Source organism: Podarcis gaigeae (assembly GCF_964106915.1).
Source record: "Podarcis gaigeae genome assembly, chromosome: 5".
Taxonomy (NCBI): Eukaryota; Metazoa; Chordata; class Lepidosauria; order Squamata; family Lacertidae; genus Podarcis; species Podarcis gaigeae.
The window spans coordinates 78,299,743-78,371,831 of record NC_139681.1 but is presented as its reverse complement, the minus strand read 5'-3'; the positions used below and the strand labels follow the sequence as shown (position 1 = coordinate 78,371,831).

The window sequence follows — 72,089 nt, the reverse complement described above, 5'->3', positions numbered from 1 at the left end:
ATTTTGTCACACCGTGCCCACTGTGCGAATGATATTCGGCTTGGCATGCCACCATGCCAAACTGCTCAGCGTTAGCGAAGTGGTGGCCTCGTGTGCCTTCAGATTATACCCTAGGACCACCGTCCCATCACGTTTGAGCCTTCTTTTTCCAGCCTCTTTGCAATGAATGCCATCTTACAGGGCCAGAGATGAAAGAGAAAATTAGTTTTGCACTGATTTAGCTCACTCGAGCACTGATAATCCTAAACCACTGATAATCCTAAATCCCAAAAGTGCTGAATATCGTAGCCGGCATGTTCAGGAATTTCTCTGTAAAGCTTGCTGTGTGTAACCTAACATGGTCGGGATCCCAAAGAAGAAATAAAACAAAGAAAAATGTTTTCCTTTGAAGGAGAATTTAGGAGCTGTTTCCCACAGAGGAGGAGACCATTTCCACAGAATCCAATCCAAAATAGCTTTGTTCATAAAAGGGGATTGAAAGCAAATCCTCTTTTCCTTCACATTGCTGGCTGGTTGTTTTATCTTTATTTTTATTTTTTACTTCAGCTCTAATTCAAGTCTCCACTTCTAATTATTTTTGTAAATGATGGTAAATCACAATGCATGTCAGGTCTGCCCTTCTCTCCCTCCCCCCTCCCTCCCTCCCTCCCCTCATTCTTAATCATTTCCATTATTTATTGGCATATTATTCAACGTCCTTGTGTCTGTTTCAAGAGTCATGCAAAGCTACGTTCCAGCATGAATTTGCAGATTTCTCCATTCCACACACATTGTTATATTGACAGAGAAGGGCTGATTTGATCTGTGATGCAGCTGGCATTTCCCCAACATTGTTTTCCACTGGGCTGTGCTAATTAATGTGCTAATTGATAGTAGACCGTGAAGAGAAAGGGCGGAAAGATATAAAGAAGGTAATTGCAGATTGTACGTGGCAGTGGCAAACATGAAAATTAACTTTGTCCAGCGTTCAGAGCTTCAATAGTGCTGTGACCATTAGTCTTGCTCCTTCTTGTTGGGGGAGGCATTTAACCAGGAATCTTTGGCAGCTCATTGCTGGAACTTCCTGCCTAATGAGATCAAGTAGGCCAGGCTTCCTCAAACTCAGCCCTCCAGATGTTTTTGGCCTACAACTCCCATGATCCCTAGCTAGCAGGACCAGTGGTCAGGAATGATGGGAATTGTAGTCTGAAAACATCTGGAGAGCTGAGTTTGAGGAAGCCTGAAGTATGCACTGTACTATTTTTGGCACCCGCTAAAAACCTTCTTGTTTAGACAAGCTGACCCAGTTCCTTAGAAAATTGAGGTATTTTTAATCTATTTTATTATTTTAACTTTTGCGTGTTTTAAAGTATGGTTGTAAATTTTTCTTGATTTTCTTGTTTCCTCTTTTTGTAAACTGCTTTGAGGTTTCTTACAATCAAGGCTGGATCTAGACACATGAAAGAAGCATTTCAGTTAGACGTGTTGCAAACTTTGTATCAGAAATCGGATTAGCAAAAACGGAACTCCACAGCGCCATCTGTGGTTAGAATGCATAAACAACACATATAAAGCGCTTTGTCCTTGACAATGTAGCCGAGTCCCAAGTGGTGTATAAATTTCATGAAATAATAAACAAATGAATAAATGCAGGCATAGAGAGAGTCGTGGAAGAAGGCAAGACTCGGCAACCTTTTTGACCCAATAGGCACATGTATGGAATTTTGAGGAAAATCCTGTGGGTGCCAGTGACAAAATTTGGGGCCACGGTATACCACAAAATGGCCGCCACAACACAAAATGGCTACCACATCAAAAAGAACGGAAAAATAAGGGCCACAAAATGGTGTGAGCATTCCTCCCATCACCCTCCTTAAATGTACCGTTATCTGCCTCCACCACATGCATTCACAGAGAGAATCTCTGTGGATCTCTTTTCTGTTCAGAATAGAAGAAAGTATGGGTATCAAATCCTGGCATTGAATGAAATGTGGTCATGTTAAAGGTGGTGTGTTCAGTGCAGGAAATTCTGAGCCAGTGCAAACATGGACTGAGCAGTCTCGCATATACTGTGGATTTGTGAAGGGATTGTTATTGAGACCTTTTGTGGGCTCCGCAGGAGGTACTGCAGGTGAGTATTGTGGTAGTAATTCAGGATTACACTTCATGCATCTGATGAAGTGGACTGTGGCCCACAAAACCTTATTCCAAAGCAAATTGTTAGTCTTGAATGTGCCACAAGGCCCCTTGTGTGTTGAGGACCCCCAAGACACCCCTGAATAAAAACACGTTCACACATCATTTTTGTTTTGGTTTTTGGCATACCGTAATTTTGGCCACAACTTTATTGAATTACAGTAAGTGAGTGGTTGCTTAGGCATTGGTTAGCGACTATCTGTTCCCACTTGGAGGTAGGAACAGAACTGACAACCACACCCGTGCGAAAGTCCATAAGGGTAAGCAATTTTGGGGAGAGAAAAAGCTGGGTGCCAGGCTCACACCTCTCCCCGAATGCTCCCTGGGGCTCTTGCATGGCCCTAGCCCTTTGTCAGGGATGCGGACAAAACCATGGCAAGCCCCTGGATTCCTTTAATGGAATACCCTTGCAGCAGCAGCATTGGAGGGGCAGGCACAGCCAACCTCATCCCCTCCACCAACCAAAAAATTACCCAATGCCTAACCACAACTTACAAGTTGTGACGATTTGCTACGCAGTAGGCAAAACCCAAATGGCACCAGCCAATCAGCCAAATGGTAAAATGCCTACCAGGCGCCTGCTCCAAAGCAAATGACCCCGTGACAGGCATAGCAAGGTCAGCGCAAACAAACCCTAAATAAAGGGAGGGTGGGCGGGTAAAGAAAAGCAGTGAAAAGAAGAAGCTCAACGCTGCGCACATGGACCTATATAGAAAGAATGTGCTTTGAAGATATAGTGTGTGTGCAACCACTGTTCTGGAAACTGAAAAATAACAGTGTTTAAAAGAGAAGCTGCGGAAAGCCTTACATGAAAGGATAACAAAGCTCAGATACGATGCAGAAAAGAACATTCAAATTATGTAAAACAAAATAAAAAATCCAGTGGTGATGTTTCCTATTTTACAGGTGCTTTGAGAGTTACTTGAATAGCTGTTTCAAAAATGGAGCATCAAGCATTATAGCACTAGAAAGCTTATGCCATAATAATTTTTGTCAGTGTTTGAGGTTCCACAAGACTCTTTGTTGCTTTTGCTGCAACAGACCAACACAGTTACGCCTCTGGAGGTTGTTTCTTTTTTTGGTGATAGCAATTCTTGTTTGGACAGTTTAAAACGTTTTTTGTAACTTCATCAGTTTTGCATGATAGTGAAGCTAATATCTTGTTAGATGTTGTCTTGCCAAAATAATTAATGAGGTTTCCATTAGCTCCTCATAATTGCAGGCAGCTATTTTACAATCAGAATGAAATCACTTTCTGAAGGAGAACAAGTTTTAACAGGTAGTTAGTGTTGCTGAGCATGTTGGGGCTTAACAAAGAACATTTTAACACCTAGGTGTGATTCCACACACACACACACACCCCTTTAAAGAAAACATCTCAACAAAATTTCAAACCAGCAATAAAAATCATTGTTGGCCAACCAATAAAAAACTGAGCATTAAATAATATATTCTGGCAGTAGCCCAACATACAATAAATTTATTGGAAGAAGCTGTAAAGCATCCTTCACCAACCTGGTGCCCTCCAGATATTGTCGGCTACACTTCCTATGCTGGCTAGGGCTGATGGGAACTGTAGTCCAGAACATCTGGAGGACATCAGGTTGGAGAGATGGTCTACAGGACTACAGTTGTCAACAAGAGCAACTGTGATTTAAAATCACTAATGAATGTTGTAAAATAATTAGTAACTTCCTCAAGTGTAGTCCAGGGACACGATCCAGTGATTGGTCTGTACATGATTCCACTTCACTTCAGCCACAGAGACTTCAACCCTACAGGAACACATGCTGCATATTTAAACTATGGAAACCTGCTACCACAAGATCTAGAGGTGGCCATCAACTTGGGGGCTGTAGAAAGGAGCTTGTGTGGGTGTATGTGTGTGTGTGTGTGTGCATGTATGCATGGACAGGGGTTCATTTGTGAATGTACGGGTGTGTGCACACATGTAAAACAGGGTGTGTGCATAGAAATGTGCATGTGTGGATGAGTGTATCATTATGGAATGGTGTATGGTGTGTGTTTTTATTTTTGAGGGGTTTATGTGTGCCCGGACAGGGGGGGCCTGTTGCGAAAGGTGTGCCCATGTTCATGTGGACAGATGTGTAGGTCTATAGATGCTCACATGCATGCGGAAGGCTCTCTCTGTGTGTGAATGAGGCAGAGTATGTGTACGGGGTGTGTGTGTGCACATTTAGAAAGGGATGTGTGTGCATACAGGGATGAATGAGTGGGTGGCTGAGGATTTGTCCTTACAATAAGGTGTGTTCCTGTGTTTTCGTGGATGGCTGTATGCATCTGTGGGCTGAGGTGGGGGGCTGTTAGTGAGGTTAAGGAAATGTTCAGGTTTGTGGACTGGAATTAGCATGTGCACGTTTCCTCCCCAGTTCCCCAAAATGCATATACCTACCTTTTTATACAAAGAAACCTACAATTAAATATGACTAGTCTTGATCTCTTACCTGGTAAATGTCATTGCTTGCATAATGAAAGGAGAATGTTAAATGTCACCTATTCTATCTGTAACCTATTCATCAATGTGCCTAAATCTGCTATCAAGATTCACAGATTGACAACGCTTCAAAAGAAATTTCTTTAAACTCCCCCAGAACCAAAGTTATTCCAATTGTCTTTTCTAAAAGCTTGGAATAAATACTAATGTGTCTCTCTTCAGAGGTTCATCAGCCCCCAAATCCATTTACTTAGCTGTTTTTGAAGAAACTGTGCAATAAATATAGGATTATTTTGACCACTTACATATTGATGTCTTTGCCTGAACGAAGGAACAGCAGCCAAATGCAACATCTTTTGAACAACTAAGTATTACTATGATTACATAAATGGCCACCTTATATGGGGACCCCACACCCCAGTCTAATCATGACCAACCCAAAATGGGACAATTCACTCTTTCTAATTCTAGTTGTTCGGTGTAAACTAACTAGAGTCTTCTCCTTCCCTGCTTTTCTGCCCACAAAGCAGCACTGGGGGCAGGAGTGGAATCAGTCAGTCAGCTCTTTCAGAGTTCAGAGCAGGGGGGAAAGAAATGAGAAGTGCCTGGTGATCAATGTCAGTCTGTAACATTTTCCAGAGGTAGTCCAGTGTCAATCCTTTCCTAGCCTTTAATCTCAGAAGTCAGACCAGAAATCTCTGTGGCAATACATTTACTGGAAGAAACCATTTCATTCTGACGACGCTGGACTCATTTTGAATTTTTCTTCTCAAGTATTTGAGAGAAAGGATAGAGATACCACAAAGTTAAGGCTCAGTCATGCACACTCCCGTTTTTGTTAGTTTGGTACTGGGAGTTTCAGCAACTCTTGATGATTTAATACCTGCTAACTGTCAACTAATTAATGATTTGGGCACTATGACAGTTGTCTAGCTGAGAATTGGCAGCTAGATTTTGCAAAGGCACCTGCAAACCCCACGTTCAAAAGGCGGCCATGTCTCTACCTGCCCCACACCTGGTGTCAAATAAGATTCCGGATGCATGGAAAGTGGGCATGGCTTGGCCAAGACAGCCTGGCAAATGAAATGGCGAGACTGGAGGATGCCCAGCACTGGAGGAGGGCACATGGAACATGCCAGGTAGCCAGTGAACGGCAGTTGCGTGGGGGAAATCCTTATTTGGAGTAACACAGAGCATGATTGAGCTACATCAGGAGGCAGCTAGAGAGGAGCCATCTTCCCACTGCAGCTGGGTATAAAGTTAAAATGCTCTCAGATGCCTGTTTCTGAAGAGGAGTGGATGAATAGGCAGCCCTTCAATGGGTGCTTGAAAAAGATCATTCAGTTATTTGTTACATTTATATCCGGCATTTCCCATAAAGTGGTACCTCGGGTTACATACGCTTCAGGTTACATACGCCGCTAACCCAGAAATAGAGCTTCAGGTTAAGAAATTTGCTTCAGGATAAGAACAGAAGTCGGGCTCCGCCGGCGCAGTGGCAGCAGGAGGCTCCATTTGCTAAACCTGGTGCTTCAGGTTAAGAACAGTTTCAGGTTAAGAATGGACTTCCGGAACGAATTAAGTACTTAACCCGAGGTACCACTGTACATGGTTCTCTTCCTCCCCATTTTATCCACACAAGAACCTTGTGAGGCTGAGAGCTGATGACTAGCCCAAAGGTCACTGGGTGAGCTTCATGGCCAAGTGATGATTCGAACCCCAGACTCCTAGGTCCTAGTCCAGCACTGCGACTGCTACACTACACTGGCTCTCTTATGTGAAGGTTAACCACTATGATTGGCGAACATTCTTTCTCAGGGACACAATACCACATTTATCTATATCTACTTAAAATGAATGAAGGGTACTTGAAAATATCACAAAATACCTGCCCTTCAAATAGAAAATAGACATGATATAACATTAATTCTCCCCCCCCACCATTTTTTATTTTTTTTACCAGTCAACATTTATACAGCATCTTATAATGGATAGCATCCACTTTTTAGAAACCCTGAAGAATGGACAATGACAATTAATTTACCCGGCAACACAATTCATCTTGGTTGTAGCAGTGTCAACTGTGTGCCTTCACTTCAAGCAGTAACAGAGTGTTAAAAACTGTAACACAAAACTGCTGGTTAAAAAAAGAATAACCTAAATTTAACAAGAATAAAAACAAGAAATCTAGGATTCTGTGTAGTGGGTTTTGTTTTGTTTTTTCATCTGTAGCATGTTTGGCTAGATAATTTTCAGTCCCCTTTCAACTCTACAGATCTACAGCCCCCGAATCAGGGGATATGCAAGGACTTGACTGACCCTTCTCTATGTGTGCGTTGAATAGGATAAGAGCTACCCAATTAAATTGATTCTCAAGACGAAGCACTTCCTCACACAACACATCATTACGGTAATTCATTCAATGCCTTTCTACAAGATGTGGTGATGCGACTAGTTTAGAAGGCTTTAAAACTGGGTTGGACAACTGTAGGTAGTGTTATCAATGGCTTCCAATAATGATTACTATAGGCAACCTCCAGATTCAGACACTATACTAATTTCTAGGGAGCAATAGGAGGTGAATGTCTCCCCTGTCCAGGTTGGGCTTCTCAGAAGCATCCGGTTGGCCATTATGGTAAATAAGATTGGTCTGGGTCAACAGGATATCATGTTTTTATGACAGGACACCCAATTCCAGCTAGTGCAATAATGGTTATAGACAATACAGTCGTACCTCCGAAGTCGAACAGAATCCATTCCAGAAGTCCATTCAACTTCTGAAACATTCAACTTCCAAAGCACGGCTCCTGCAGCCAATTAGAAGATGCGAAAGCCCCGTCAGACTTTTGGCTTCCAAAAGAACGTTCGAAAACCAGAACACTCACTTCCAGTTTTCGATCATCCAGGAGCCGGAACGCTCGACTCCCCCCCCCCCCCAAAGGCGTTTGGGAGCCAAGGTACGACTGTACTGTTTGACTGACCATCTTTAGTAGGCATCAGTGAAATGACATTTTCAGTCTTAAACAGACATTTGTATCCAGGGCTTTTAAAACTAGACTGGGAAGGTTTGGACAACACTAGGCAACCTTTGCCCTAAACGAAAAACAAAAAAAAACCCCACCTATCAATTGTAAATTTGGCATTACTGTATTCAGCCGAAACATGCAGCCATAGCCCTTCTGACATTGGTCTTCACCATTGAACAAGATGCCCACCCATGCCTCAAGCGATGAATGCCAGAGCCAGCATCCAAATTCTCATGTTGGAGAGCGGTTAGAAATTTGTGCCAAGCAGAACCCAAACAAAGGAATGATTATCTCCGGGGCATTTGGCACTAGCTGGTTTCTTGGCCAGGCCTGGAAGACAGGAATGGAAGTGTTTTTGGGGTGGTCCTGGGGTCAGGCTTCTTTGAGTCAGTGTGAAGCTCATTGTCTGTGCAGGGAACAGTTTCCCTTTCATTCGCTGGTTGTAAATTCAGAGGAATTTTCAGGACACGCTGTGCTGTGCTGAGGGGAAATACATAGATATATCTCAAGCCTTTTCATTATGCTTAAGCCTACTGCATCTAATGAGGGTATTGGACACCCCTTCATCAAACTGACCATTGACCGCGTTGACCCTTTGTGTTCAGCTTATTGAATTGCTATTTTCCTTTCTTCCTTCTCCCTTTTCCTCCTCCTCTGTTTCAAGGGCTCATGCCAAGACGCAGACAATTTCTTCTTCATTCCCAGGTCAAACTGCAAAGCATGTGGGCACAAAATGTTAGAAAAGAAAAATGAAAAGCAAGATACCCAGACTCTTATGTCACTGATTTTGCTGACAGTGGGAGTTATTGTAGAGAAAGAACTGAAGTGCTGGACGTTATTTTGCTTTTCACAGATTAACTGGGCCCCAAGGGGGTTGTTTTTGGCTACAAACTCTACTGTGCCAATCTTACTTAAGATGGCATTTAGTGACCGCTACGGAATAAAAAAAGCCCGTTTCCCTTGTGCAAAAGAAGGCTGACCTGTGCAGACCAGATCACTGTGTGACAGACTGGTGTGTGATAGAAAAACACAGCAGTATAGGCCAATCAGTCTGAAGATTGCTTCAGACAATTTCGGCAACTGACATAAGCTACATTCTACAGGAAGGGAAACATCGGAAACAAGTCTAATTGGAAGGCAATTTCCTTCCCGATTCAAGGGATAGCAATCAGTTAGAGCAGGAGCAAGGAACCCTTTTCTGGCTGGTGGACCAGATGTATATCATTCTACCCTGGCCAGGCTTAATTTGACAGCGGGGCAGGGCCTCCCACCTGTCAATCACCTGGCATCACTAAGATGCCAGTGGATGCTGTTCTTCAAAGCCCTGATCACTGGGACTTCCAGGTACATGGTGTCCTTTTGCAAACAGCCCTGCACCGCTCTTTGAACCTCTTGTTTTGAAACTGAGGAAGAAGCAGCAATGTGGGTTGCCACCACACATCAGCTGATGGGTGCTGGCAGGATGCCTTACTCCAGCAAAGCAACAATCAGGAACTCCTTTCAAGCTCCCAGTTGTTTTCCTTTGAAGCTGTGCCCTTACCTGTCTTTACATCGCATGGCATAGCCACACACACACCCCCTACACCAGATGTTATGCATGATGCCAGGTGTGGAGCAGGTGAGGATGGGGCTTCAAAGGAACAACTGGGAGCTTAAGGTGAGTTGCCAATTGTTTCTTTGTGGGAGCAAATCACACTCCCACCACCCATCAGCTGATATCAAAAGAACATCAAAGTACATCTGGATCATGCCTGGATCATGCTCCACATAAATCTCTAGCCAAGCTCTGGTAGGCTCTTTCTAGTTATGTCCCCTCCTTCAAACTGGTCCTGCAATAAATTATGATGACAGCTCAAAGATTTTGGATGGCCGTCTCCCTCCTAATTGCAGTTTGATATGCTGCCACTTCCTTATCTCAAGTGGGTCATCAATATTGTATTTCGTAAGAGTTAAGTTCTCCAAGGTCACTTCCTTGTTGCAATTTAGGTGTACACCTAAAATGTTTTATGAGTGCCCACTAAGAAATATAAAGTGCAAATGCAGCAAACGTGTTTGCAATTGTGTATTACTAAAAGTACACTTGCCGGGAAACTGTGGTTGGCTGCAGCTGTCTGTTGTGCAAACAGCTGGTTGCAAAACCAGAATGACCTCTATGTAAAATGGTACCTAGCAAGTTCAGGTGGGGAAACTTTGGGTTCCTACTCTGTGTAAACATTTGAATTTCTTCTACAGCAGAATCTATTGAGTCGTGCTAGTTCCAAAGACGTAGAATTGGCTGCTGCAGGCATCTCCAAACTTGGCCCTCCAGATGTTTGGGGACTACAACTCCCATCATCCCTAGCTAACAGGACCAGTGGTCACGGATGATGGGAATTGTAGTCCCAAAACATCTGGAGGGCCAAGTTTGGGGATGCCTGTATTATAGCCTTCAGAAAAAGAAACCAGGCTTGGTACTTGCACAGGGCAGGTCCTACCATTAGGGAAAGTGAGGTGATTGCCTTAGGTGGAAGATGCAGGGGTGGGGGAGCAAGCAGCAGTGGCAGTCCCCTTGCCATTCCTACTGAGCACCCTCACCCATTCCCTTCTGCAGGTCATCAGAGCTATGTATGCTGCACGGTCTATTGTGTACCCTCTGATGTAGTCTTCCCATCTCAATGGTGGACACTATCCCATTGCTGATGTTAAATGTAAGATTCAACTTTCAAACCAGCCGGTTTTTGTATGTAGAATGGGAGTAGGTGGTAACATCTCATTCTTTGCCTCCAGCAGCAACACAGGAACATCAGGAACTGTCAGACCTTTGGCCTTTCTAACTCATTATTCTTGACAGTCACTGGCAGAGGCTCTCTGGGGTTCTTTCAAGTAGGAGTCTTTTCCAGTCCAACCTGGAGATACCAGGAATCAGATCTGAAAAGGTTCTACCATTGAGTTAGCCTAGTGCCAGCCTAGCCAGCTCCTCTTCATACAATGGGAGGGGGCGTCTTCTCCTGAGCCTTGGCCAGCAAGATGTTACCTGCTGATCCTGTGCTTCTACTTTTCTTTTCTTCTGTTTGCAACAGGCGAAAGCCAGTCGATGCCAATGCAAAGTCATTCCCAATAAGCACTTAAAAGGAGCCATTCCTTACATACACTCCCCATGTTCTCAGACTGGAAAGCACCAGCCAAGGAAAACCTTTCGGAGCAAAATTAAAAATTCAAAAATACCGAAGGGAGAAGGTTTGTACATTTACATTATTTAAAGCTGGTTAATTTGAATTGACATTGGGCTCCCATTCCCCACCCCACCCTGCAAGAAAAACAAACATTCAAAATGTATTTATTTTGGTATACTTTTGGGGGAAATGGGCAGGAATTGGCTACACTGTTCGGCGTGAGAATGAGTATTTGATCCTCTGGGCTATTTTGAACTGTTCTGTTGTGAAACTGACCTTGTAGCTCGTGGAAGGAAGGGTTAATGTGTTGCCAGCCTTTATGTCAAGTTTGCAGAATGTCTGTAATGCAGAGTCAGTCTGCCTAAAAACTTGTACATTAAACACAAAGGTCCTTTTAATGCCCTGTATCATACGGCCTTTAGTTTGCCCATATAAATGGGGATGGGAGGGATATGTACATGTATACTACACAAATGGTAGTTTTCTTGTGAATGTTTGTGTTGTGTTCATCTGAGCTGGCAGAGGTACTCTTCATAGAGGAAAAGTAGGCCTTTCAATTTGATTTTGGTGGGGAAACAGGCTCAGCCATTTCTGTGGAACTGTGAAACTCCAGCAAATGAAATAATACAGGGACTAGAGACCCAGAGTAATCATTGCAAGATCCAGTTATGTACATTGGTCTCCCACACTGCAGCAACCCCACGTCAACAGACTATGTAGTAGGTTTTGGTCCCCATCTTACTTCGTTGATGCATTTCCCCACACCCTCAAAGCACAGCCAAATCAGTCCTATTTTAAGAACTTCAAACCTAGTGGGAGCTGAAGTTCATCTGTTCCCATTCATGCAACTGAGAATAGCTGACAACTGCTCCAGGGGAACAATGGCACAGTACTAGTGGAAATAATTAAGGGTTTTGCTGGAGCCATGCAGAGGAATGGGGAAGAAATTGAATTCAGTTCATAATTGAAGGCAAACTTAGGTATTTTACACTTTACAAAACAAAACAGCTTCAGCCTATAGCTTTGATGATTGTCTGTCTTTGGGTACAGTGGTACCTCGGGTTACAGACGCTTCAGGTTACAGACTCCGCTAACCCAGAAATAGTGCTTCAGGTTAAGAACTTTGCTTCAGGACGAGAACAGAAATCGTGCTCTGGCGGCGCAGCAGCAGCAGGAGGCCCCATTGGCTAAAGTGGTGCTTCAGGTTTCAGGTTAAGTATGGACCTCCGGAACGAATTAAGTACTTAACCCTAGGTATCACTGTATTTGAGTTAGCCTACCTGAGTTCCTGGATGTTTATTTCTCAGGTTTGGATTCAATGATTTAACTGTTCAAGGGATGGTTATTTAGGCTGCTTGCTTGGCTAAAGTTCTCCAATTCCATACCATCCTATCCCATATTGTTCTCACCTCCCTCAGTGGGAAAAGTATGATCTTCCCTTCCCATTTGGCAAAATGTCACTAGAGATGGGGGAGAAATTTATTCAGTCTGCAATGAAAAAGAAGAAGAAGTGTTTCTGGGACCTAAGATCTCTTCTACAGGCTATGTATCAGACTTATAAAGCATTAACAACTTTTTTTAAAAGCATTTTTTTTCCAGAATTCAGCACAACTGTACTGATGCCTCTAGCATTCATTTGCTGCTGCCACTTAACCACCTTAATTTAGGTGAACGGTTTCTAAGTACAATTACGCCATAAATAGATTCCCTTGCGTACATAAGTAGCAGAAAGGAAAGCAATTTTGCCCTCATCATTAAGTTTGAAGGTATGTGCAGCTTAAACACTTTCCTGTGCTGCAAATTCTGGCAAAGAGTTAAAACGAACCACTTTGAAAGACTTGCGCAACAGCACAGAGAATGGAGCATCTCTCCAAAGATAATCTATTTCTTCTGCCATCTCTCTCTTTCTGAAGGTATCTTGGACACACATGGTCTGTGAATGGCAAGAGAAAGAGAGAGAAAGGCAGTTGGTGGGGTGCGGATGGGGAGAAGAGGCAGGGCCCAAGTCTTTCATAGCACAGACTGGTTCTACAGCAGTGTACACACCACTGCTAAATCACTCCTCAGATAATGCCTACCAAACTGGCAGTACAAAGTGTTTCAGAGTGCTTCTGGCAACTCTCCACTGAGCTACTTGTCAAATGAAGCTTGCTACAGGTTCCAAAAGCTTTTCTTCCTTTAACATCCATCCCTCTCCATCCCAGGGGCTTGGAACAGGTAACAGAAAAGGGAGAACTGGGCAACAACAGCGCCTTCAAGACCTGTTTGCAGGCTTCCCAGGGGCATCTGGAGGGCTGCGGTGGGAAACAGGATTTTAGATCGGATTGGCCTTTGATCCTGAAGGCCCCTTCCTGCATACTTAAACACACAGATCAAAACAAAAACAATCCAGCCACATAAAAGAGCCAATTAGAAAAAAAATATTTAAAAATAACTATTAAAATTATCCCATTATCCAAATTTTTTAATAATAAAAAAGACCCCTTCTGTACTATGCATATAAGGCAGTAGCATGCCATGTTAAAAATCATGGGAATTCTGGGTGGGAACTGTAGAAGCCTGGTGCCTTCATTATATATTTATTGGCTTACCAGGCGAAAATGCTCCTCTTCAACCAGGCCTTTGGCTGATCATTATTATATAGCCTTTTAAATGTGTCTGTGGGAGGGCAGGCTATTGTTTTGCTGTGTTGTTAGCTTCCCCTCCCACTCTACCAAAAAGAAATGTGGAAGTGAAGGAATCAGGAGCTGCTTGAGGTGGGTCTGAATTGAATAGGGAGGATAAGACAACCGTTACTTGCTCCTGCTGCCTGTCCCATACAGCAGCAGGTTGGACTACATATCCCATCGTCCATGGCAATTAGCCAACAACACCTTCAAACTCAAGGGTGAGGGACAGAGCCATAGAGGAATTGTTCAAAAGTTGTTGTTTTGGGATGAGGAGCCCACTGTAGAGATATCATTATCATTCTACTTGTGAGCAGGAAGCTCAGCATTTGGTCAAGTAACAGTCTCCAGTAACTTCATGCCCCACAACTGATGCCATTAGTACTTAGCAAGCCTCCCAAATCTCAACCCTAAAGTCCCCTCAGAGATCTCCCAGAAGTAGCTCCCTTAGGAAGGCTCTCAGGGCTTATGTGTGGAGCAATGCAGGCAGAAACAGGCATCCTCGGTGGCAAATGAGAGTTCCTCTGGGATAATGGTTCCCAGGGTGGGTGCTACCAACACCTGGGGGGTGATGAGATTTCCTGGGGGGCACTAAGAGGCAAGGGGATGGCAGGAAGACACCAGAGGTGTAAATGAAATCTGATATCATCGGATCAATTTTGTTGAGTAAATTCAACTAAATAGTTTTAATTGGATTTTGAATAAATGCGCAATTGTTACTGTGTTGAATTTTATTGTGTTATCACCTTCCTCAGTGGTAGATTATACAGTGCTACCTCAGAATAGTACCTCAGGTTAATAACTTGGCTTCAGGATGAGAACAGAAATTGTGCAGTGGCGGCACGGCGGCAGCGGGAGGCCCCATTAACTAAAGTGGTGCTTCAGGTTAAGAACAGTTTCAGGTTAAGAACAGACCTCCAGAACGAATTACCGTAAGTTCTTAACCTGAGGTACCACTGTATATATATTTTTACAGGGTAATGGGTGCTGGGGAGGAGCTTATGGAACCAAGGGAGCAATGGCCCACAAAAGTTTGGGAACCACTGTTCTAGAAGCATCTCCATTATGAAGGTAGCTTATTCTGGGCAGTGTAGCAAGGCAGGTGGAAACAGCCATTTTTCTACTGTCCCTTTCTAATTGTGGGGGTGGGAAGAGGCAAGCATCAGTCTCAGCACTAGGAGTATGAACAGTTTAGAGAAGGAAACCCTAAGTAAAGGAAGGATGAATGATTGCATTAATAATGATTTTAAAAAACGAAAACCTGTGCTGTGGACCCAAGCAGGTAAACAGAAGGAGGTTATTAGTATTTGACAGATTGTGGATTTTAAGTGTAGGCAGTTCCTTTCATACAAAAAGATTGCCTTTGTTTTTGAACTTAATGGTTTTGTGTTTGTGTGTTAGAGAAAGAGCCTGTAGCAACTGTCTTATCAGTTCTAATGAAAGAAAGCCAGTGTGGCAACAGAGACAGAAGGCAGTGCTGCAAGGTCAAAACAGATTGAGCGAGGATCAGTAAGAGAGACAAAGCTGGAGCTGGAGCTTAATGGTTTCTGGGAAGCTGAAAGTGTGCGGAGGCTTCTTCGCTGTCAATGCAGTCTTGGAGGGAGCTGTGACTGGCCTCCAGGTCACGGAGAATGTTTGCATACCCACATACTGTACATTTGACCTGCTGGGGAGGCATGGAGGAGAAATTTGACTTAGCTCATGTTTAAAAGCAGACCTACCATTAAATGCAGATTTAAGGTTTTACACTTTTTGACCTGAAATGCAGTTCTCACTTCTCCAATAGTGTGTTATATTTACACACACACACACACACACACACATACACAATACGATAATCTTTATTGTCATTGTCCTATACAGAACAATGAAATTGAAAAAAGGAAAAAAAATCTACATAAGACATTCAAAACCAACAAGCCTGCTATCACAGCTATCCCAACCTTGTTAGCCCCCTAAAAACTCTTGATACCTCATTTTTAAAATAGAATATACTCCCATAGAGACTCCTTATACTGCGTTTAAAACCAAAATCGCATTTGGATAGAAACTGTTTATCAGGCGGCTAGTCCTAGTCTTTACAACCCTGTACCTTCTTCCAGAAGGCAGAAGCTGAAAGAGATTATTTCCGGAGTGTGCACTATCCTGCGCTATCTCTGCAGCTTTCTTATAGCACCTGGAAACATAGATTTGATCCAAGGTGGGAAGAGGGCACCCAGTTATTCTCTCCGCAGTCTTTACAACCCTGGACAGCATTGTTTTTTAATAGTTGCAATCCACCCCCATCTCCAAGCAATGCGAGATCCCAGGGGTTTCTAAGTGCTTAACCCATGATTTGTGTTTCCTTTTGGAACTGAGGCACAGAGGAGACTGGCATGTTTATGATCAGTGCTTTTCCCCCAGGGGGACCCAAGGGGAAACAGTACTGGCACCTCCCCGCCCCCCACTGCCAAGGTTTAAAGTATGACACTTACTGTCACAACTTCAGGGTGAATAAGAACACCACTTTTTCTAAACAAACAAACAAACAAACAAACAAACCACTGCTTATGATATATGGTTTATTTACAGGAATATATAACCTCAGCCTATGATGGAGGAGTTCATGGCATTAACACTCCAAGAGAGGTTCTTTCCAGCCAGGCATAAGCACTCAAGGAAGGAGCAGAGCAGGGTCAATGAGGTGGTGGTGAGGTTGTCCTGAGGAGTCATATTGTCAAGGTTCAGGGAATCTTTTTCCTCTCTCGATGGCGGCAAAAAAAGCAGGTAACAAGAAGAGCAGGTACCACATAATTTATTCAGGATTCTGCTGTAGTCCCTACCCATCAATAGCGTTGCTCCAAGTAAAGTCCCACCCCCCCTATGTCATCTCTATTCTATGTCACCTCACCCCTGCGCTGGCTAATCTGAGCTTTCTGCCTCTGAGCTCTCTGCTCTACTCCTCGTAATGCACGCCTGGTTCTGGGAGAAGAAAAAGGGTCAGGAATGCTTTCCAAGGACACTGAGTCTGTCAGCTGTCTGGGTCTGTCTCTCCTGGCGCTTCTTCTTCCTGCTGTTCCTCTTCCAATATTTCCCAGCTTCTGCCCTCTGCAGCCTCTGAACTGTCACCTTCTGCAAACCATTGTTCTAAATCTAGACTGTCTTCCTGTTCTCAGGAAAGTTCAGGAGAAAGGGGGACAGCCTTCACCATTCCTCCTCAGTCCGGCCCCTGACACATATAGAGCAGCCTGGAGGTCCTCAGGCCTGAGGTTCTTTACTCCCTCCATAGCAAATTACTATACATTTTAGAAATCGTAGTATCTTAGTATACCTACATAGCCTAAGTGTGTGTATATGTGTGTCACCTAATTTTCTCGTGTGTTAGTACATTTTGTAAGAATAGCATTAAGGTCATGCTTTATCTTCCAGCATGTTAATTTTGTGCTGTCTTTTATCAGTTGCTTAAATGGCACAGCAAACATAAAACCCATTACATTCTTATTTCTCTTCTTTTGGTACTAAAGAAGCAAAGCAGATCAATGCCTCTTTGCATCTTATTTCATTTCATTCACTTTAAAGGGATTCCTTTTCCGCAACATGAATAGTGTGTGAAGCCCCTGATGTGGGAAACTGAGGGTTGATAAAATATATTGTTAATTATATAAATGAGCAAGTTTCCCAAGCCCAACTATTTCTGCACTAAATGGAAATCACAGGAAGTGCTAAATGGCTTTCGGTGTGCATGAAATGCATGCTTGTTTCACAGTGCGCTGGTGTCGCTTATGAATGACTTTGAGGAAGCTTTGTGTGGCAGAGGAAACGAAAGGCAGACAGCAAAATCTGATGAGCAGAGATGTTAACATGATTTCTCGTCACTTCAGACTCTTGAGCTGATAGCCATCTCCTTTCTGGCAGAGGATTGCAAGGCTGCTATTATCAGAAGGCAGCCGATCTCAGGAGTTGTGCTTGCGGGTAAAGGGCAGGCCAGTGCAAATTCTGAAATACTGAACTTACTTACCTGTGACTAAGGCTCAGTGAATACAGTTGGACTTACTTCTGAGTAGACGTGGGTCACAAGTTGGACTTCAAGTTGCCCACACCTGGCCTATAGGATACTGTCGTTAAGGCTTGTTTTTCCTGGAAGCCAACTTATCCAGAAAAGACAACATGAAAGCCCAGCATGAGACCTTTATTCATATTTTATTTTTTCCCCCTTATACAACCTCCATACAGGAAGCAATGCATGATACAGAAAGGTGGTCCTGTGAGGGCCAAAACAGACATAGCATGGGAAATCCAGCAGTGTGATATAGTGGTCAAAGTGTCAGACTAGGACCTGGGAGACAGGGTTCAAATCCCAAGGTCACTGGGTGACCTTGAGCCAGTCATTGCTTCTCAGTCTAAATTACCTCAGAAGGTTGCTGTCAGAAGAACATGAGGACCATGTGGGCCACCTTGAGCGCATTAGAGAAAAAGGTAAGCTATAAGGCAATACACAAATTAAAAAAATCTCCTGTTATAATTTACTTTAGTAAATTATATTTTGATTGGAGCAGCAGTACTGGGGGTGGGAGTGTTTCAACACTTTCCCACATGCAGTTTCCCAGATCTAAATCACCCACCCAACAAAAAAATTGCTATTAGGGGAAAATCAAAGTGTTGGTAAATGATTTCATGGGCAAAGCAAATCTGCAACATGTTATGCACATTGCACTTTAGTTTGCTCATTGTCTAGTTGGTTTAGGAAGGTATATATTTATTCCAGTAAAATTGTTCTTTATATTCATAAGCCAGTTCTGGCGTTTTTGGTTTGTTGTTCAATTATTGTTATAACACCTGATACTTTTTGTGTATACTTTCTTTCTTTCTTTCTTGCAAGCACTACCAGGATTCAGTCCCAGGAGCACAGGAAAGTGGCTTATACCAAGCCAGTGGAATTGGTCCATTCAACACAGTATTTCTCAGCTAGTAGTGGCTCTCCAGGAATTCAGACTGGAGTTGATCTCAGCCCCTTCCAGGAGATTCCAGTCTTTGGACCTCAGACCTTTTGCATAGGTAAAGGTAAAGGGACCCCTGACCATTAGGTCCAGTCATGACCGACTCTGGGGTTGTGGCGCTCATCTTGCTTTATTGGCCGAGTGAGCCGGCATACAGCTTCCAGGTCATGCGGCCAGCATGACTAAGCCACTTCTGGCAAACCAGAGCAGCGCACGGAAATGCCATTTACTTTCCTGCTGGAGCGGTACCTATTTATCTACTTGCACTTTGACATGCTTTTGAACTGCTAGGTGGGCAGGAGCTGGGACCGAGCAACAGGAGCTCACCCCGTCACGGGGATTCGAACTGCCGACCTTCTGATCGGCAAGTCCTAGGCTCTGTGGTTTAACCCACAGTGCCACCCATGTCCCGACCTTTTGCTTACAAAGCTTGTGTTCTCCTACATAGGGCATTTCTGATGTACAGCATTCCACTGCGGCCCCTCCTCTGTTCTGATTGGAGGAGGGAAGCAGTATTCAGATCAGGGAAGTGGCATGGAGTGAAAGGTTCAAACAGTCCATGCCCCTGAGCTGTTGCTCTGATTAAAGCATCCTCACTCCTGGTCATTGTAAAGCAAGAGGGGGGAAATGTTGGGAGATCCAAATACAAACCTCCCACATTTCATATACCTTCTATTGCAAGCACATGAAAGAGATGCTCAGTTCACAAAGTGGCCCTCCTGCTTTTCTAATGCAATGGAAAGCTCCTGCATTTCCCCCCCCCTAAAATAAAAGACTAGATGCTGAGGGGGGAGGGGAGTATGTGCTTAAAGGTTCCTCCAAGCTAATTGACATCTAACTGAAGACTAGTGATGCAGGCTGGGATAAAACAATCACTGTTTTTCATTTAAAAAGAAGGTGAAAACACCAGTGTATAGGATGCAATGAATGCAGACTTCAGTTGTAGGTAGAAGGATTGCTTTAACCTTTTCCAGATCTGCAAGGCAATGCCCTTTTATTTGTACCGGACAAAATGTTACAGTCTATCCACATCTCTCTCTTTTTTACACAGACACACACACACACACACATTCCCAACTCACACTCAACATTCTTTGTCTTAGCATGTTCAGTCATCACAGGTTTGCTAATACCCCGCTCTTGTTTCTCAGTGGCCCTGTCTTGGCTCCCTTGCTGTCAGCACTCACCGCATGAGTGTGCTGTTAGAGGGATATTTAAGGCAAATAAGAAGCATTAAGCACTGAAGTGAAATAACAATCTAGTCAAAGACAGGTAGGTAACTGTGCTGGTCTGCCGTAGTTGAAACAAAATTTTAAAAATTCCTTCCAGTAGCACCTTAGAGACCAACTAAGTTTATTATGTCCATTATGACTCTACACCAAAGGATAAATAGGCATAAATCTGATATCAGGAATCACAAGACAGAGAAACCAGTAGAACACTTCAATCTCCCAGGACATTCTATACAAGATCTCAAAGTAGCTGTCTTATTACAAAAGAATTTCAGAAATAGACTGGAAAGACAAGTTGCTGAATTGCAACTCATTGCCAAACTTAAAACCATGGAGAGACCTGGTCTGAATAGAGACATTGGATTCTTATCTCATTATACACGATAAAGCTATTTTTAGCCATCTTACCCCTTGCTTTTTCCTGTAAGACGAACTGCAGTCGTTAACAGTCATCAACAGGTTTACCACACCTATCAGCCAATCACCCATTCCCACCACCCTTCTGAGTACCATATTTTTCACTCTATAAGACGCACCAGACCACAAGATGCACCTAGTTTTTGGAGGAGGAAAACAAGAACAAAAATATTCTGAATCTCAGAAGCCAGAACAGCAAGAGGGATCGCTGCACAGTGAAAGCAGCAATCCCTCTTGCTGTTCTGGCTTCTGGGATAGCTGCACAGTCTGCATTCGCATAAGACGCACACACATTTCCCCTTACTTTTTAGGAGGGAAAAAGTGAGTCTTATAGAGCAAAAAATACGGTAATTCCCCTCCCCACACTCTCACTATAAATAAGGGTCTGGTGACTTCTGTTTCAGTGTAACTGAAGAAGTGTGCATGCACACAAAAGCTCATACCAATGACAAACTTGCTTGGTCTCTAAGATTCTACTGAAAGGATTTTTTTTATTTTATTCAAAGACAGTTTGTCTCTCCTTTTTATACTCTATAGAATCAGGAATCAAGCAAATGTAACTTCTGCCTGCTGGAAAAAGTTAGGAAAACATTTCCAATGGTCTGGGATTAGGCATTTTGCTAAACGGACTGCATTGTGTCTTGTACTGTTCGTGTGCAGAAAAATAAGCATTTGAAAATATGAAATCCTGTAGGTTTTTCACACACACACACACACACACACACACACACACACACAAACACTTGCTGTTGTCATTTCATACTGCCCTGTTTCTTTGTCTCCTCTTTCTTCTTCCACATTCCCTTTGTTTATGGCTTGTTGTTGTTTACAGTTTGCCAAGTAACCCAAGTGAAGGGTTCAGCACAGGTGAAGAGTGGCAGAGTTATTTAGTAGACAAGAAGAGCAGTTTTCCTTAACTGCAAGCTAAAAATATCGCATCTTACCAGAACAGCAAGAAAAAAGGCTTTTGCAAGACTTTCCACTTCCTCAGGGCCCCACCCTAGGGACACATGTCTCTTTCACAACAGTCGTGATCAATTTACTTTTTTCTGGTCTAATTTCAGGAAGCTGCATTCACAGCAAGGAAGGAAGTGCTGCTGTTTGGTTTGTCAGGACCATTTGTGATGCTTATTCCAGGGATGGAGGAATCAGTGGATACAACTCCCATCTTCCCTGACAATACTGTTTGGGTCTGATGGGAACTGAAGTGCAACAGAATCTGGAAGGCCACAGGTTCTCCTCAAAATGGAGCCCAACACACATGATCAAGAGGGCACGGGTGGCACTAAACCACTGAGTCTCTTGGGCTTGCCGATCAGAAGGTCGGCGTTTCGAATCCCCATGATGGAGTGAGCTCCCATTGCTCTGTCCCAGCTCCTGCCAATGTAGCAGTTCAAAAGCACACCAGTGCAAGTAGATAGATAGGTAAAGCTGCAGCGGGAAGATAAATGGTGTTTCCATGCACTCTGGTTTCTATCACGGTGTTCCATTGTGCCAGAAGCGGTTGAGTTCTGCTGGCCACATGACCAAGAAAACTGTCTGTGGACATATGCTGGCTCCCTCGGTCTGAAAGTGAGATGAGCACCACAAACCCATAGTCACCTTTTTTAAAAACCTTTTTACATGACCAAGAGAGGGCAGAATACAATTTACACCTTACTCCTAATTGCATTTACCCCAAAGTGCATCACATTTGATTTCCATGGAACTTTCTCTGGAAAGGTGCTCTCTCTCTCTCCTAACACAATAATTCATGGGCATCCAATGTTGGGAGATTCTGGAGAAAAGAAAGTACATCTTCACACACCACATAGTTAAAACTGTGACGCTTGTTCCCACAGGAGCCACTGAGGGCCACCAAGCTTGGATGGCTTTAAAAGAGGATTAGACAAATTCATGCAGAATAAGGCTATCAATAGCTACTAGGCATGATGGCTATGTTCTGCCTCCACTGTAACACTTCTGGATAGCAATTTCTGGGAATTGCAGGTGGGCTGTTGTGCTCAGGTTCTGCTTGCAAAGGACTCTGCTGAACAATATAACACAACATGATGGCCAATAACAATGGCACTAAACACTATTTATAGACTAATACAAATAATCAGAAATTACAACCAAAGTCTCTAAATCTTCTTCACCAGTCACAGAAGAATAATTCAAAAGTACAATATATACATAATCTGTAACCAAACATCACCAGAACACAGTTTCCGGATAACCAATCTGTTTCGTTCTGTGCTTCATCAGCCAATCTCAATCAATTCTTCATCAGCCAGACTTGTAAGAATTAATATGAGAAGACTGCAGTTCAATTTCTTAACAAGATGAAATTGCAATATACATGCGATGAAACCTGCATCTGTATAAAATAAAATGCATAATGCAATATGTACAACTAAAATACATACCCAATCTTACATGTAAGCAAATATAAAAGCTGTAGAAAATATGCTCTGGGTCAGCGCTCATATGATGCATAGGACTCTGGCTGGCTCTTGTTGCATTCTAATTGCCCACCATGCAAAGTTGTTGTTGTTTAGTCGTTTAGTCATGTCTGATTGTTCGTGACCCCATGGACCAGAGCACGCCAGGCACTCCTGTCTTCCACTGCCTCCCGCAGTTTGGTCAAACTCATGTTGGTAGCTTCGAGAACAGCCATGCAAAGTAGTAGAGGGTAATTGATCTGAGAATAGTCATACTTCAGCCATACGCGACCCTCCCTATTTCCAGCTTTGAAACATTGATGGATCAGCCCAGATAGCTCAGTTGGCTAGAGCGTGGTGCTGATAACACCAAGGTTGCAGGTTCGATCCCTGTATAGTACAGCTGCATATTCCCTGCATTGCAGGAAGTTGGGTTAGATGATCGTCAGGGTCCCTTCCAACTCTACGATTCTACGATATGTCTTTCTTGCAACTACCGGTACTTGTAGCAGAGACAGAATTCAAATCTTAATATAGCCATCTTTCACACTGCAACAGAGAAGTTTTGATTCAGTCCCCAGATTATTTATTTATATATATATATATATGCTTTCGTAGATTTATATATATATATATTTTATATATATATATATATATATATATATATATATATATATATATATATATAGATTTTTATATATAATATATATATATATATATATATATATATATATATATATATATATAAAATTAGAGTGCTAAGTGCCCATCAATGTCCCTTTATCGCCTTGTGGACTCAGTCTATATAAGTAGACTAAAGAGAACTAAGCTCAGTAAAAGCTCATTCTCAGTTCATGGGTACTGTAATAAATACCGGGAAAAGTTTTAATTTTTTAGTGATGCTTCCAGGCAATGGTCTGTGTGATGGTGGATTTGCACTGTGTGTGTGTGCATGTGTGTTCTTTCCTTTCCCTTTTTGTCTGAAGAACTCTGTGTTGTTTCAAAACCAGCAAGAAAATGACATCATCCAAGTAAGAGATCCAACTGCAGACTTTCCTTTTTTCTTTTCAGGAGTTATTTAAATCATCCCATGTTATTGGAGGCTGTGCCATAGGCAACATGGCAATGCATGCATGCAATATATCAATATATATTAATAGAAAATATGTGTATCTTGTTCTTACATGGGGTTTCCAGTGATCAAGTCCACATCTGTGTAGCCCCATCAGATGCTCCACACTGAGATCCTGCATTGGACCTGTCATTGGAACTTTTGTGAAGCTTTGGCCTGGGTTTTATTTAGGAAGGAACAGTCAAGTTTGCTTCTCTCAGTTTCTCATTTTTTCCCCAATTTTAAATTAACTTCTCCACATTTCTTCAACAATTTGCCATTTTTAAAAGAATCCTCACAAAAATTCACCAGCATTTTAGTGCAAATGCCTTCCAATAAACACGTTTGTACACAATTTTGCAAGCGATTTCCCCATAATATAATGTGTTTCATATGTTAGTTTCACTAATATATTTATTTTTATGTACATTCACCTCCTGATATATGGCTTTTTGTAAACATTGCTTGGTCAGAAAAGCATAGCACAGATTTTGGAGAAGTGCAAATTTCAAAAAAGGTATTTCAGAAAGTGCAAGTTTTATAGATTTGCCTTCAGATACTAACAGAACTGAATTTCTCCCCCATCCGTAGTGTTACTGAAGGATTCCTTCTATGGAAGCTAGAAGCCTGCCTCTAAGTCAGTGCTGGAGAACCTCAGACTAGGGCCAAATCAAATGCAGACAAACAGACATACCTGGCTCCTGGGATTCTGCCAAGGTCCCATCTCCAAGCCACTTCTCCTCGACCAAGGCTATACACTCAACCAGTCCAGCTTTGCATTCTCCTTGAGTGCTTTTGACAGACTAGAATGTACCTTTGACCTGTGCTAAAGCCTCTTGCCTGGATGGAGAGACACAAGTATGGAGAGGTGTCTGTTTGGAATGTAGCCTACTGTACAAAGATTAAGGGTTGCATCCATTGCTCCACACACAGCCTACCACTGGCCCCACTACTCACTGGCATGCCGCCCCTGGAATGTTGCCCAACAGAGAATGCAGCCCTTGAATTGAGAACATTTCCCCATCCCTGCTTTAAGGAGTGGCTATGATAACCCACAGTGTTCCTCAAAGTCTAACATGTGGCAGATGGTGACTACAACTTGCAACCAACTTACCGTAACTTTGCCTAAATAAAACAAATTGTAAAGTGGGTGTAACTTCTGAACAGTTTTAGATTTGTTTCCCCTGCGCTGTAAATGTCATTCTCCTTGGCATTCTTGATCCTTCCAAGTAGGTTAAAGGAAGCCATTTCTTGTTGGTTTTAAAACCTGCTTATCTATATGGCCTAGATAAAGTCTGCACGTCATTGTAAGTTGCAGTTTTAACAGTAAGTTTAATGCTGCTAGATAAACATATGTTTAAAGCAAACGCTAAGTTGTACAGCTCAGCATTTATTTTCAAAGGAGGAAAATTCATTCATTTTCCCCTGAAAAGAAACGGAAGCACTCAATCTAACATCAGATGAAAATGTCAAATGTGGTTTCCTCACTTCATTTTATTAAATGAATTCTAACACTGGGATAGGGATGGAACAATCTGTAGATTTCTGTTCTCTCCCTTTTTCATTTTTCCAATCTTAAGTTCTCTACAGTTCTACAGCAATTTGCAAATATATTTTTAAAACCCTCAAGAAAAATCATAAAATTCCTCCTAATAAGCACATTTTTGTATGTGGTATTGACTAATGCACACATTTTTGCAAGAAGTTCCCCAGTTATAATGTCTTTTGCATGTTATCTACATGAATACTTTGTATTCATTTTTAATGCACATTCCCCCTAACATATGCATTTTTGTAAACACTGGTTGGGGAATGACACCCCAAAATTCACAGACGTGTGAATTTCTAAGGATGGCTGTGTTTTGATTCTCATATTGTTTTGCAAAGTGCAAATTTAATAAATTCTCCTTCAAATGTGAAGTGAATCAAATTTATCTCACATGGGGATCCTGCAGCCCTCCAGATATTGCTAGATTCAAACTCCCATCAGGCCCAGCTGACATGACTAATGGTTAGAGATGACAGCAGTTGCATGAAGTTGACTAAAGGTAAAGGTACCCCTGCCCGTACGGGCCAGTCGTGTCCGACTCTAGGGTTGTGCGCCCATCTCACGTAAGAGGCCGGGGGCCAGCGCTGTCCGGAGACACTTCCGGGTCACGTGGCCAGCCCAGCGCAGCACACGGAAACGTCGTTTACCTTCCCGCTATAACGCGGTACCTATTTATCTACTTGCACTTAGGGGTGTTTTCGAACTCCTAGGTGGGCAGGAGCTGGGACCGAAAGACAGGAGCTCACCGCGCCGCGGGGATTCGAACCGCCGACCATGCGATCGGCAAGCCCTAGGCGCTAGGTTTTACCCACAGCGCCACCCGCATCCCCTATGAAGTTGACTACTCCTCTTTAAATGCCATCTAGGTTGGTGGCCTGCCCTGCCTCCTGTGGGAGTGAGTTCCACAGTCTAACTGTGCACAGAATGAAGAATTACTTTGTTTTATCTCTCCTGAATCTCCCAACATGCGGCTCCATTGGATGTCCATGAGTTCTTGCATTATGAGAGAAGGGAAAAGACTTGTCCACTTCCTCCATGCCACACATAATTTTATAAACATCTATCTTGTTGCCTCTCAGTTGCCTTTTCTCAATGTGGTGTGTTCTTGCCATGAGCTGTGACCAATGGAAGTCTTCATGGGCTGCTCTTTCCCTGTGGCTGATAAGAGACTGCAACAGAACTGGCCTTGAAAATCATATGACAGAGGCAAAAGCAGGCAGAGGATTGAGTGTGAATGTTACTTTTGTACAGTAGGTTTGTTTCTTCAAACTCAAGCCTCACACTCTATCCCCCATCCAGACAAGTAAGAAGGGGTTATCATAGTTCCAGGATACGTTCCTCCCAGGCAGAAACACCCAAGGAAGGTGCAAAGCTGGAATGGTGAGGCTTGAGAGAGTGTGCGGCTTGGGAAGAGCACTGAGGGGTTATATTTAGGCCACATTCATATCATACATACACAGAACTTTGATACTGCTTTAAAGTCCTGGCTTCGCAGACACACACAAATTCTTGGAACAGGCAATTTGTTATGGGGGCTGAGAGTTATTAGGAGACCCCAGTTCCCCCACTCCCCAAGCTAGAATTCCCAGGGTGGGTGTGGATGGATTGTTAAACAACTCTGGGAATTGAGAGGGGAATAGGGGTCTCCTAACAACTCTCCTTAACAAACTACAGTTCCCATAATCCTTTGGGCAAAGCCCTGCCTGTTTAAAGTGGTATCATAGTGCTTTAAATGTATGTTGTGGGTGGCCTTAAGTTTCTCAGCCCCCACATCTCCACCTTAAGGTAAAGGTAAAGGCCCCCCCCCCCCCGACCGTTAGGTCCAGTTGTGGCTGACTCTGGGGTTGCGGCGCTCATCTCGCTTTACTGGCTGAGGGAGCCGGCATACAGCTTCCGGGTCATGTGGCCAGCATGACTAAGCCGCTTCTGGCGAACCAGAGCAGCACACAGAAATGCCGTTTACCTTCCCGCCGGAGCGGTACCTATTTATCTACTTGCACTTTGAGGTGCTTTCGAACTGCTAGGTTGGCAGGAGCAGAGACCAAGCAGCAGGAGCTCACCCCTTCGCGGGGATTTGAACTGCAGACCTTCTGATCAGCAAGTCCTAGGCTCTGTGGTTTAACCCACAGCGCCACCCGCGTCCACATCTCCACCTTACATGTTGCCATTAATTTTTTCTTGGTAATTCACTGGACAAACATAGCTTCCTCCCTACTTGTACACATACACGAACCTCAGTGAGGGGCAGACAACCTACAGCTCGAGGGTTTCATGCCTTACTTTATGCGGGGCGGGGGGCATGTCATTGGGAAAAAAACCATAGAGGGGAAGCAAAAATGGGTGGAGATGTGAATGAAAGCCCGAGGGGACAGGCTTCTAGCAGGTGTTCAGTACAACCATCTAAAAAGAACACTCTTTTCCAACCCTTTCAGCCTTCCAGGTAGGGAAGAAGAGGAAAGAGAAAGAAGAAATGGCGAAGACAGGGGGGCAGAATAATGTGGTCCTAGTTCCACTCATTTATGGCTCTAGCTCCACCCACACAGGCTCCCCCCCCAAAAAAAACCCTCCCCAAATTAACCACCCAAAGGGCAAGATGGTAAGGAAGGGGCTTGTAGTCCCGTCTATAAACACAACTGGTACATAATTCTTCTGCGACAGCATTACGTGGCCAGTTCTCTCTCTGAGCCTGTGTGTGCGTTCCAAATGTTAAGCCTATTCAATGATGTGTGAATCACTGAATATAGAATAAGGCTGTGACCAGATGGTGGGTGGGTGGCTCTGCTTGTTCTCAAAACGTCAAGAGCCAATTTGCAACAGGATCTTATGAGGCATTTGTGTGGCTATTGCAACTGAAAGCAATGAGCAAGGGCTGTCAATAACATCAGTAACCACTGATGGGTCACCGGCTTGCCTTGGAGAAATCTAGAGTTGCCAGTAAGTAGCATCACGCGGGCAACAGGCCTTCAGATTCATGGACAACATATTGGGCAGTTGTATAATCTTACAAATGTACACAACCAGCAGCATGTAAATTGGAGAAGAATCTGGATTATGTAGCCTATTTGTGCATACGTAAAGCAACAGCTAAAGGGACATGGGTGGCGCTGTGGTCTAAACCACAGAGCCTAGGGCTTGCCGATCAGAAGGTCGGCAGTTCAAATCCCCACAACGGGGTGAGCGCCCATTGTTCGGTCCCAGCTTCTGCCCACTTAGCAGTTCAAAAGCACATCAAGTGCAAGTAGATAAATAGGTACCACTCCGGCGGGAAGGTAAACAGTGTTTCTGTGTGCTGCTCTGGTTCACCAGAAGCAACTTAGTCATGCTGGCCACATGACCCACAAGCTGTCTGCAACAAACACTGGCTCCCTCAGCCTATAGAGCGAGATGAGCGCGTAACCCCAGAGTCGTCTGTGCCTGGACCTAACGGTCAGGGGTACCTTTACCTTTACCTAAAGCAACAGCTAAAGTTGTTGGTGTGCAATGGGAAAATAAACTGTTGTTTTTCCATTTCTATTTTGCTTATCATTTGTTTATATTGCACTTGTTCATTTATTTTTCCAAGGAATTCAGTGGGAAAGCCCAAACAGTTTCCTGCTGCTTATAACTTTGGTGTTTTCCATCCAAATGGGATCAAAACTGCAGGCATTCTATTCCTTAGAGCAGGGGTGCCCAAACTTTTTTCAAAGAGGGCCAGATTTGATGAAGTGTTGAGCTTTTTTAGGATTTTAGTTGCTGAGCTTTTTTAGGAGTTTACCACAGGACATATACTGCCACGGGGGCCGGATTAAATGAACCAGCGGGCCATATTAAGCCCCCGAAACAGACTTTGGACATGCCTGCCTTACGGAATCAGACATGTAAAATTTCAGACAGATAGGAGAAAGACTCCTCATTTTATAGGTAGTTTAAGATGCATGAAGATCCCACAACCTTCAGTGGGAAACTCAGCAGTGTTTTCCTGCTCATTACTTACGTGTGTTTGGCACAGTATTTACAGGCATTCTAATACACAAACAAACACAAACAAAGAGCACCAGGTATGAACTATATAGGATAATCAGTCTTTGCTTCCTGTAACTTTGCTTCTTCCATCCTAATGGCACAAAATATTCAAATATGCAGGATATCAGACAAACCAGATTTCAGATTTAGAGGACAAATGTTCCCCATTATATAGGAAATTAAAAGAATTGCATAGGCATAGCCAAACAGCTATCAACATTAAATGGAATTTTCCTGTCTGTCAATTTCACTGCTCTACCACTTTCTCCCAGTGACCTGTGTGTGAACTGTACATAGGTCTGTTTTCTTAAGGCAATGTCTCCAATGCAGAGCAGTTGCAAATGAATAATTTTCATTTTGCTTCTGTTTGCTAAAAATATATTTTAAAAATCCCATTCATTTTTATTATTAAAACAAATGGAGGAATGAAGCCTCATTTGTTTATTTTTTTAAAAAAAAAACATGAATGTACAACCCTTAGCAAAAAGAACAGGTTTTTGAAAGCAGGCTACTATTCACAGTAGTTTAATATGTTATTTACGATGTACAGAGACCCATATGAATATCATCTTCTTTGGGCTATGGTTTTTGCATAATAATAGGAGAAAACCTTTCCCTCCAGAGTCTGTGTGAAGGGCAGCCATCATCAGCATTCATCATGGGAGGGAGGAATTGTGTGTAAACACCCCTAAGGTACGGTACTGTCTGAGCTCTACCAGCATGGCAAGTATAAAATGTTGACTTCTATAGATAGCACTTTTACCCCCTTAAAGAAATAGGTCAGGTCAGCAGCAGCAGCCCTTGAGTTAAATGACATAATTGATAGCCTTGCCGAATGACTGATTCACTTGTCTGAAAAGAAGGGGTTTCAAATCAATACTGCTCAGAAGCTTTCCCATTCCTTCTATTTTAGCATCCACACCTTCTAAGCTGGAACTTGCAAATATTCCTGGTCTAGAGGCAAGTTGGTTGGTTGTAATAACATAGCAGCCAACACATCAGTGTACCATCACTTTATTTGATTTTTATTTATTTTTTTACTCTTGAAGTAGCTCAGTACAATACTAGTGACTTGTGGAGGCAGTGCAGTTCTACTGTCACTAAAAAGTTACAAGATGCTATCGGCATGCCTTATACAAAAACTGCATGCAACCAACACAGTGCTTTATACAAAAAAAAAGGACAATCTGTTTTTCTCTTTATTCATGAGAGTTATGCACAGTTAGTTGTTGTTTCCCCCAAACGACTACTAGTTTCAATCCACAACAGAACCTGAGGAGCTTAAATATCAAGTAACACTGTCTCTGTAGGCAAATCAAACCAAATGGCACTGTTATCCACAAATAAATCTCGAGTTACTCAACAATATTACAGAATGGTAGAAAAATAAAACATTTTCACATATGCACTTGAAACACACTATAAAGTCCAAATTTGCAAAACATTTAGCACATAAATCACACTTCCCCCCCTTCCTTCATATTTGTTTGAAATGGTGATGCTGATTTAAAAAAAAAAAAAAACACCCCGGACATTATATTTCTTAACAGATACAGTCTGAGAAACTAAATGGTCACTGGTGATTAAAAACATACAGGCAGTGTTCCTATGAACTGGCTATGCCTGTGTACCAATCGCAAAGGAAACCATTTAAATGTTTCTGGATTATGGTGAGGAAGTTAAATCTGAATATAACAAAGGTAAGAGCAATGAAATACTTCCAGCCAAGCCACTGTGCTGCAGGTTGATGGCATTTTTGTGTCTTCCACACACCTTTTGTTTGGACAGCTAAATTGTGCTCTTTATTTATGCATGGGAAACTCACCTCCCCCCCCCCCCAATGCTTTTACACATGAGGCAGCATGCTCTGGAGAATTGAGCAACTCTGTTTTTCAGTTTTATTGCTGCCTAACTGAACATCCCTGGGCAATTGAACTTCACTTCGGCTTCCTATCTCTACAGTAGACAAGATGATGCCATCTGGCTTAAAGGGACACGGATGTGTAACCTGTTTTGAGAACGCAAAGGGAGTCATATTGCTACAGCTCTTTTCCATATCTCCGAGGCTAAGGCAAACAAATGAGGTTTCATATACTTTGCTCACTGTGGAGTAAAAATGCCTGGATGCCAAGATACTGGAAAGCAGAATGTAGTCTGAGGAGGGGAGGCTATTGCTCTGCTATAAAGCTCCACTCAAGGCACTAATCTGAGAACAGACTATGTCTGAATTCAATTGCTTTTATTGGAAAACATGCAGTCCATGCAGTTCCTTCAGTGTCTGAAGTGCTTTACAATGATAACCTCTCTTTGTCCTTACCACAAGCCTGTGGGGTGGAATAGTAGGAGAAGGGAGGTTTCAGGCCACCCAGTGACTGGAGAGGGATTTGAATTCGGGTCTCATTCAGATTCAACAGTCTGCACATCGCACTATGGTCAGGCAGGGCAAAACACACTTCTCTATTCCCATTGGCACGGCTAACTATAATGCCAAGCTAAATATGACTAGGGTGTAATAAATCTCCTATGGAATCCTGCAGAATCTCAAAAGGGTAACAACATTCACTTCACACACACACACACACACACACACACAACAACAACAACAACAACCCACAGTTTTAATTCGAACAGGTACACATGTAATGTGGGGAGGCAAGAAGCCTTCTTCTCTCCACCATTTTTGTGGGTTTTCTGGAAAATTTTGAATATTTGCATTAGAATTTTTTTCATCCTCTAGAGCAGGGGTGGCCAACTCTGAAGAGACTGCGATCTACTCACGGAGTTAAAAACTGGCCCCCACTTTTGGGGGGTTCAGGTCAAAGTTGTTAAGCGTTTTTTAGGGAGGAGGAAAGCCCCGTTTTTTAGGAGTTCAGGGCAGAGTTGTTGAGCTTTTCTGAGGTGGGAGGAAAGCCCTGTTTTTGGGGGGGTGAAGGGCTAAAATGTTGAGCATTTTTTAGGGGAGCCAAAGTTGTTGAGCTTCTTTGGGGGGAGCCAGTGATCTACCAGTGATCTACCACAGATGTCCAGTGATCTACTGGTAGATCACGATCTACCTGTTGGACGTGCCTGCTCTAGAGCAAGGGTCATGGGCTTAAGGCCTACAAGCCCTTTGGCCTGCAAGACCATTTCAGCCAAGCCACCCCCACCTGCCCTATACCTGATGCCATATAGGAAGCCAGGTGTGGGGCAGGAAAAAAAAACTTGGCTCAACCAAAATCCAAAAGGGTGTTTTCAGGCACTACTGATCAGTCTATCTGCCATGTCTGCAAAGTGCATTTCACTGGTGATGTCAGGTGATTGACAGGTGTGTGGCTCCGCCCACCTGCCAAACCTGGCCCGTGAGGTACAGAAGAGATAATTAACAGGCCCATTGTGCTAAAAACATTCTTAACCCCTACCCTAAAGAAGGATCTAATTTAGCAAACTTTTGCGTTTAGTAAATAAAGCTTAAAAGTTCGAATCTGCTCAGTCTGCCTAATATTAATCTGTAGTTGACATTCATCTAAATGAATTTATGAAACAGGGCTCTTTTTTACCATGGAAAAATAAAGAGACTGCTCATCGCCCAAGAACAAACCCCCACCATTAAGGGGGTATGTCAGCACCAACATTAAACCACAGGTAAGACTGAACAGGTTGCCTGTTCAACCAAGATGCTTAACTGGCTACAAATCTTCCAGGCAACGTTAAGAAATTGTGGTTCCTTACAAGAGCACTGCTCCTTAGCTAGTCCTCAAAATCTAGTGAAACAATATTCTCCCCACCTGAAAGAAATAATGCAGGTTAATCTAAGGGTCAACCATCACATGACAGGTGTTGGTTTTTTTCCTGTCAAACTGAGCAGAGTTCCCTAATCCAGATTTCTTTTGCGCTTTGTGGACAATATTCAAAGAGTTAAAATAAATCTGTGAAATTAACTACCTTTGATGTTGTGGTGCTCCTGCGGTAGCAAAGAGTGAGGCTTTTCCATATTCATGGAATAAATCCAAATGCTCGTTTCATCTACCAGTTGAAAACCAAGCACATCCAGGAAATCTGCAAACACTGAGGCTCTCACCCTGTACTTTCCGTCTAGCTTTGCATTCCAACTAATTACATTTTAAATGCAAAAAAGGCACATGAGTTTCAGACTGTTGAACTTTCTCAAGTAATCACCAGTTCATCCTCAGTACTTGAATTTCTCATAAATGTATAAATTTGTTTCTCATATTCTCCAAGCAGCATGGAAGCATAGCAAGTATTCCATGGGGCTCTGTGGGATAGACTTTTATATAAGTCACAATTGTCCACTTCTCCCTTTCAGAATATTTATACCTCTTGACTTCTAAGGGTTGCCTCGAGTATTTTCTATTTTGGAAATAATGCACAACAGAAAAGGTGCTTCTGAAAGACAGTATTGCAAAATCAAGGCTTTCAGTCAGAGGTATATATCTACACCAAAAACATTCCCCGAAGAAGAGTTTGGATTTAGATTTGATATCCCACTTTATCAGTACCCTAAGGAGTCTCAAAACGGCTAACATTCTCCTTTCCCTTCCTCCCCCACAACAAACACTCTGTGAGGTGAGTGAGGCTGATAGACTTCAGAGAAGTGTGACTAACCCAACAGCTGCATGTGGAGGAGCGGGGAAGCGAACCTGGTTCACCAGATTACAAGACTACCACTCTTAACCACTGCACCACACTGGCTTGGGAACTGTCGTTTGGCTAGCTGAGAAGTTGCAGTTGGAGATCCCAACTCCGCTTCACAAAACCGAAGTTCTCAGGGTTCGCTTGAGGGAGGCAATGATGATTCAGTGAGCATAGACCTTCCTCATGCATTCAAGAAGGGAGGTAGTCATCAAGGGGGTGAAGGGGGAGCAGGCATGCTCTAGTCTCATCCCAAATATCCCCTTATAGGCTGGGTACACCTGCTGCCTTGCCCACAACATTCCTATGCTGAGCAGGAATAACTGAGGGTGCTGCTCCTTAGAAGCTGTTTGAAGCTGGGAACTTTGATAATGCAGGGAGGTGTCTCCAGCCAAGTGCACAATAGACAGCCTTTTTGGATTTCGCTGTTCAATGCAGGAACGTTGGGCTGGGCAGGCAGGGAAGACACAAAGTGGGTAAACACACAATTGTCCTCTCCTGCAACACACTTCATGCTTACCCGCACATGGTCTTCTGAACGAAAGGACAGAGCTTAAGTCTGTAGTGCAGGTAAGTCCTCAAAACCCAGGAAAATAAAAATGCTCCTTTCCTCATGTGGTCAGCACAGGTAGGGAACCTATGATTCTGCAGGCAGTGTTGGACTCCAACTCGCCCCAATGACATAACCAAGGCATAGGGATGATGGGGCTAGGAGTCCAGCAACATCTGAAGGGCTACAGATCCCCCCTTGCTCTAAAGGATGTTTTGGGGTGAATAGAAAGAGGGGGTCTCCATTGCATACCTTTAGGTAGAGGTTAGGGAAGAAGAAGAAGAAGAAGAAGAAGAAGAAGAAGAAGAAGAAGAAGAAGAAGAAGAAGAAGAAGTAGTAGTAATGGTGGTATTCATCAAGGCACATTTCAAGCTTCAGCAACATTGGCCATGTACTGAGCCTCACAGCCCAGCAGAGGCCCCACAGCCTCCAGATCTTGCCACTTCCTTTCACCACAATAGCTTCCTGTTTGCCTGCTCTGTGCAGTGGAGGCTGCCCCACCAAGATCACTCTGCATTCAGCCAGCTCCCATCTGCTTACATCATTACCTGCAGCATATCTAGGGGGTAGCACTGACTGCCTCCTCCTCCTCCTTAGTCTGTGTTGCCTTACTTGGAAGGACTCCGCAAGGGAAATGGGACAAAACCTGGAACTAGTTGGCTCTCCCTCTGCTTATCATTGGCTGTGGCACTACCTGCTATTTGCTCTGACGCCACCTACTGTTGGCCTCCCTACTGTCCACCCTACCAGTCCCCTGTGGGCACCAACCTCCACTGCCTCTGAGTGAATAAACAGCAACAGCAGATTAGTGGAAAGGAGCAGTTGCTGCTGCTTCCTGCTGGCCAGCAGCATTCACTGGGAAAAGGCAAGCTAATGCTGGGTGACCACAACTGACGGTAAGCTTATGTTAGGCATGACAACCAGATAGCTCAGTCAGTAGAGCATGAGATTCTTAATTTCAGGGTTGTGGGTTTGAGCCCCACATTAGGCCAAAATATACCTGCATTGCATTGCAGGGGATGGGATGACCCTCTTGGTTCCTTCCAGTTCTCCAAGTCTATGACCTTTCAAAGCAGTAATAACAGAAAGGATTAATAACTAACAGGTACTTTACACATCATTTGATATCCCAGAAGAACCATTTGGGGTTGAGGTAGCAGAGCCCCAGATTGGTTGCATCTCTCCACAGCTGTCCATTTCGCTTTGGGGTCTTGAGGGAGTCTCTGTCCCTCAACCCAAATTACCTTGAAAGACAGTTGGGGAGAGAAGCGAGGTCAGGATCATAAAGCACTTCGTGAAGTCAGAAAGAACTGCAGGAGGAATAAATAATCAAAATACAGTGGTGCCCCGCAAGACGAATGCCTCGCAAGACGGAAAATCCGCTAGACGAAAGGGTTTTCCGTTTTGGAGGTGCTTCGCAAAACGAATTTCCTATGTCTTGCGAGTTCCTGCGGGGGTTTTTTCCTCCCCCCCTTTTTCTAAGCCGCTAAGCCGCTTATCTGCTTATCCGCTAAGCCGCTAAAAGCCGCTAATAGCGCTAATCCGCTAAGCCCTCAATGGGCTTGCTTCGCAAGACGAAAAAACCGCTAGACGAAGAGACTCGCGGAACGGATTAATTTCGTCTTGCGAGGCACCACAGTAAAATATTGGGCATCTGATTGCCTGGGCTTCTAATAAAGTATCACTGGCACCTGGATCCTGAAATTGTTTTATGACATAGATAATGTTATATGGGAGAATATGAAGTCTTAATTCTGACCTTCTTTGTAGCATCTCCCAGTAGGATCTTGGGATCTGCCTGACTGGTGCTCAGAAGGGATGTTGATTTGTTTTTTTAATGACCTCCATGGTTTCAGAAGCTCTTTCTGAAACTCAGTGGGATTTCAGAAACCAACTTCTAATATGGCACAGATGAGAGGGGCTATTGAAAAAAGAAGGTTAAAAAAACCCTCTCCTGTGTATGCAGATATTTCTAGACAAGTGTGGCATATTGTATTTCCAGAGACCTGTATCTTGACCTTCAGAATAGGCCATGCCATCAAGATGTAGTTGATCCTCTGGGGTTGTAGCTCTTCAGGACAGCAGCCCCAACTGAGAGACCATCATGTTCAGCATGAGGCTGCTGGGCGTGATGATTTCCCAGGATGTACCTACACAGATGGTGGCATTGGTCTTGATAGCTTAAATTTGAAAGGGGGACCCAGATTCATCTTTGTCACCCAAAACAGATGATTGGTGCTTTTAGAGGATGGCAAGCTTGGTGTTGGCTTCAACGATCCTGCAAGTATTCATGCAGGTCTTGTGACTCATGAAGGACTTGGTCTAAAAGAAGATCCACAAAGGGAAACCTGCTTCCACATGAGAGTCTCTCTTGCTGGATCGGGGCTCTAATGTATAAATAGAGAACCACTGTGATTTAATACTAGGGTGCTGCACGCAAACAAACAAAGATTTTGCAGGATTTTTTTTTGGGGGGGGGGAGGATTAGCAGATTATAAGAATGTTACATCCCCAACATCCATTGACTAATTGTACGGAGCACGACAATGAACAGAAAACAGAAGTACGTGAAAGATAGCTGAATGTAAAAATGTAGCAAAAGAAAGTCATTCCAAAGAGTAAAAAATCCATTTCCACCATTGTACCCTTAATTCAATTGCTGTGCCCAGCAAGGCATGCCTCAGTTCAATTTGGTTTAAGGGAATTGTTTAATGTTACATGTTTCTTGGTGATGCAGGGAAAGGTTTTCCATGTTTCCTGACACTCTCCCCGAACCTTAATCTAAACAGCTAATCACAAGAGGTTAATTAATTAAAAAGAAGACTGCCACTTATTTACCACACTTCTAAATTTTCTTGGCTTTTTACATTTTATTCAGATTGCTTGTTAAGCTAGAGCTTGACATGCATACATGTCAACATTTGAACAGAAGCCTTGCACAATTCTAATTTATAGTTTCTTATAAAACAAGATGAGAGAGGTTGCAGTGGAAGCCTATGCATATTTACTTAGCAGTAAGCCTCATTGGGTCCAAGGGAGCTTACTCCCAAGTAATTGAGCTCAGCACCACAGCCTTAATGATGCATCTCATTATCCCTTCACTCAACAATGCCCAATTCAGAGTTTAAGTGTAGAATCAAGGAGCATTGTGAACGCACGAGAGAGCTCTTTGCTTGCCATTGCCTTCCTCGAGAAATAAGTTAAATAAACAGATTTTGCAGGTTCAGTAGATTTTGCATTTATGAATTTAAGCTGATTTGTAACTCTGCCATTATTCAGAGCAATTCCCTTTCTGCTCATCCTCAGCCTTTGGAAATTAATAAGCAAGATGTAAATAGTTTATTTTTACCTCTCCTGTAAACCACAGTCTTTTTGGAAGGATTTGTTCAAGCCATTTATGAGATTACGTATCCTCTTTATTTTATACAGAAAGAATTTTGTAATAATTCAAAGCACTGCTTGCTGCAGCAGAACATTTTTTCCAGATACATTTTGGTAGATTAAATGAAGCAAATAAGGCTTTTTTTCCCCAATCCAAACTGTTTTGTGTTTTGAATCTATCAGGGACTGGGATTCCTGCATCAGTTGGCAGCTTGCATGATACATTGTTTTTGGCCTGTTTCAGGTCATCTTCCCCACTACCTTTCTCTTAGCCATAGCATTCCTTTCTAGTGCACGGTTATCGCAGCCTGTTTCTGAATGCTTGAAAAGATCTGTAGAGAACAGTATTTCCCTAAAAACCCAAGTAAGCTGGAAATGGAGAATTCAATAAGATTGTGTTGGGCAAGAGGTAGAGCATGCAGAAGATTCTGGATTCAATCCCCAGTATTTCCAAGAAGGACTGGATCTTGCCTGAAATCCTAGAGAGCCACAGCTGAGCAGTGTTGACAACACTGAGCTTGATGAAACCTTGGCCAAACTCCGCTTCCTAAGTTCCTAAATCCAAATGTCATGTCCACATGTGGAATTCTTTTGGGTGGGGTGGTGATGAAGCCATCTCAGATCACTGTCAGGCATTGGGAAAAGGTAGGGAAGGCCATCATTCAACCAGGCCTTTCTGAATCTGATGTAAATCTTTTATACATTTAGATGAGGCACTCCTCTCCCTGTCCCCCGCCCGTGAAAATTAATGACAGTTTCTTTTTCCTAAGAAGAAGAAAAGAGCATTAAATGCCAGGAAAACTGCTATTGTCATGCAAAGTGCTGTATGTTAAAAAGGAAGAAATCCAAATTAGGGCTAAAAATAAATCAAATGCAATTCTTCATGTTGACAAAAATACAGGTACTGCCAACTAGATAGGTTAAATTATTGGAGAATTTGCACCAACCCCAAAACCTAACAGTGTTCTGATGTGCCCATTAGATGTGTACTAAACTGCTGAGAAGGAGCTGCAAGTTCTGTGTAACCTTGGGGCTGTTGGTACTGTACATCTACTATGTTTATAGATTTGTTAACCTTTCAGGGAACATGACAGCACTAATTCTTACAATCTAATCTCTCTCTCTGTCAGACTTCTAATTATTATTGAGGTGGAGCATCACATTTTCAGTAATCATCTCCTCTATGTACAGAAGAACCCTCCCTATATGGTAACAGGGACGATCTATTCAAAGAAGGTTCAAGCCCATGGTCAAACCATCTCAGAAGCCTGCATGAGAGAAGCCCAGCCTGTGCCAAGCTTGCTGTCACATCTAACATCACACAAAGGAGCTAGGTTTCCAGTGCATTTGGGGCTGTACGCTTTCCCCCATGTTGTCCAACACATGCTGAAAACTTGAACCCTGCATATGGTGATGGGTGAACGCTACCAGATTGTCCTAGTTTGGGAGCCACCATGCCCAGCAGTTTCCCATGAACGCGCCGTGACCAGATGGTCCTCTGCATGAGCCCAGATTCGAGAGTGGGGGAAAAACACACGATTGGCTCCGCTAGACCAACTCGCTAGAATCAAAGAAATAATTGCCAGCAGACCATTACTAACCCGTGGCCTTTCTCACATTGTGCTTTCGGCAGTGCTTAAGAGAGCGGTCCAGGAACACATGTCTACATCCAGAACTCTTGTGATGAGGAAGCTTATCGGGACATGCAGGAAGGGAGGAGGAGGAGGAGGACCTGAAGTCAATACCAAACAACAAATTCAAGTCATCTAATATGTTCCAACCTTACTTAATTATTAAACAAAATTCAACTTTAATAAAATAAGCACCAGGCTTACTTCTCATCGATCAGCTGTGTAGAACGCCGTCAGCCTCCTTGGTATCTCTGCAAATCAAAGGGCTTTTTTGGTCGTTGATGTTTTCAATAAAAAGACCTACATTCAGGGAGGGGGTCTGCAATATCCCTGACTGGGACTGGTCCCCTACAGACACTGCCCTTTCCAGAACCACAGCAAGGCAGAAACAGGCAAGGGAACTGGAAGCTGGAGAATAGACTAGAGCCTTAAAGAAATATTCACCTTCCACGGGCATTCCTCATACTCTTAAGTCAAGGAGACGCCTTTTCTGAGGGTTTGCACTGCATTTGTTGTGTGTACCAGACTATCAGATACATTATTCTTTCAGAATTAAAAGGGTAAGAACGGAAACCTCCCATACTGTTTTCCATTTAATTTTTTAAAGAATTTGACACTTACTTTCCCCACGTTTTTCCTAGCTTCACACGGCATGTTTTTCAAACAAAACGAAACAAAATTAATTGTCCGCTTGTTAAGTTTTCTTGAAAATTAGAATTTAGATTCTTACATGGGTTAAAAATGAAGGGTGGGGATAAGGGAAAGGGGGATGAGAGTGCTTGCTTGCAAAAGGAAAATTAAACTGTTATTCACAAGCTTGTGTCTCCATTCTGTTTACACTCGGATAAAATGCTGAGAGTCATATCCTCACTTTTTGACTGCACGTTGAGCTCGCTCCTTCTTGAAGCTTTCCTGGTTGCTCTCGACAGCCGTCTTCGGAACGTGTCTCCAGCCAAGAAATACAGAATAGGATCCACGCAGCTGTTGAGACTCGCCAGCCCCCGAGTCACTTGGTAAGTGGCATAAACCCTGTCGTTAAAGGCACACATTTCTGGAGTCTGGAAATCCAGCCTGGCTCGTAGATTCAAGTTTTTCATCACGTGAAAGGGGAGATAAGACACAGCAAATACCGCCAACACTATAATAACCAGGTAAATCGATTTCCTCCTGAGCGGGGAATTGTCTAAATCTTTGTAAATCAGTGCTTTCACGATTAATCCATAGCAACCCAGGATCAGTATGAACGGGATGCAAAACAAGAAGACCGTGGTGCACATGCTATAAATGAAGTAGCTTCGTAGGTAGTCGTCTACCGTCGTGTCGTAGCAAGCCATGGTTTTGACTTTCCTTTCCCCAGTTCCAGAGTAGAAGAAGATGGGGGAAATCCCAGTGACCACAACCCCCCAAACCAAGGTGCTGATGTAGACGGCGTTCTTTTTTTTCAGCCGCCCCAGCGATTTCAAGGGGTAGACCACACCTGTGTACCTGTGCACGCTGATGCAAGTGAGGAACAAGATGCTTCCATACAGGTTGACATGGAAGATGAACCTCTGCAGCTTGCACATGAAGTTCCCAAAGATCCAATCGGTTTGATTGAAGTAATAGAAGATCAGTGCAGGAAGAGTCAGGACATACAAGAAGTCTGCCAGCGCCAGGTTGAACATGTAAACCGAGATGCCACTCCAAGGCCTCATGTGGAAGATAAACATCCAGATCGCCACGCTGTTGCCCAGGAATCCAGTGATGAAGACTATGATGTAGACAGCAGGCAGGTAATAGAACTGAAAGCCAGTTTTGGTCAGCAAGCACTTGCTGGTGACATTGTTCGACGTCCATCCGCTGCTAGCCAGTGAGTGGTTTTCAGTCCCGTTCAGAACAGCGGTCAGGAGGACTTCAGTCATGGTTTCTCCCGCAAAGTCACATAGATGGATCTAGAGGCCTGGTATCAGCAAGCGTCTCTGGAGGAAAATAAAGAAAGTATCTAAGCTGCAGCACTAAGAACACCAAAAGGCAGGAAAAGATCCAGCCTCCTCTTCATGAGTCTGTTCAGACAATCATATCTTGGCTTATTAAGCTGAGATATTTATAAGCCTTTTGCTCACACAAGAAGCACCACATCTCCTCCCTTTTCGCAAGCCACAGTTAAATCAGGAAGCTTCTAAAACCACACTTTTCCTGTTCATCTGAACTGGGGACCTACAACTTCAGAACAAGCCCAGATATTAAACAGAGAAGTCCTCACGGTGCCCTCCATCAGCCTGGGGCTGATGTAAGTTGTAGTCCAAAACATCGACACTATCTGGCTAACTCAACTTCAAGCCATGATTTCATATCCTGGCCTGTTCTGAAGCCATCAACCATAGTTTAGGTTCAGACAAAACAAGAAACTATGGTTAAGTAGAGACTTCCTGGCTTAATTGTGGCTTGTGGCGAAGGGAGGAGCCAAAAAGTGGAGGGCATGGGCAAAAGACTTGTGTATATCTTGACTCAAGAAACCAAAAAATGAATGTCCATCGTGCAGTTTTCACTTACCACAGATCCATGCGAAGGGGGTTAAACTGTAAACCTTCTGTGAATTGACTCTTTTGGCGTGCTGACAGTTCTTGTGAACTTGAAGTGTGTTAGCTAGTTGCTATTCCGATGGCTGTGCGAACAGGCCCTGGCATACCATAATTCCAGAAGGGGGGGGGGCACAGAGCTGCTATGCTAGCTGTCCGTCAGGTGGCCTGCTGTTGTTTATTGCTGGCTACCTCACCCTTTCCCCTCCCAGTAAGCACCAGTGACCCAAAAACGGCCTGGAAACTGGTGTAGCAGTTCTACCCTACCCCAGCCAGTTCCCCACTTCTGCCTTACTCACAAAACATTGTTGAGCTTCTTTCCTCAGCTTTCTCTGCTATTTCCCTTCCTCTCATTGACAGCCACCTTATACTGACTCAGAGCACTGTGCCACCCAGCTCTCCATGGCTTCAGCAAAGAGCCTTTCCCAACCCCAGTTGAGGATGTTGAGGATTGAACTTGGATCTTTTGCATGCAAAGCACTGAGCTACAGCCCTTTCCCTCAATGCCACATTTTAATTTGTTTCTAAGACGTCTCACCTGACCTTCACCATAAGGTGCCATAAGGAATATGCAATTATAAAAAAAACACACAAATGCAACCACTGCAATTGAAAAACACATACGGCAGTTCCAAATTGAACAGAGCAGTATGAATTCAGTGCAAAGCAAAGCAAAATTTAGCAGAGGCATTATTTACTTGCTAGCTATCCAAGACAGCAGTATATCACGCTTCCCCCACCCCTCTGTCAAAGCAGCTTGCGTTTCCAACTGGTATCCCACGCACCAGGTAGGAAGATGGAGAAGTGCTGAGGTTCACCTGCAAATTCAGCCAACAAGAGCTATGGTGGTTTCAACCATCTCCAGGGAGCCAAGCTGATTTTCTTCCTCAGCTAGCTCTTCTTGCACTGTGGATACTTCACTTCCCAGTCTGGTTTGCCGTCAACAAAGAGCCAAAACCAGGAAGTGATAGCAAAGACCAAATGGGGGTCGGAACAGAAATGACAGAATCAAGAGGTGGGGAAGAGAATATGTTCCAAGTCTAGTCAAGCCAAACAAAGGGGAAGGCACAGATGTTGCAATCCTGACCCAACAGAAAATAGTTGGGGGGGGGGGGTGGACAGCCTCTACTGAAGCTTATGAATCAGGACTGCACCAGTGATACTGGCTAATATTGGGTTGCTGTTTTTTCTGGTTACTCTCCCCCCCCCCCATAAAATGAATTAGACTGCAATCCTAACCCCACTTATCTGAGCGTAAGCACCATTGAATTTAATAGGACTTATATGGTAGCAGGCATGGTTAGGATTGTGCTGTCAGTAGAATCACAAAATGAATGTGAGGCCAGATAAACGAGGCACTTTCAGAATTGTGGTTACCTTTGTTGGGGGGGGTTCCCTCTTCTATTTTTTTATATTATTATTATTATTATTATTATTATTATTATTATTAATAACCCATCTTTCCTGCAAGGAGCCCGGGGTGCCACAAATGGCCCCCGGTTTATCATCCCAACAACCCTGTAAGTCAAGATGGTGACTGACCCAAACGAAGTTCATGGCTGAGTGGAATTTGAGCACTTTTTCTCCTAGGACCTAGTCCAGGACTCTAACCATTACAGGAACTGCAGCTAAAATTAGTATGGGAACAGTTTTCTGTGCCTACATTTTAAGCGGGGGAACCAAGAAACAATGTAAGGAAAGTATATGATGTTGAGTTGCCAAATCTTTAAAATATTTACAACAAAAATATTTTCCAAATAAAGCTTGGTGGGGGTGGGGGAGGAACACCAAACATTTTGAGATATTTATTTATATAACACATAACATTAGCACAGCACACTTTTTGTTGTTGTTTACTGAAATTAAGTCAAATAAACAGATCCTTAAACGATGTAGGGCACTAGAGAATTTCTGGATATTGGGTCGTAGGGAAGGAGGGGAAATCCAGAAAACCTTCACACACAGTTTTCGGTTTCAAGGTTTTCTAGATTTTCCCATCCAGTGAATTCTCAGAATTTTGCAGAAGCTCCACATCACTGGAATTCAAAGATGACAGGAAGGAAAAGAGGGAGAGGGGCCAGGAGACAAAAGGGCATAAAGGATAATGTAAGCTAGAGCAGTCTTCACCAACCTGCTGCCCTCTGGATGTTGTCGGACTACAACTCCCATTAGCTCCAGCCAACAAGTGCTGGCTGCAGATGATGGTAGTTGTAGTGTCTGGAGGGCACCAGGTTAGCGAAGGCTGAGCTAGAGAGAACGGAAGATCAGAAAGTAAATTTTACAAATTGAAAGCACAGCATCCTTTGAAACCCGCACATTTCCTAATTTTGCAATGCAGTTCTCCAACCAAACAGTATGTACAAAAGTGCATACGTTAGGGAGGTCTGTGCATTAAAATGCACTTATTCGTGAAAACAGCATACAGAAATGCATTGCATTAGGGGAAGTTGCTTGCAGCAACTCAAAACTACACACAATATTGTGTTTATTAGGAGATGTCCGAACCAAAATGCTGGTTAATTTTTATGAGGATACACACACACACACACACACACACACACACACGACTAATTCACAGATTATTGTGGAAATGTGGAGAGCTGAATTTGAGGCTAGAAAAATTAGAAACCAAAAAGGCTGAAATGGCCAGATTCATCTATCTCTACCTGTGGCCCTTCAGATATTGTTGGGTTCCAGGTTACGTCAACCCCAGATAGCAGATTCAATAGTCAGTGATGGGAGCTGTGGTCCCACAACATCTGGAGAGGTGAGCCACAGGTTCCACATCCCCTGTTATAAGGGCACCATGAGAAGGCGACTGTGCTGGGTACCTAAGCCCAAGGTGCAGACCCTGTGCGTGAAGTTTCCTTGCACAATTCCTGTAGTCTTCCTGTAGGCTTTCGGCTGCTGTGGAATGTCGTATTTGTATCTGCTGTGAGCCCATTTACAGCGCAGCAATGACAGAAAGGGGGCATGTGAACAATGCGGACTAGCCTCTTTCCTAGGACGCCTGCTGCCCTTTGCCTGCCTGCTCCACCAGCTCTTATTATTCCTGCGTGCCTAAAGGGCGGCAGACTCGCTTCCCTTTCTCACCACCCAAAACGCGCGCGAACGCGGAAGTCCGCGCCTGACTTCGTTCCCAGATCAGCGGGAGCAAGTGCAGAATGCTCCCAAAGGCCAGACACCGCTTGGGCATGCACCCTCTCCTTCCCCACTCCAGAGCCAACACACCGTCCCCACGACCCTTTCCCCCACGCTTCTTGACTGCGCTCCCGTGAGCTCGTTTGGACAGCCTGGTTCTGCGTCCAGCCATCGACATTTTGACTCCTGAGTCAAAAGCTGCTGGGAAATGGATGGGTGGGGGTCTTCTAGAACTAGGACGCCACCCCCTTAAAAAAAACCCACCACCACGCCTTCTCCACAACCTAGGTATTTTTGCTCCATTGGGAAAGCAGTCCCTAGTTGGCGCTTTCTTAATGAGGTTTGCCATTCTCCCTTCGCTTGCATTGTTCGGAAAGGAGAGTCTTTGGGAGAAATAGCCCCTTTTCCTTGGGGAAGACGAGGAAATTCCCGCACCCCCCCCCCAACTTTGACATCTCCGGCACTTTTAAAAAGAAACCGCTCTCAGGAGAGGGCGCTGATCACGAGGGCAGAGAGAGAAACCCATATCTATGAATGTAGATAGTTTTTAAAAAGCGACCGGGATATATATATATCTGGCGTGGAACTATTCCCAAGCAAAAAAGGCGACGGTTGCAGCCGTCTGTCGCTCGCAGGCACGAAACTTTCCCAGGCGACCCTTACCTTCTCCGGGGAGATCTAGCTGGCCCCGCTGCGCCCTGGTGCCGCCGCCGCTTCCTTCTTCATGGCGCGGTCGCCTCCGGGCAGCCCCCCGAGCGAGGCGGGCGAAGGGGACGGAGCGGGCAGCGCGCAGCGTGTGCGCCCATTAGAGCGCAGTGGCGGCGTCCGGCGCTCCGCTTCGCGATCGCCGCCACATTCCCGCACACGCACAGCCGGGGCAAAGTGCGCGCTGCTGGCTGGCGAGGGAGCCGAGGAGGCGGGAGCACTGGCGGCAGCAGCGGCGGAGAAGCAGCCTCCCCGAGGAAACGTCGCAGGCGGGAGAGGCTCCCCGGCTCCCGCCCCCCCGAAGCCCTGCCCAGCGCCGCTCGCTTCCTCGCCGAAGCCGCGCGCTCCCAGGAGGGAGGGAAGCGAGAGGCGGAGCTGCGCCTTCCGCGCGCGCTTTCCTGCGCAGCTTGGTGGGTGCCCTTAACAGGCGAAGTGGTCTATGCGTGTGGCTGTCAAGGACTCCCCCTCCCCCCTTTAAAGTGATGCTAAGGCTGCTGAGCCCCAGCCCTCTGGGCATGTGCGGAGTGCTCTGCTTTGGAGCCGATTGGGACTAAACGGCACGGGGCGCGGTCCGCGCTCTACAGCGTGCTTAAAAAGTGGCCACTTTGGTTCGAAGATTGACCAAGAATGTGTTGCCCGTTTGGATCAAGTTCAATGTCTTGATTACAAGTTCTTCCAATGACTAGCTTGGGTTGAAGAGTTGGAGGAAAGAAAGTGCCAAACGGTGCTGGTCTCTCACCTGTTCGATGGGGTGGCCCTGTCCACTTCGCTGCATCCTGATATAATGACTGCTGCTGGGTGACAGTTGATGGAAGGAGGTCCCTGGCTTTTTTGCAATATAGTGTACACACACACACCGAGCAGAGCTAAAACTGTTGGAGAGACTCTCCCTGACCTGGAACTTAGCTTCTCTCTTTAAACCCAAGCTATACTTTTTTCAGTGGTGAGGGCAGGGCACTCAGCACATGCTCAGATGGATTCTTTAGAAGTGCTTTGTTTGTTCCAGGGATGAGCCTTCATGTATAAAATAAATCCAGGGCCAAACCCTATTTGTAGCTCATAATGAAGAAACATAGCAGGACTCCTCCCATCTGGTACATTTTCCTTCCCTTTACATAGAAAAATAGGCTCCAGTTGTTCATGGTGAGAGCTCACTCCTATAAGAAGTGCCCAGAGGACTGTGGCTTGTCTGTGCAGTGTTTACTGGGAAGTGCAATTATATCCAGTGTCATTTACTCCCAAGTAAATGTTGACAGGGTTGCAATTGTAATTGTTGTTGCTATTGGACTTGTGTTTGATGTGTTGTTTTACAAGGAGTTGCAATTTAGTATCTCAGAACTGTAACATTTTTGGTTTGGTTAAACAGTTACAATGCAGACTAATTTTTTTTTACATAAATGCTCCTAGATTCTAGGGGATAGCTGAGGGCAGTGGTACTTTGTTACCAGGCTTTACTTTGTTTGGAGGGACAGTTCAAAGTGCTGGTTAAAGCCCTAAATCATGGCCGGGGATCAGACCATTCAGTTAAGCCAAACATTGAAAGACTCAGGCCACATCAAAGGAAGAATTCCATAGTGAGACTGTAGCAACATATCTTCCAAGTGTTCCTATTTTCCAGGGACAGTCCCAGATTTACAGAAGCCGTCCCAGATTCTGATTTGATTCTGGAATGTCCCGCTTTCCTTAAGACATCCCTATTTTCACTGGAGAAATGTTGGAGGGTATGGAGTTATGTGACCTCCAAGACAAGGAGACAACCTTGAGAAGACGTCTGAAGGCATCTGAAGCTTTGTAAAAATAGTTTTATTGTGTTTTTATATGTAATGGAAGCTGCACAGAGTGGCTGAGGCCACTCAGTCAGATGGGTGGGGTATAAATTATAAAATAATGATGGAATAAGGCATCCCTCTTTTCATCAGAGAAATGTTAGAAGGTATGTAGCAATGGCCATCAACTTGGATGGTTTTGAAAGAGAAATCCACAAATTCACAGAGGATAACACTATTAATGACAGTAAGCTTCCAAATACCAGTTTGCTGGAGACTGCAGGAGGGGCGAGTGGTCAAGCATTTATGTCCCAGTGGTGAGATCAGGATGCAGGGCTCATCATCTATAAATATATCTGAGTTCTCTTTTGCCCAGTCTCTGGCAACTCACCACCAGCACCACGAAACATTCCATTTTTGAAAGGCTTCTCAAACTAAAAGGAGAAAGCAAAATCCAATTTTAAAAAATGATTGATGTATGAAGCTGCCTTATACTGAATGAGGCCACTGCGTTCCGCAGCCTGATGTTGTCAGCTCTGACAGACAGCGGCTTTCTTAAGATGTCAAGCATCGCGGTCGTTCCAAGCTCTGCTCTCTAAATTCCTTTTAACCAGAGATGCCAGGCTTTGAATTGGGAGGCCTTCTGCATGCAAGACACATCCCCTGCCACTGAGCAATTGTAGCTCTGCTTCTGTAAGCTGCTGAAAGCAAGCCTGTTTGTCTGCCATGCTATTTGTATGCTACGCCATGGGAGCGGGTGTGAGACAATGGGAAGCCCGAGGAAGCCTTTCGTTTGAATTTTGGCTCGACCCGTCAATTCACAAGGTGGACTTCAGCAAGCCACACACTGCCTCTCTCTCAGCCTCAGATGCCCCCCTCTGCACCCCCAGCAAGGGATGCTGTTAAGAATTACTGAGATAATGTATGTTATTTATTTGTTATGTTATTTTTTCTCCAAGGAGCTCAAGGTGGGTATACACTTCTCCTCCTCTGTCTCCACATTCAGTCCCAGCAACAACACTGTGAGGTAGATTAGCCTGAGAAGCAGAGATTGGCTGAACGACATGCCACACTGATTCTCCTTATCTGGCGCTCACACGTTTTTTTCCTAGTTCTGTTCTGAAACCTGCCCTTTAAGGTCTCCTCCAGATGACCCATTTCAGAGAATCATAGAAGAGCTGGAAGGGACCACAAGTGCCATCTAGTCTAACCCCCTGCAATTTCATGGAGTTTAAATTATGTCTGCTTTTTATTGAGCCGTCGTCCTGATTTGTTTCCATGGAGGCTATTTGACAATGAACATTCATTGTGATTTTCTCGTGCATTGTTTCTTCATCTTCCTGTGAAGCCTTCATTCATTTTGTGCTTTTAAAATTCATTTCTCTGGCATTTTCTGAACCACCTTTTTAAAGCAGATTTGCACCAGGGTGACAAAGTACTCGGATCTGCTTTAATTCCACAGACCCAAACCTCTCAGGATGCATCTGAATGCCACCCACAAAAGGCAAGCAGTTAGGGGGCAGGTGGTGCACCTTACTTTGTTAAAAGTTTTCTTCCTATGGCAAGATCCGTGGAGAACGAGCATCTTCTGCTTAGGATACAGCAGATCTCCAGCTCAGACAGCTAATTCCTGGCTCAGCCAAAGATACTCTTGCTTATCCCAGCTCAGCTGGCTGAGTCTGAGCCGAGGCCAGTGTAAATCCCCCAAGGTGGGGCATCCTAAGGGTGTGATGGAAGCAGAACCAGAGAGCGAGAGGACTTAGGCTGGAACCAAAGCCCATTCATCTCAGTCATATGACCTTGAAACGCAACACAGAGCCGTATTTTAAAGACTTGCTTTCTCTCTCTGGCAGGCTTAGCCAGAGCAGCAGCGGCAACCATGCTGCTGAATAGGGGTTGAATCCAGTGCAATTTAATTTGGGCTTAATTTACAGCTCCTTGCTTGCTTTACACCAGCTTCTTCACCATAGCTGCCTAGGTCTCCTGATTGCTGCCTAGGTCTCCTGACTCCTAGGTCACATCCACACAAAGTACATACAAAGTACTCTTATATCACTTTACCTGTTACTTTAACAGCCAAAGAAAACTGGCAACTGTTTGTTTGTTGGGGGGTGCTGGGAGGGGTCAGCTTCAGTGCCCAGAATTATTTGCGGGGTGGGGGAGAGCCATAACTGTCCCAGTGGCATAGATGTGCTTTGAATGTACAGTGTTTGTGAGAGACCCTAGTCCAACACTCTTATTGCAATCCACTACACTGGCATTTGGGACGCAGGTGGCGCTGTGGGTTAAACCACAGAGCCAAGGACTTGCTGATCAGAAGGTTGGCAGTTTGAATCCCCGCGACGGGGTGAGCTCCCGTTGCTCAGTCCCTGCTCCTGCCAACCTAGCAGTTTGAAAGCACGTCAAAGTGCAAGTAGACAAATAGGTACCGCTGTGGTGGGAAGGTAAACGGCGTTTCCATGCGCTGCTCTGGTTTGCCAGAAGTGGCTTAGTCATGCTGGCCACATGACCTGGAAGCTGTACGCCGGCTCCCTCAGCCAATAAAGCGAGATGAGCGCCGCAACCCCAGAGTCGGCCACAACTGGACCTAATGGTCAGGGGTCCCTTTACCTTTACACTGGCATTTACCAAGTTCACATGTAGTTTTCTTCAAAGACTGTGCATACTTTACTGGCTTAAAATGCAGCTAAGTTGTTCTTTTTTTTTCTTCAGTCCAAATCATAGCTGGTTTGTGGGGGAAAGCATTAAAACAGAATATTTCATTTTAAATGAATAAGAGGATAGATTTGACTGATCACTAATGTTGCATGCCTGGATAGCTCAGTGGGTTAGAGCATAGTGCTCATTATGCCAAGGCTGCAAGTTTGATCCCCGTGTTGGACAGCTACATTTTCCTGCACTGCGCGGGGTTGGACTAGATGATGCTCAGAGTCCCTTCCAACTCTAAAAATCTATTATTTTGTAGACTAGCAGTGAGAGCACATTGGATGCAAAGCAAACCAGAATGTGTTCACAGCCTAAGATTGCAATCCAATTTACACTTACTACTATGCACTGAAAGGAAGTCTAATTGAACTCAGTTGGACTCACTGCTAGGATCCACCTGCACAAGTGACTCACATTTCTCCCCGCTTTACTTGCTTACAATCCTAAGCATGTTTACTCAGAAGAAGGCCCCACTATGTTCAATGGGACTTGCTGCCAAGTAAGTGACAAACTTTTCTCTCTTTTTTTGCAAGTTTTGGCAGTTGCTTGATTAGATTTTAATAAGCTGTGGGATATGTGTTGTGTACAGAAGCATCATCTCTGATCACTTGAAGTACACACACAAACGACAGTTTATTGCATTGCTTTGTGCTTAAAAGGTTCACATTTGAAGGGACCTTCAGAATCAGCTAATCCACAAACCAGTTAAGCTTAAGTGCTCTGCTTCAAATTGACCGATTTAATTTAAGATCAGGATCTCCTTACATGTTAAGTCCTAAGCACATCTCAGCTTCAAGCACATTAACACAACAACGTGGGTTCTGATTCCAGCCACTGCATTGAAAGTAAACCTGAGCAAGTGTAGGGAAGAGAGATTTGGAAGACCCAAGTTAACAAGAAAGAAACGTGGCTTTTGCTAAGGCACTCTCTCTTAAGTTGTGGGTGAACATATCAGACGACACAGCAATTCTGCAAACAGCTCTTGTTTATTCACAGGCCAGAACAGAACTGAACTGAAGGGTTCAGCCAGCCTGCTTGTATGGAGCTCCACTAGAACGCAACAGTAACCATTTTCTGTAACTATCCAATCACTGAACGTCACTTTCGATCCCTTATTTGCATATTTGGACCTCAGTGAAAACTATCTACAGTATCCCCCTGCTGGCCCAGGGTGAGAACTTCAGTACATAACACCCTCAGCCTACCTGTTGCGAGAATAAAAATCGAAATAAGAAAAGTATACATTGCAATGCGGGCTGTCAAAATACATGGCTTAGTCTTAGAGACTTTTGACTAACAAAATATATTACACACAGGTATTCTACAAATAATGGGCTTGGGGTTGGCGGGGGGGGGGAAGGTTATATGAAAAGCAGCCTTGAGGATGAGAATGGGGCACATAAATAAAGGAGCCCTTAACTCTTTCACCACTAGCCATTTTTCTACTGAAAACAGACCTCCCACTAGCTGCTTTCCTCCCACAAGGGAAAATAAATAGGGTTCTGTCTCTCTGCCTGGAGAGGGAAAACAACTGGCATAAATTTTAGCTAGAAAAATGGCTGGCGGAAATCACTGTCTACTAATCTTCCTGTTGTTGCAGGCCCCAAACGTGCATTTTTAGAATTTATTTATTTATTTGAAACCCTGTTTCAGAGTAGTGTTGAACATACCTGTAGCTTATGGGTGATTTGGCTGGCAGCAGCATGAACACTCCCAAACAAACAAACATTTGTTTCCCCCCCATAAATAATGTCCAATACAATATTCAGCTCTGGGGCTGGGAACAGGGAAGTTTCTACCAGTGGCGTAGCGTGGGGGATGCAGGGGGGCGCCTGCTGCACCGGGCGCAACATTGGGGGTCAGGGTAAGGGGGCGCAAATCCACGGGTTAGGGGGCGCAAATCCACGGGTTAGGGGGCGCAAATTTCTTGCCTTGCCCCGGGTGCTGACAACCCACGCTACGCCACTGGTTTCTACTGTTATTTTCACTGCGTCTTGGGGACTGCCAGTTATTCTGCAGGGAAGTGTTCTCAGCAAGTGGAAAAAAGCAGGCACCTCTGGCCATCACATCTTTTGATGTTCTTCTCCAATACATTCTCCCAGCACTTAAATTCAGGGATGATATGAACGTGCCGCCTGTGTTTATGCACGTATGGGCGCCTGGAGAAAATATCCAAGGAGCAGTTATTTTATTATGTTGCAGTGCAAGCATCTACTCCACCCCCCCCCCCCAGGAAATGAAGATTTGTTTGAGAACTTGCGGGCAGTATTTAGGCAAGAGAAAGCTTCTACACATAGCATATGTACTGGATACGCTTCTTCAAAACCCTTCCACGAAATATCCTTAATTTAGCTGCAAGCTTTGTCAAATGGACCCAAATGGGCCTGTGCAAAGTTATTGTCATACCTCGGGTCATACCTCAGGTTGCGAACATGATCCATGCAGGAGGCAGGTTCGCAACCCACAATGCCGCGCCTGCACATGCTCATGACATGATTCGGCACTTCTGCGCATGCGCATGGTGTCATTTTGTGTTTCTGTGCATGCACAAGTGCCAAAACCCAGAAATAACCCGTTCCGGTACTTCCAGGTTCGGCACAACCTGAAAATGCGCAACCCGCAGTGTTCACAACCCGAGGTATGACTGCAGTGTAATTTCTTGTTCATGCAGATCTTCTTGGTGCATTTTTTTTTAAAAAAAAAATATCTATCTCTTTATTTGAACAAAGGTTGTTCAAAGGGAGGGGATATGAACTGGTTTGAAAAAGAAGGGCAGACACTTGAGACTGCTTCGCAGACAGGCTGGACAAGGCCTGCCCGTTTACTGGATAGATGTTACATTTTCCTTATAAAATGGCTTCTGACAGGTCTGAACGGCAGCCTGTCATGTTGAAAAACTTCTTCTTTCATCTTAGAGACAAACAGTGACAAAATGTTTGTTCACACGGAGACTTTCCAGTTCCTAGGAAACGGTTTATTGCAAGCGTGATGGTGGTGGCAGGGTGGGTGAATTGCAAAAACGCAGCACTTTTTAAAAGAAGCATTTATTCAAGGGCAGCCTATGAAAATGGTTATAGTGTTAGCAAGGATGAGTCTTTTGGGTGCCTCACCTAAATGCACAGTCCCAAGAAAATGCAGACATTGTGTGTACCCAGATGTTTTCTGCCCAGATGTTATCACTGTAGTTCCCAAAAATATGCCTCTGTTAAAGTGAGGCGAGCACGGAGGAAGTGCGGGCAATTGTTACGAGATGTAGGATTTCCTCCCTGACCTTTTCTAGGCTGGGCGTTGTGTCTCTTGGAAAGGATACAAGACAGCATGCTCGGTTCTTCCTGGAGGGCTTATTTTATTTTGTCTGGTTTTTTAATTTATTAAAAAGAAGAACCCTAGCTTTCTTTCAAAATGAAACTTGAAGCAGGCAAATATTACATGTGATTGGAAAACACAATATAACATCCTGTTTGATGGGAACTGTAGTCCAAAACATCTGGAAGGTGCCAGGTTTCTAATTTATCCATCTATTACATTTTTCAATATCCCACCTTTCCTTGAAGAAGCTCAAGGTAGCCTAGGTTGTTCTCACGCTCCCTATATTATCCTCACAACAACCCTGTGAGGTAGGTTAAACTGAGAGCTGGTGACTGGCCCAAGGTCACCCAGTGAGCTTCGTAACTGAACGGGGATTTGAACCCTCGTCTCCCAGGTCCTAGTCTGACAATCAAACTACTAGACTGCATTGGTTGGTGAAAGTTGTTTTAGACTACTAACAACCTCATCCTCTGAGTGTGGATGTTTATGTAGCCAAAATGGTACTTCCACACACAAGTGAAAGAGGTCAGCGGACCTGGGGGAACATCAAGGTTGGCAGAATACAACAACAATTCTTAGTGGGGGGGGGACACTAATGGGAGTGGGACTGCCCAATAGTTCAGTGAGAACAGGAAGCTCAGTGGGCCTGATATGCTGAGTCATTTTTTGCAGGAAGAGAGGAGAGAAAACTGGAAGACGTGGGGATGGAATGAAGTATTCCAGAATTCAGTGTGGCTGGCTGGAAGCTTGAACAGGAGTGCTCCACCTTACGGCATTTTTCAGTGGCAGATTTCAGTGCTTTATGTCTATATTCCCATGGTAGTTTATTCAGTTTCCCCTAAATTTCCTTATTATATGTGAGCTTTCCACTTCCGGACCCATAGTAGAACATAGTTCTCTCAATTCCATAAGATTTTCAAAGGGATTATTTCTGGAAGCAAATAGCATTGTCTTCCAATCTTAATTATCCACATTAGCTTGGAAATTCAATGGCATTTTAGTGTAAATTTCCCATATTATTCATGTTTTATGCAATTTTGCCCAATACGCACGTTTTTACAAAACATTTTTTCCTCATTCAATGAATCTTTCTGTTATTTTCACTATTATATGCAATTTTAGGCATGCTATTGTGGAATGTCCATTTTCATACACATTGCTTGCCTGGAGAACTGCATTGCAAAAATCGAGTAAGTGGAAATGTTGTGAGATGAGGTTTTAACTTTTTACAAATTTTTAACTATGGCTGTGGGTGTTTTAGTGATTTTGTTGTTGTCGTTGTTGTTGATTGTCCTGTAAACCACTTGGAGACTTTTTTCTACAATCAAGTGGTTTATAAATGATATAAAATAAATTAAATAAATAACCCTCCCGAAAATGAATATTGCAATTTTTAATGTTTTACGCAACTTTGCCTAATATGCATGTTTTTACAAAACATTTTCCCCTAATGCAATGCATGTTTCTGTTATTTTCACTATTATATGCAATTTTAACCACACTTGTGGAATATTCATTTTTGTACACATTGCTTGGCTAGGGGAACTGCATTGCAAAAGTGGAAATGTCCTAAGATGGCTGTGTATTGGATCTTGTATTGTTTCAGAAATACTGTAATTGTGTAGGTTTTCCTTTAAATGCAAACTGAATCAAATTTCTCCCCCTCTTCTGAAAGTTATACCCTTTGCCTCTTGGGTGCTGCACAAGACATCTTCCCAGACCTCTGCAACAGAGCTACTTCCTTGCTCATATACTCAGCCTGTGAAAATGTGACTTTGTGTTTCTGGAGATATCTAAAGTGTCACATCTGACTCCAGATTCCCTGCCCCTGAATTAAAATAACAGTGTATGGTTATCATGTTGCTTACAGACTGACCCACAAAAGAATGTAATCACAACACTTCAGTTTAAGCTGATTAAGTATCTTGTCCCTTGGCAACTCCTGTAGGACTGCATTGATCAAAATAATTTCGCTTAAGAGGTTTAGAGATTGCTGGTTTAGTCCACCCCTTGTTTCAACGTAGCAACCAAGTATAACTCTTGGCTTAATCAATGTTAATTTATTTACCTCCTTTATCAAGTGCCCATTAAATTGCCATGGCTGCAGCCGTTCAATGCACTCACGTTGTAAAATCATGAGACCTACCCCATAAATGGAATAGCTTCTAGAGAATATACTGACCAGGGACTGATAAGCTGCTGAAAGCTCGCCCTTGTTATTAAAAAGAAGAGTCCTATTTTTCCTGGTTGTCAGATATGTTCTTGGTTTCCAGTAATCATGGCTCAGAAATTCATAATGACTTGGTTAAGTATATCAATTTGTCCAGCTTATAATGTTCGGCTGTATTACTAATTGAGCACCACTCTCTTCCAGAGATTGTTCTCTAGCCCAGAATGTTAAATAAACTTCTCTGCATTGCATACATGGTTAGTGGTCAGCAGACAAAATGCCCAAAGCCAGCTGGGCAGACAGCCTTTGACGTTAATCTGTTACTCTCAGTGAAGCTCTCACTGACTGATGCGGAACTATGTGAAAGCCAAAGCCTGCTGTTTTGTCAGTTTGAGATCAAGAATCTTTGATCTGTCTCTTATTGATTGCTACAAATTGTTTGAACAGTCCAAGCAACCTTCGGTTTGCTGAATCTCCTTGGGAAACTCCTTTGATTGTTCCTTGCAAGTGTTCAAAACATAAGGATCAGACCAAATGCCTATCGGGTCCAGTATTTTCTTGTCACAGTTGCATGTGCGAAGCCCACCAGTGGGGCAGAAGTGCTGATAGCCTTCTCTGTGTTCAGAATTAGAATTAGAAGTGTAGAGATAGAAGGGAACCAAAGAGTCATCTAGTCCAGGGGTCAGCAAACTTTTCCAGCAGGGGGCCAGTCCACTGTCCCTCAGACCTTGTGGGGGGCCGGACTATATTTTGGGGGGGAAATGAACAAATTCCCAAGCCCCACAAATAACCCAGAGATGCATTTTAAATAAAAGCACACATTCTACTCATGAAAAAACACCAGGCAGACCCCACAAATAACCCAGAGATGCATTTTAAATAAAAGGACATATTCTACTCATGTAAAAACAGATTTAGAAGGCGATTGGGCCAGATCCAGCCCCCGGGCCTTAGTTTGCCTACCCATGATCTAGTCCAACCCCCTGGAATGCAGGTATCTCAACTAAACCATCCATGATAGATGGCCATCCAACCTCTGCTTAAAAATCACCAGTGAGGGAGAGTCTACCACCTCCTGAGTAAGACCATTCCACTGTCAAACAGATCTTACTATCAGAAAGTTCTTCCAGATGTTTACTCAGAATCTCCTTTCTTGTAACTTGAATCCATTGGTTCAGGTCCTACCTTCCAGAGCAGGAGAAAACAAGCTTGCTCCATCTTTCATTGCTCTTGAGATATTTGAAGATGGCTATCACATCTCCTCTCACTGTTATATTTGGTTGTTGTCCTGCATCCACCCATGAAAATGCAACTTCTTTCTGCATGTATTTTCTGGCGGAGCAAGTCCATTTCCAATCAGCTGTTGACCATGGCCAATGCTGTGGAACGGTGGCAGGACTGACAATGTCAAATAACAGTTCCCAAGGGGCAATATGGCAATGCATGTCTGTGCTATTATGGGCCAAGAGAGAGATGAGAATACAGAAGAGCTTTTTCTGAATGATCCACGAGAAAGCTCTTAAATTTCAAGGCTATTCTGAAATGATCTGAAATTCAGGGATTACGAATTCACACCAGGTGCCAAGTAAATTCCCAAGAACAGATTTCAGGATAAGTAACCCAACTAGGGATGTTCAAATCTGCTCAATTTTAAATTTTCCTTCAGTTTCTCCTTTTCCCAGTCGTATGTTTAGCTTATCACATTTCAGCATTAGCTTGTGTAGTATGTTTTTTAAAAAAATATTTTTTAGTGTACATTTCTCAGCCCCAGTCAGAATGGCCAGTGGTCAAGGATTATGAGGGATATACTTTAGCAACATCTGGGGAGCATCACCATGGACTGCAAAAGAACTAATGTAGTTTTTATCAGAAGCTGAACTGTAGCAGAACAGAAACACAACTGCATGTGATGAGTTCACATGGGTTGGAAGGAACAGAATTTGAACCCTTCCTACATCCCTATGCTCAATCAAACATACTTCAGTAGACCTGGAGGCATCCTAAGATCTCACTGTCTATATATGGTGCATTTCCATCTTTTATACACAATGGTTGCAGGGAGACATCTGAATAGACCCATTGTTAGTTATTTTGTTTGTTTGCCACTTTTTTCAAAATGTCCCAAAACAACTTACAAAAATTTGAAATGCAGAGCAACTTATCGAACACTGGAAATCCACAACGCAAAATGTACTCCATGGGTCTGTAGGTCAGAAAAGTGCATCATGTATATTGTTCCTGGCAAAATATGATAGACCAGAAAAGACAGCAGCATAATACATAATGGCATTGCTACTTGCCTGATGTTCAGAGATTGTAGAAAAGAATATAAATGTTTTATTATCCTCCCTTTGCACACACACACACACACACTCATGCACACACACATATTCATTGCCCTGTGACATTTTATTATATATAAAACAAACAGAATTGTGAGTCATGCAGGAATTAGTAAAGTATGAGCAGGCTCCAGGAAGGAGATATGTTTGGGTATCTTAAGCTGCTGCCTTTCGAAAAGACTCATACATGAAAGAACATGTCATTTTGTAGTGGGTGTTCTTAGAAAACTAAGACAGTGCTTACTGAATTGTGAAATGCATTGTGTGTCATACGACTTGGTTACTTTCCCAACCATAGAATCATATGATTTGCAGAGTTGGGTGGGAGCCTGAGAGTCAGTTAGTTCAGCCCTGTGCAATTCAGGAATCAGAGTGCATCACTAAACTACGGCATTCGCTCCCGCAGGAGGCAGTGGTGGCTTTAAAAGAGGAGCAGACAAAATTCATGTTCATGAATAGCTTCTAGGCGTGATAGCTATGCTGTGTCTCCAACCATAGGAAGCAGTATGCTGTGAAATACTAGTTTCTGGAAACCGCAGGAGGGAAGAGGGCTCTTGTGCTGGGCTCTTCCTGAGGGTTTCCCACAGGTATCTGCTTGACTACTGTGAGAAGTCTGCTCACCTTTTAATCAGTGGGCGGCATTGCAGCCAGGCAGCTGTGCCTCAATAGTTTTCTGGCTTAGGGGTAGAGGTATGTCACCTCTCCCCTACTCCGTGTCATCTGTGCTGAGGGACAGCCCCAGCCAATCAGCTAGTGTGGTGCAGTGGTTAAGAGTGATAGACTCGTAATCTGGTGAACCGGGTTCGCTTCCCCGCTCCTCCACATGCAGCTGCTGGGTGACCTTGGGCTGGTCACACTTCTCTGAAGTCTCTCAGCCTCACTCACCTCACAAAGTGTTTGTTGTGGGGGAGGAAGGGAAAGGAGATTGTGAGCCGCTTTGAGACTCCTTAAGGTATCAAATCCAAACTCTTCAGGTGACTTAACTGCGGCACGACCAGCCAGCACCCTCTCTCTCACCCCATCGCTGGATCACCCAACCCACCCACCCTCTTTTCATGCTTTGCTCTGATACGACCTTGCTATGGCAATTGTCGGTCGCCATATTGTTGGGGTTGGGTAGGACTTTCTTCCACTTGGCAAATTGGCACTGGCCATTTGGTTTTCGCCTACTTAGTACCAATCGTCACAACTTTTGTGAGGTTAGGCATTGGGTGAGCCTTTGTTTGGTTGGAGGGGAGGTTGTTGACTTTGCCTGTGCCTCCTCAGTAGTATCCTGATAAAGGGATCCGGGGTGTGAATACTGCCTGAAGCCTGGGCATGCGCTAGGGCCATGTCACAGCCCCTACGAGGACCCCTCAGGGTGTCCTTATTTGATGTAAGTCATAGGGCACCCCCTATCAGTGGTTTCACCCTTCTGTTGACTCCCTACAGATGGGCAGGAGTCAAGATATAGCCTGGCTTCACCCCAATGCCTAAGCTAAACCACTCACATCTGTAACCAATAAAGTTGTGGCCTATTTGCACCAAAATACTCTGTGTCTGTGTGTTTTATTGTTCTCCTGGAAACTTTGTGACTTGAGTACCTTGGCACGCAACAGGCTGCTAGACTAGACATGTCATTGGCCTGATCCATGAGGGCTCTTCTTATGTTCTTAAGATCTGATGGACATCTACTGTGGTGTATAGCAGATTTCCCTACAGCCGGTATGCACTAACTCATCTTCCAAAGTAAGCTGAATCGGCTGAAGGTCAGCTGTGTCCACCTGCAGTCTTGGCTAGATCAATATGCCATTACAAGAATGGCTGCCAAACTATTTTATCTCTTCTGATAAGGAGATAACTTTGACAAAAATAGATACCTTACGTTCCCTTGGCACTGGGAGCTCCAAGCCATGAGAACAAAAAATGTTCTGTCCCTTGTGGCAACTGGTTTATTTATTTATTTATTTTAAGCCTCTTTTTTTAAGAAAAAGAAAAACCCTATCCCCTCAGTTATAAAGTCTCCTAGAGCAGCTTGCATAACATATATAAAAACACAAGACATTTCCTGCTACTTGGCATACAATCGAAAAGACATAACACAAATGGGGAAAAGGGGGTCGAGGAAGGAAAAGGAAATTAAATAATATTAGGCCCTGATTCTTGGAATTAGTTTGTAGTTCTTATAATGGCTTGCTGGAATGGGAAAAGTGAAGGTGGAAGAGGAGTCAAATGGAGCAGAGAGAGTAAGTGAGAATATTTCATCAAGGGGGTTATTCTGAGCCCCTGGGAATATTTGAAGTGGTACCCTAATAGCAGGTGCCTGAAAACTGCTAACAACAGAAGCTGCAGAGAGGCGGGACACGCAGAGGAGCTTCTGGCAGTAAATGAATGCATCTGTCAATTTTGATTTCTCTCACTTTCTCATTTCCCCAGTTTAGTTCTCCACATTTGCAGGGGAGGGGCTGTTGTTGTTCGTCTTCCCCCCCCCCTTTTTTCTTTTTAAAGCGAAAAGTGTGGGATATCTGAATCATAAAGGGGAAGTTGCTTAGACACCCCTGCTAAGCGATTCAGGCTGAATGCAAGATAGCTGTTCATTGTCATGTAACCTCCATGTAAATAAATCGGGGGGGGGGGTGCTCAATAAAGACTGGATGTAGTCTAACCACCCTGTAAGCTTTCTGTGAGCAAATCAGAATGAGCGCTGACTAAATGGGACCTCCTACAATGTTCTGCTGCTCACTAAGGCTCCCATGATGATGCTCTGTATTAAGAACATTAGAAAGAGTCCTGTTGGATCAGACCAAAGGCCCATCTAGTTCACCACCCTGCTTTCTACAGTGGTAAATCAGATGCATAGTCAGGACAGGTGCCCAATTGCCCTCTCCACTTTGACCTCCAGCAGCAGGTTTTCAAAGGCATACTGTCTCTAATACTAGGCAATATAGGTCCATCGATACTAGCCTTGATCTCCCTGAATTTATCTAATCCTCATTAATGTCATTCATGTTGGTGGCTGTCACTGCAACCTATAGTAGCAAATTCCATAGTTTAACTATGTGTGGCTTAATTGGTAGTAAATAATTCAGATTAAGTGGCAGAAAAATGCAGCTTGCCTACAACCATTTGGGAAAGGGCAAATGCACACTTTTGGCACAACAACACAATAATCTGCCTTGAATTTGAAGCTAGCTCACCAGGATAATCTGCAAAGGCCTTTCTGTATTCTGAATTCTTTGGAAGAGCTGTCATCCAGTAAATGCCATGATGGGGCATATTACTAAAGTGGGACAAACACTTCTTTCTTTTATCATGTCGATCTTCACTGCGGCTGTGACCTTTACGCAAGCTCTCTTCCTCACCTAACAGCAGCTCTTGAATGACAGATTCAGCGTTGCTATTTTTAAAACTTAAGTAGCAAAGATTGTGTAGTCGCAGTAAAATATCCCCATATTTCAGCGAGGTCTAAAACAGGTAGCGAGTTGGTGTTTATGAATAAGCAGAGTTTGCCTGCAGAGTTGAGCCCTGGTTCAGACTTTCTGCATCCGTGGATGATCAGTGTATGGATGATGGGAGTCAGAATGCTACCCAGCTCTACCTCTCTTTTAAATCAGAACCAGTGAAGGTGGTGAAGGTCCTGTGTGAGTGTCTGGAGGCTGTTGGAGGATGGATGGCAGTTAACGGATTGAGGTTGAATCCTGACAAGACAGAATCCCTGCAGGAGCCAGTGTTGTTTTAAGAGTGTTGGGCTAGGACCAGGAAAACCAGGATTCAAATCCCTGCTCAGCCATGACTGCAGGCCAACCACCCAGCTCTCCTCTTAACCTACCTCACAGGGTTGTTAGCAGAATAAAATGGGAATGGGGAGAACTTTGTATTCCACCTCAAGCTCCCTGGAAGAAAGGTGGTATATATAACTAAATAAATACATATGAACATGTGGAGGCCAATGTGAGGTCAGTACAGTGGTACCTCAGGTTAGATACGCTTCAGGTTACATAAACCTCAGGTTACAGACTCCGCTAACCCAGAAATAGTGTTTCAGGTTAAGAACTTTGCTTCAGGATGAGAACAGAAATTATGCTCCGGCGGCGTGGTGGCAGCAGGAGGCCCCATTAGCCAAAGTGGTACTTCAGGTTAAGAACAGTTTCAGGTTAAGAACGGACCTCCGGAATGAATTAAGTACTTAACCTGAGGTAACACTGTAGTGTGGTTCTGCTGTCCCTTCTCTCTGTATCTAATTCACAGATTCTAACTGTGAACAGAGAGAGAGAGAGCTGTGGCAAGTCCAGGGTTGGCCATGATCTCAGTCTGAATTCTCCCTCTTTGCTTAGGAAAAGAAATTCTGACAAGGGTTAAGAAGACGCAGCACTGTCTTGAGGCTGACCAAGACAGGGTTGGCACGTCACTTGCAAACAGGGACATTTGATACCTATATCAGTGTGCGCACACTTCTAATTCAGATGCATTCCTGAATCATGAAATCATACCAGGGGCACATGATTCCCCCACTATGCATTGACAGAGCACATGAGGGAATTGTGCAGGCCGACTCTGTCTCTGCTGTTAATGTGACAGAGATTGAACATCCCCACCACCTGTCCATTCAGCTCTACACACAGCCTTAAGTATACATGTGGAGCACACTCATTGGGTGTGTTCAGACAACAGTCTAAAACAGGAATAGCTAACGTGGTGCCTTCTAGATCAGCAGTCTTCACCTTTTCCAGACAAGGTTTAATGAAGCCACATTTAACCAAAATATGCATTGGGGTACTCTTCTACTGGTATGGTGGTAGTGCTGGTTTTGTGACCCACCATAGATCAGGCTAGGACCCGGTGGTGGATCCCACCCTAACAGCTGAAGGCCAATGCTCTAGATGTTGTTGGACAACAACTCCCATCATCCCTGACCAGTTGCCACACTAGCTCTGATGTTCACTTTTTAAAAAGCAATTTTGCCTGATAGACATTTTATTGCAAGCTGTTTCTCCCAATGTAATGCATGAAAGTATGCTATATTCACAAACATATGCATTTTCATGCAATGTGTATATTTGTGTACACATTACATGTCTGGAGAACTGCACGGCAAATTTCAAAGGATAGCTGTGTGTCAGTCTGTGTATTGTTTTGGAGTATGTGAGTATGGCTGGCTCACATTTAAATGCAAGCTGAATAGAATTTCTCCTCCATCCCTAATGACACATTGCCACATGTGGGTTTTAGAAGATCAGTTGGATGAGTGCAGTGTGGAATCCGACAACATGGGACTCAAGAACTTAAGTCAAGCAAATAGCCTAAGGGACCATCCCCATGTGAGTTAAACTGTTGTAGCCAAACCAGGGGGAGGGGGGAGCATTCAGGAGCACAGGAAAGCTGACCCAAATACCAAAAGACAGAATCTCATCAAAACTATGAGCTGAAGCTGTTGTGATTGGGGAAGGTGCAGTAACAGTAAAAATTCTGGTGGGGGGGGGACATTAAATGCTAGCTATAAACAAACAGCAATTAAGCAGTCATCAGGCTATGTGTAATTAAGCACACAGAGCTATCAAGAGACATATGGACTTCGAATTGTTGATTATATGATGTGTATATTTTACTGTGTGGCTTACAGAGCAGGGGATGAGCAGGGACCTTTTTATCTTAAGGAAAGATGAAAAGCAAAATGAAGAAATAATCTTAAGCTTTTCTTGTCTGTTTGTTTGTTTGTTTGTTTTAAGCACAGTACTGGTTATAGAACCACATTCGTTTCCCTTTTCTGCTAACATCTCTAGATCACGTTTTGTTTTCTTCTGGCTCTGCAAATCAGCAGCAAACTGAAGTTTTTTTAAAACAACAACCAATCACCTGCTGTATGTTGGCAGAAGCATGACTTCCTTGCTTGCCTTCTAGGCATGTCACTTGTGGAACTCTTGCTCAAGTGCTCATGGATGACCTTTCACATATACGCTCATGGGGCCTGACCTGGCAGTGACTGACTAGGAATGAATCCTGTCAGGGATAGCTCAGTAAAGATGTTGACCCAGTGTGCGGCTGCTGGGGGAAAAGGTGCATTCTATACGAGGGGTCATTAGGAAAGGGAGTGAAAATAAAACTGCCATTTTCATACTGTTTTCTAGTCAAATCTTTGGGAATCACCTAACTCAAAAAGCGTATTGTAGAGTTCAGAAAAGGACAACCAAAATTATCAAGGAATAAGTCCCCTATAAGGAAGGTTTACAACATTTGGAACTTACAACATTTACAACATTTCGAAGATCGTATCTGAAGAAGTGTGCATGCACACGAAAGCTTATACCCAGAACAAACTTAGTTGGTCTCTAAGGTGTTTCCGTGCGCTGCTCTGGTTTGCCAGAAGCGGCTTAGTCATGCTGGCCACATGACCCGGAAGCTTTCTGTGGACAAATGCCGGGTCCCTTGGCCTATAGAGCGAAATGAGCGCGCAACCCCAGAGTTGTCCGCGACTGGACCTAATGGTCAGGGGGACCTTTACCTTTTTAAGGTGCTACTGGATAATTTATTTATTTATTTATTTCAACATTTGGAACTCTTTAGTTTGGGGGGGGGAGCAGGAATGAGTAAAGAATGAAATGAGAGATGGGCATAAAATTATATGTGGAAAAAGTGGATAGAGAGACTTTTTTCTCCATCTCTCACAATATTAGAACTTGGGTCCCACCAATCTTGCAGTTTTGGGAAAGACAAAGTACTTCTTCACAGAACACATAGTTAAACTGTGAAAATTGCTTCCAGAAGATGTAATGGTGTCCACCAACATGGATGGTTTTGAAAGAGGGTTAGACAAATTCATAGATAAGAAGGCAATCGATGGCTACTAACCATGATGGCAGTATGTTTCTGGATACCAGCAACTGGGAAGGAGCATCTCCACCCCCATCATTCAGCCCAGACACTGAGGTCCAGATCTGAGGGCCTTCTGGTGGTTCCCTCACTGCGAGAAGCCAAGTTACAGGGAACCAGGCAGAGGGCCTTCTCGGTAGTGGCGTCCGCCCTGTGGAATGCCTTCCCATCAGATGTCAAGGAAATAAACAACTACCTGACTTTTAGAAGACATTTAAAAACCCTGTTTAGGGAAGTTTTTAATGTTTGATGTTTTATCATGCTTTTAATATTCTGTTGGGAGCTGCCCAGAGTGGTTGGGGAGACCTGGCCAGATGGGCAGGGTATAAGTAATAAATGATAATGATGATGATGAATGCCAGGTCAGGAGAGTGCTCTTGCAATCAGGCCTTGCTTTTGGGCTTCCCATAGGTTTCCCTTGCTTGTGGGCTGGCTACAATGAGAACCAGATGTTGAGAGCCAGTGTGGTGTAGTGATTAAGAGCGGTAGACTCGTAATCTGGTGAACCGGGTTCGCATCTCCGCTCCTCCGCATGCAGCTACTGGGTGACTTTGGGTTAGTCACACTTCTTTGAAGTCTCTCAGCCCCACTCACCTCACAGAGTGTTTGTTGTGGGGGAGGAAGGGAAAGAAGACTCCATAGGGTAGTGATAAAGCAGGATATCAGATCCAAACTCCTCCAACTCCTCCAACTCCTCCTCCTCCTCCTCTTCTTCTTCTTCTTCTTCTTCTTCTTCTTCTTCTTCTTCTTCTTCTTCTTCTTCTTCACGTTACTAAATCCTGCAGGGCTCTCCTTGTGTTCTTTTGTTCTTAATCTTTGGAAAAGGCAGATTTGATTTTCCTGAATAAAAGAGCATTAATAGAAGCCATTCAGACACTTAATAGAATAATATACATTCCTATTCAGAATTATCACTGCCAAAGTTCATGTAAATCATATTCATCCAGTCACTCAGGAGGACAGCTGAACTGTCCCCTTCCCTGGAAAATAGTAAAGTTCATCTGGCAAATGACGCTTTGCCAGGATTATTTTGTGTTTGTTGTCAAGCTGGGCAATGTCGCAGTTCCCTCCCTGTGCAAACATGTCTAGAGATCAACTATAGGAGATTTGTAAATATACTTACATCCGTGCAGGGAGTATTTTATTTCATGATGATTCTGTTTTGTGTGACAGAGACAGGAATATCCTAAACCTGGAGCAGAAAACCTATGGCCCTTCCAGATGTTTCAGGACTCGAGCTCCCATCAGCCCCAGCCAGCAAAGCCAATGGTTAGGGGTAATGGGAGCTGTAGTTCAGAAACAGCCCTTCCCAAAGCAAACTAAATTATTCTCACAGAAAATGCTTTGCAACAGAGAGTAAAAAGTGGAACGATCATCCATGTCAATATTTGAGGCAATTGTCATTTTTCTCCCACCACCTGCAAATTTCCCTTTGGTTTTAATGGATTTCAGATGTCTTTGTTTGTCCTCATAATGCTAACCAAACCTGCTGTTATTATTTTCTGGGTTGCTATGATCACTTAAGAAAAGAAGAAGTTGAACATCCACGTCATGCAAAATGAATACTTCGCATTTGTGTCCAGCTCATTTGTTTAATAATGCATCTTGCATTTCACATTTTCAGACAAAATGAGAGATTATGCTGAAAGTCACCTACGTAGGAGTTTTAGCTTGCAATCTGTAAATCATTTGTTGTAACGATGAGCTAATATCGCTGTTTTCCCCACTGTGTAGGAAAGCGATTGCTGGTAAGAGGTGTCAGCTTGCCTGCAAAAGAATTCTATTACTGCACTGAGCTGGGGGCTGGAGTTTTATATCAAGTCTAAGAAAGACTGTAAGATTTTGGTGTCAGATGACTGTCCTTTTATCTGAAACGGGGTCACTAACATATGGGTCTCCAATTGTTGCTGTACTACCACATGCATAAGCCCTGGGCAGCATGGTCAATGGTCAAGAATGATGGGAGTTGTAGTCCAATAACATCTAAAGGACACCACATTGGTTATGCCTGCAGAAAAGCATGCATGCTAATTGTACCATAGAGATCAATAGATCACAGGAGAAATAGAAAAGATGGCCCAATGTGTCTTGATACTGGGTAACTAAAGGACTTGGGGGACCCTCCAGAACAGCACCCCATCAAGCACCCTATCAAGCAGAAGCCATTGGTAGAAAGCACCATACACACCCACTGCCAACATGTGGCCCCTGACAGATTACCCCGAGGGAGGGCACCCTTCGACAGAGAAACTCTGTTCTATGGGCTCGGTTAGGGATGCTAGTGGCACTGTGGTCTAAACCACCAAGCTTCTTGGGCTTGCTGATCACAAGGTCAGCAGTTCTAAAGCTCCCATGCTCTGTCCCAGCTTCTGCCAACCTAGCAGTTCTAAAGCATACCAGTGCAAGCAGATAAATAGGTACCACAGCTGCAGGAAGGTAAACAACGTTTTTGTGCACTCTGGCTTCCATCATGGTGTTCCATTGCTCCAGAGGCGGTTTAGTCATGCTGGCCACATAACCCAGGAAACTGTCTGTGGACAAACGGAATGAGCTCCCTTGGTCTGAAAGCAGAGATGAACACTGTACTCCAAAGCCAAATTTGACTGGACTTAACCAGCCAGGGGTTCTTTACCTTTTACCTATGGGCTCAGCTGTCTTCAGCGTTCTGTAAGCTCATAGGTCCAGCTGTTTTTGCTTTTTAAAAATAAAATAAAAATAAAATTGTGTTTTCATTTACTTTGCAAACTTTATACTGCTGCATGCCTAGTGAGTCCTGAGTGTGCAGAAACCATTCCGTCATTTTTAGGTGGCTTCCACATCGATTTGCACTTTTCAACCCTATTAGAGGAAATTGTGCAGGAATAGCTTAATCGATAGAGCATGAGACTCTCAATCTCAAGGTCATGGGTTTGAGCCCCAAGTTGGGCAAAAGATTCCTGCATTGCAGGGGGTTCACCTAGATGACCCTTGTGGTCCCTTCCAACTCTACAATTCTAATATTCTATGAAACCAGAGATCATTGGGATTAATATTCATGGGCTCCCCCTAAACATGGACCCCTCTGCCAATGATAGTGACTGTACTTTAGTTCCCACTAACTGTAAACTTCTCTAGAGGAACTTATCACAGAGATCTTTATTTCAAAACTAACATGCATTATCTTCAAGCATAAATACAGCTTGATGCTATTGCTTGGCCTCCAATGCCTGTGATTTTCACTGTGAGAGGTAACACATGAAGTCAATTTCCCGCAACCCCAAAGCTACACAGAGCTTTCTTTACTTTACCACAAAACTGCTTTGGCAGCTCCTTCTTTCAGATGTTAGCCCAAGTGACAGAATTTATGTGGTTAGCATGCACAAGATGCATATTGTTGAAATCCTGATGGTATTTCACATACCCACACAAATTTAAAGCTAATCTTCAGTGGGTGGCTTAATTTTTTTTTCATAAGATTCTTTTTTCACTTTTGCTTTTTGAACTATTCAGCTAAGGGGGGGGCGCTGTGGGAGCTCAATGGAATAGCATTCTGATTTGCATGCAAAAAGTGTTGTTATTGCATGCCGCCCCAATCTAATCTCCAAGCGGTGCAAGATTTCAGGGGTTCCAAGCACTAACCTAGGATTCATGTTTCTTTTTGGAATGAGGCACAGAGGAGACTGTGCTGTCTTTATGATATATGGTTTGTTTGCACATATATACAATGGAGGGGCTTATAGCATCAACACTCCAAGCCAGTCTTGCTTCTTCCATAGGCACAGACTGGGATAGGATTCAAGCAGAGATCCAGCCATTGTGCTCTGACCACTGTTTTGTGTCTCCCAGTCACACAACTCCTACTCTAAGCTTCTGGCTTTATTCCTTTTCCCCCTTTCCTCCCTATTGAGGGATAAGGCAGCATAAAAATACAATCCATCAGTGCCTGTTGACCCACAAAACCAGAAGATAATATTTGTCTAAATAAGAATGGCTCTAGCATGTACCAGAAGAAAACAGCTTTCGTTGCCTGTTTTATATTAAGTGAGAGCACATTCCACAAAATGTGGAACCATCATGCAAAGTGCCCCTTTCTAAGCATTCCTTAAGGGTGCTGAACATTATTACGAGTTCCCTATTCCCCTCCCAGAGCTACAATTCCCAGAATTCCCTGGAAGAAGGATTGACTGTTAAACCCATTCTGAAAATTGTAGCTCTGTGAATAGGGCTCTTCTAGAAACTCTCATCACCCTTAACAAACTAATGATTTAGAGAATAAAGAATAATTGGGTGCACTCTTCCCACCTTGGATCAAATCTATGCTTCCAGATGTCATAAGAAAGCTGCAGAGATACTGCAGGATAGTGCACAACCTGGAAATTATCTCTTTCAGCTACTGCCTTCTGGAAGAAGGTACAGGGTTATAAAGACTAGGACTAGCTGCCTGAGAAACAGTTTCTATCCAAATGCGATTTTGGTTTTAAACGCAGTGTAAGGTAGTCTCTGTGGGAGTATATTGTATTTAATTATGGGGTATCAGAGTTTTTAGGGGTTAACCAGGCTGGGATAGCAGGCTTGTTGGTTTTTGAATGTCTGATGTAGATTTTTTTTCAATTTCGTTGTTCTGTATGAGACAATGACAGTAAAGATTATTTTATTGTATACAGTCCCAGAATGCTTTTGAGGGAAGCCATGACTTGGTACTAGTTTCAGTATATAGTGTAGCTGGGGCCCCCATGGCAGGGCTTTTTTTCAGCCAGAGCTCGCTGGAACTCAGTTTTGGCGCCTCTCAGCTGGGCGCATTGCCATTCTAAGAGAATGAGGGAGGTGTTTATGGTGAGTCTGAGCACCTATTTTTCTAGCAAAAAAGCACTGCTCCATGGTAACATTCCGTGACCAAACAGTGCTTGTATTTTCACCGACCTATTGCCCAGTTCTCAAACTTACTTTCTCACCAAGGTGAAATTATCTGAATTATTCTAAAAACAAACTTCCTTACCAATATTAGCAGTTTAAATATTAGCCCATCAGCCTGCTGTAATGTTTGCAACCTACTTTGACTTGGCAGTTTAAATACACGGTCAGAGTTTTAAGTATCAGATTCTCAATGTTATGTTTGTTTGAGTGGCTTCCAAGAAGTTCCTTCTATTCATGCTGTGTCGCCTTAAGTCTGCTGTCATTAAGGGCCCATCTTTTGAGAAAGTATAACAACACAATTCTCACCATTTCCCCTTTCTCTACCTTCCTTAAAAAAAAAAAAAAATGCAGAGCCTCTAGTCCATTTCTCCTGTGATCATCATAAATTTGCTGGGGCCCGTTTCAACATGAAACTGTAATTTAAAATACAAACAAACTACTCCGCAATATGATATTTAAATATGTATTCTGCCACAGCATATGTTTTTATTTCATTTTAAAACATTTACACACTACTTTGTTTTTTAAAAAAGCCAAGAACTATGTACATCAATGAATCATAAGCAATAAAAACAGAATAAAAAATCCAAGTAGTAGCCATATTTAAAATACATTAAAATATTTAAATATGTGTTTAATAATAATAATAATAATTTATTTATATCCCGCCTTCCCCAGCCAAAGCCGGGCTCAGAGCGGCTAACAACAGTAAAAATAACACAGTTTACATAAAATCACAGTCAATTAATTAAAATACATTCTAAAATCAGTTAAGAATCAAATTAATATATGTATTTTCAATATATGTATTTCTAGGTGTACTTTATCAGAAGATGCACATTCTAAAATGCATGCTGGTGTGGCTTTTTTGTGCCATTTTCAAATGCTGATATCCTTCCCCCGTATTATTGTGTGAATATTGCAGCCACGGGAGGTAGCAATTACCTGTGGCTTCCATTCACATTTTTGTAAAATAGGCCAAAGATGCTCAGTTTTGCCTGCCTAAGGCTACAAGCATAAATATTCTTACTGGGGAGGAAATCCAATTAAAGTCTTACTTCTGAGTAAATATTCTTCAACTTATGCTATAAATCTGTCAGTGGTTCCCATCACATCTTGCAATACTGAGCTTTGTGAATAAACTTTATTGCGCACACTTAACTGAAGGTTTGTTTGATGATGCTGTTTGCCATTCTGGTAGGTGGCTTTGGGGAATGTAAACTTTTCATCCTGTAACAATGACGACAATTACAATCTCAGATAAACTGTTTCATAATCATCCATAAATTATGATGTGCTTTTGGGCGTTGTAGATGTCAATTTGAAAACAGAACGCAGCCAAAGGGCGTATCTTGCCACCTTGATGAAAGAAAAGGAATCGTCTTCGAAAGGAAGTTTCCAGTTCTTTATCAAGCAATCAGATACATACACAAATATGAGATGCCTTCTTTTCACTTTCTCATCACTAGTGTAGTTGTCTAGCAAGGCCTGCTGCCTGCTGCTGACCCTGCACAGATCCCTGTAAAACACAACTGAGTACAGTTTTGTAATCTGATACTAATACTGATATCCCAAACTGGGTATCTTCCAGATGTTTTGGATTACAATTCCCATCACCTACAGTCAACGTTGGTTGGCACTGATGTCAGTTGTAGCCTAAAAAATCTGGAGGGCAATAGGATAGCTGGCTTAGTTTAGAAGAAGAAGAGTTTGGATTTGATATCCCGCTTTATCACTACCCGAAGGAGTCTCAAAGCGGCTAACAATCTCCTTTCCCCTCCTCCCCCACAACAAACACTCTGTGAGGTAAGTGAGGCTGAGAGACCTCAGAGAAGTGTGACTGGCCCAAGGTCACCCAGCCAGCTGCATGTGGAGGAGCGGAGATGCGAACCCAGTTCACCAGATTACGAGTCCACCACTCTTAACCACCACACCATGACAACTATTGAGGGACATGAGCGGCCTCCTGGGGGAGGTATGCTGCCGGTGGCTTGGAATCCCAACTCCCAATGGTTGGGTCAGTGGTCAGGGATGATGGGAGCTGGAGTCCAGTAACACCTGGAGAATGCTGCATTGACACCAGGTTGGGAAATGCTGTGAGTTTTATAAGATTAGGCATAGTATAGGGAGGAAATGGACAGAGAGCCACTTCTCTCTTTTTTCCACCCCCTGGTATAACCATAGAACTCATGGCCCCCAAATGAAACTGATTGGAAGCAGATACTGTTATGTATTCAGTGTTCTGTGTTTGCCTGAGCTTGTGTCTAGACTAAGGATT

The 72,089-nt window shown here is 43.6% G+C and overlaps 1 protein-coding gene and 1 long non-coding RNA gene across 6 annotated transcripts; one reads left to right on the top strand and one right to left on the bottom strand.

The window, feature by feature from the left end:
- Positions 1 to 30,187: 30,187 nt before the first annotated feature.
- Positions 30,188 to 39,437, top strand: LOC310845100. The gene is made up of 3 exons (XR_014564454.1): positions 30,188 to 31,949; positions 32,090 to 35,702; positions 36,003 to 39,437. It is a non-coding gene; the product is annotated as an uncharacterized lncRNA (long non-coding RNA).
- P2RY1 (purinergic receptor P2Y1) lies at positions 37,232 to 46,211 on the bottom strand. Of its 5 annotated transcripts, XM_083739835.1 has the most exons (4): positions 45,738 to 46,207; positions 40,247 to 41,333; positions 39,580 to 39,626; positions 37,232 to 39,476 (listed from the first exon to the last, which is right to left on the bottom strand). In XM_083739835.1, the coding sequence occupies exons 2-3, from the start codon at positions 41,274 to 41,276 to the stop codon at positions 39,583 to 39,585; spliced, it is 1,074 nt and encodes a 357-aa protein (XP_083595961.1). In that variant the 5' UTR covers positions 41,277 to 41,333; positions 45,738 to 46,207; the 3' UTR covers positions 37,232 to 39,476; positions 39,580 to 39,582. The 5 variants fall into 5 exon arrangements, with proteins under 5 accessions (XP_083595961.1, XP_083595957.1, XP_083595960.1 ...); XM_083739831.1 differs by lacking the exon at positions 39,580 to 39,626 and having other exon boundaries at positions 45,738 to 46,211; XM_083739834.1 differs by having other exon boundaries at positions 37,232 to 39,626.
- Between the last annotated feature and the right edge of the window lie 25,878 nt (positions 46,212 to 72,089).

Excerpts from the sequence above, each read along its gene's own strand:
- P2RY1 (XM_083739831.1), bottom strand. The coding sequence starts at position 41,276 with ATGACTGAAGTCCTCCTGACCGCTGTTCTGAACGGGACTGAAAACCAC. Across the intron at positions 39,477-40,246 it reads GCTCAACGTGCAGTCAAAAA|GTCCTCCTCCTCCTCCTCCC; the intron begins GTGAGGATATGA and ends TATTGACTTCAG.